The 72089-nt window shown below is 51.0% G+C and overlaps 2 protein-coding genes across 4 annotated transcripts; one reads left to right on the top strand and one right to left on the bottom strand.

The window, feature by feature from the left end:
* Nucleotides 1-13557: 13557 nt before the first annotated feature.
* On the bottom strand, nt 13558-22924 carry HPDL (4-hydroxyphenylpyruvate dioxygenase like). Of its 2 annotated transcripts, none has more exons than XM_077450784.1 (2): nt 22833-22924; nt 13558-17350 (listed from the first exon to the last, which is right to left on the bottom strand). In XM_077450784.1, exons 1-2 carry the CDS (start codon nt 22852-22854, stop codon nt 16134-16136), a joined length of 1239 nt encoding a protein of 412 aa, XP_077306910.1. In that variant the 5' UTR covers nt 22855-22924; the 3' UTR covers nt 13558-16133. The 2 variants fall into 2 exon arrangements, with proteins under 2 accessions (XP_077306910.1, XP_077306911.1); XM_077450785.1 differs by lacking the exon at nt 22833-22924 and adding an exon at nt 22655-22675.
* A 9034-nt stretch (nt 22925-31958) lies between these two features.
* Nucleotides 31959-47614, top strand: LOC143926751 (selenoprotein Pb-like). 2 transcript variants are annotated; one of them, XM_077450798.1, is made up of 5 exons: nt 31959-32139; nt 36895-37099; nt 39013-39225; nt 42086-42227; nt 47151-47614. In XM_077450798.1, exons 2-5 carry the CDS (start codon nt 36897-36899, stop codon nt 47397-47399), a joined length of 807 nt encoding a protein of 268 aa, XP_077306924.1. In that variant the 5' UTR covers nt 31959-32139; nt 36895-36896; the 3' UTR covers nt 47400-47614. The 2 variants fall into 2 exon arrangements, with proteins under 2 accessions (XP_077306924.1, XP_077306923.1); XM_077450797.1 differs by having other exon boundaries at nt 31962-32139; nt 47148-47614.
* The last annotated feature ends 24475 nt before the right edge of the window (nt 47615-72089 follow it).

Consider the following 72089-nt stretch of genomic DNA (forward strand, 5'->3'; position numbering starts at 1 on the left):
TGGGATGGTGGGAACCCCTCATAATGGGCACAGCGGGTGTACAGACCCGGGAACTCAGCACAGGGATGGTGGGAACCCCTCATAATGGGCACAGCGGGTGTACAGACCCGGGAACTCGGCACAGGGATGGTGGGAACCCCTCATAATGGGCACAGCGGGTGTACAGACCCGGGAACTCAGCACAGGGATGGTGGAACCCCTCATAATGGGCACAGCGGGTGTACAGACCCGGGAACTCAGCACAGGGATGGTGAGAGCCTCTCATAATGGGCACAGCGGGTGTACAGACCCGGGAACTCAGCCCAGGGATGGTGGGAACCCCTCATAATGGGCACAGCGGGTGTACAGACCCGGGAACTCAGCACAGGGATGGTGGGAACCCCTCATAATGGGCACAGCAGCTGTACAGACCCGGGAACTCAGCACAGGGATGGTGAGAACCCCTCATAATGGGCACAGCGGGTGTACAGACCCGGGAACTCGGCACAGGGATGGTGGGAACCCCTCATAATGGGCACAGCGAGGGGGTGCAGACCCGGGAACTCAGCACAGGGATGGTGAGAATCCCTCATAATGGGCACAGCGGGTGTACAGACCCAGGAACTCAGCACAGGGATGGTGAGAACCCCTCATAATGGGCACAGCGGGTGTACAGACCCGGGAACTCGGCACAGGGATGGTGGAACCCCTCATAATGGGCACAGCGGGTGTACAGACCCAGGAACTCGGCACAGGGATGGTGAGAACCCCTCATAATGGACACAGCGGGTGTACAGACCCGGGAACTCAGCACAGGGATGGTGAGAACCCCTCATAATGGGCACAGCGGGTGTACAGACCCGGGAACTCAGCACAGGGATGGTGGGAACCCCTCATAATGGGCACAGCAGGTGTACAGACCCGGGAACTCAGCACAGGGATGGTGGGAGCCCCTCATAATGGGCACAGCGGGTGTACAGACCCGGGAACTCAGCACAGGGATGGTGGGAGCCCCTCATAATGGGCACAGCGGGTGTACAGACCCGGGAACTCGGCACAGGGATGGTGGGAATCCCTCATAATGGGCACAGCGGGTGTACAGACCCGGGAACTCGGCACAGGGATGGTGGGAATCCCTCATAATGGGCACAGCGGGTGTACAGACCCGGGAACTCAGCACAGGGATGGTGAGAACCTCTCATAATGGGCACAGCGGGTGTACAGACCCGGGAACTCAGCCCAGGGATGGTGGGAACCCCTCATAATGGGCACAGCGGGTGTACAGACCCGGGAACGCGGCACAAGGATGGTGGGAACCCCTCATAATGGGCACAGCGGGTGTACAGACCCGGGAACTCAGCACAGGGATGGTGGGAACCCCTCATAATGGGCACAGCAGGTGTACAGACCCGGGAACTCAGCACAGAGATGGTGGGAACCCCTCATAATGGGCACAGCGGGTGTACAGACCAGGGAACTCAGCACAGGGATGGTGGGAACCCCTCATAATGGGCACAGCGGGTGTACAAACCCGGGAACTCAGCACAGGGATGGTGAGAATCCCTCATAATGAGCACAGCGGGTGTACAGACCCGGGAACTCAGCACAGGGATGGTGGGAACCCCTCATAATGGGCACAGCGGGTGTACAGACCCGGGAACTCTGCACAGGGATGGTGGGAGCCCCTCATAATGGGCACAGCGGGTGTACAGACCCGGGAACTCAGCACAGGGATGGTGGGAACTCCTCATAATGGGCACAGCGGGTGTACAGACCCGGGAACTCAGCACAGGGATGGTGAGAACCCCTCATAATGGGCACAGCGGGTGTACAGACCCGGGAACTCGGCACAGGGATGGTGGAGCCCCTCATAATGGGCACAGCGGGTGTACAGACCCAGGAACTCGGCACAGGGATGGTGGGAACCTCTCATAATGAGCACAGCGGGTGTACAGACCCGGGAACTCAGCACTGAGATGGTGGGAACCCCTCATAATGGGCACAGCGGGGGTACAGACCCGGGAACTCAGCACTGGGATGGTGGGAACAGGGGCGTACCTAGAGCATTTGGCACCCAGGGCCCATCCTATATCTGGCACCCCCCCCCCCCCCAACTGTAAAAACACCCACAAAAAAACACCCTCCTCTGCCAAGATCAGCGTTTTTTAATTCTGCTTTCTATTTTAAATGGCGCTGTTGGCTACCGAGTAAACCGGAAGTGACACTGTGCTGTCGCTTCCAGTTTTCTACATCGGAGACCTGATCAAAGGCAAATTCGGCTTTGTTCGGGTCTCTGGCCAGCTGGCTGGTGGCTCAAGTCTGCGGGTGGGATGGGAGACCTGGGCGGAGCTGTGGGGGGATGGGGACGTCCCCTCCCGCTCCTTGTAATAACAGCCGATGCTGTTCATCCATGGTAGCCAGTGACAATAGACAGGACAGGACAGAGGTGTCAGTCACTCAGGTGTGAGCAGATGCCACATTTTTGGACAGATTGTGCCGCGGTCCAGAAAGTGGAGAGCTGGACTGGAGCTGCTATGAGGGAGACATCAGAGTGATACAGCTGACAATACAAAGTATGGCCCATGTCTACTGTCCTCAGGGACAGATCTGATCCAGATATCCCACTGTATGGCGATCTCTGGATCGGATCTGTCCCTGGGGACAGCATTGGCATTGATGATTTGATTCAGATTTGGGAACTGACCTTCTGACAAGGCGTGTTGCTTGCTGGACCGTGGATGGGATCTGATGGCCGCAGGGAAGATGGCAAGATGCTGCTGTGACCTGCTGCTTGCTGGATGGATCTGATGGCTGCAAGATGTGGGTGTAAGTCCCCCCCTTTATCAGACCAGCTCATCTACTCTATACCTGGTTTGTGAACTCAGCAACACCACCCCCCCCCACTTACCAGGTAAGATCACAGCTCAGCAACTATAGGTGGGTGGTAGACACACAGCAATATACAGCACACACATGCATTCTGCAACCTGTATACAGCACACGCCTTCATTCTGCAACCTGTACATAGCACACGCCTGCATTCTGCAACCTGTACATAGCACACGCCTGCATTCTGCAACCTGTATACAGCACACGCCTGCATTCTGCAAAATGTATACAGCACACGCCTGGATTCTGCAACCTGTACATAGCACAAATCTGGATTCTGCAACCTGTATACAGCACACGCCTGCATTCTGCAACCTGTATACAGCACACGCCTGCATTCTGCAAAATGTACATAGCACACGCCTGCATTCTGCAACCTGTACATAGCACACGCCTGCATTCTGCAACCTGTATACAGCACACGCCTGCATTCTGCAAAATGTACATAGCACACGCCTGGATTCTGCAACCTGTACATAGCACAAATCTGGATTCTGCAACCTGTATACAGCACACGCCTGCATTCTGCAACCTGTATACAGCACACGCCTGCATTCTGCAACCTGTACATAGCACACGCCTGTATTCTGCTACCTGTATATAGCACAAATCTGGATTCTGCAACCTGTATACAGCACACGCCTGCATTCTGCAACCTGTACATAGCACACGCCTGCATTCTGCAACCTGTACATAGCACACGCCTGCATTCTGCAACCTGTACATAGCACACGCCTGCATTCTGCAACCTGTATACAGCACACGCCTGCATTCTGCAAAATGTATACAGCACACGCCTGGATTCTGCAACCTGTACATAGAACACGCCTGCATTCTGCAACCTGTACATAGCACACGCCTGTATTCTGCTACCTGTATATAGCACAAATCTGGATTCTGCAACCTGTATACAGCACACGCCTGGATTCTGCAACCTGTATACAGCACATGCCTGCATTCTGCAACCTGTACATAGCACACACCTGCATTCTGCAACCTGTACATAGCACACGCCTGCATTCTGCAACCAGTACATAGCACACGCCTGCATTCTGCAACCAGTACATAGCACACGCCTGCATTCTGCAACCTGTACATAGCACACGCCTGTATTCTGCTACCTGTACATAGCACAAATCTGGATTCTGCAACCTGTATACAGCACACGCCTGGATTCTGCAACCTGTATACAGCACACGCCTGCATTCTGCAACCTGTATACAGCACACACCTGCATTCTGCAACCTGTACATAGCACACGCCTGTATTCTGCTACCTGTATATAGCACAAATCTGGATTCTGCAACCTGTATACAGCACACGCCTGTATTCTGCAACCTGTATACAGCACATGCCTGCATTCTGCAACCTGTATACAGCACACGCCTGCATTCTGCAACCCGTACATAGCACACACCTGCATTCTGCAACCTGTACATAGCACACGCCTGCATTCTGCAACCTGTACATAGCACACGCCTGGATTCTGCAACCTGTACATAGCCCACACCTGGATTCTGCACCCCCCCCAATCAGGTCAGCTACACTATACCTACTACACAGCAACCCCCCCCCCCCCTTCTATGACAGGCCAGCACAGTAAGGATGGCAGGACAGACACACTCCTCCAACGTCTTCTCACAGCTCACACATCCCCTATCACCAGCTCACCTCGGCTCTCAGCTTCAGCTAGGGAGGTTTAGACTCTGGAAGATGATGTGGACATTGTGTGTAACAGCAACCACCCCTGCGCTGAATGATGACACACTCAGCTCGGCTGCTCAGCAGTGGTGGGTGGAGCTAGCAGGGGAAAACAGAAACTAGACCATACTATTTCGGCCGCAGTGCTGGGGGTGTTCCAGCTCACGAAAAACTCACAAAAAACAGAGCAGCCAGAGCCAGGGATTCCCTTCAGGATTATGTCAGACTGTCTGAGTGCAGAGTGAACCCCATAGCAATGGCACCCAGCCACTTACACCCCCCTCAATGTGTGGCACCTGGGGCGGAACGCCCCCCCCGCCCCCTGCTTGGTACGCCCCTGGGTGGGAATCCATCATAATGGGCACAGCGGGTGTACAGACCCAGGCACTTGGCACAGGGATGATGGGAACCCCTCATAATGGGTACAGCGGGTGTACAGACTCGGGAACTTGGCACAGGGATGGTGGGAACCCCTCATAATGGGCACAGCGGGTGTACAGACCCGGGAACCCCTCATAATGGGCACAGTGGGTGTACAGACTCGGGAACTCAGCACAGGGATGGTGGGAACCCCTCATAACGGGCACAGCGGGTATACAGACCCGGGAACTCAGCACAGGGATGGTGGAAACCCCTAATAATGGGCACAGCGGGTGTACAGACCCGGGAACTCAGCACAGGGATGGTGGGAACCCCTTATAATGGGCACAGCGGGTGTACAGACCCGGGAACTCAGCACAGGGATGGTGAGAACCCCTCATAATGGGCACAGCGGGTGTACAGACCCGGGAACTCAGCACAGGGATGGTGGGAACCCCTTATAATGGGCACAGCGGGTGTACAGACCCGGGAACTCAGCACAGGGATGGTGGGAACCCCTCATAATGGGCACAGCGGGTGTACAGACCCGGGAACTCAGCACAGGGATGGTGGGAACCCCTCATAATGGGCACAGCGGGTGTACAGACCCGGGAACTCAGCACAGGGATGGTGAGAACCCCTCATAATGGGCACAGCGGGGGTACAGACCTGAGAACTCAGCACAGGGATGGTGGGAGCCCCTCATAATGGGCACAGCGGGTGTACAGACCCGGGAACTCAGCACAGGGATGGTGGGAGCCCCTCATAATGGGTACAGCGGGTGTACAGACCCGGGAACTCGGCACAGGCCCAATATGAGAAGCTGCAAACTGGCTGATCTGTAACAGTAAAATTAGGGGGTGCACACCACATGGATCAACCACTCCTGCTGGTAAGCTAATAGAGGCTTCAGCTCCATGGAACAATCACAATTGCAAAATTAGGGGGGCACACCTCTTAGCCCTTGTACACACGGTTGGACATTCCGACGGAACATGTCCGATCGGACCGTGTTGTTGGATAATCCGACCGTGTGTGGGCTTCATCTGACTTTTTCCGTCGGAATATCCGATCAACAAAGTTTGAGAGCTGGATATAAAAATTTTCCAACATGATGTGATGGGACATTGTCCGATCGTTTGTAGAGAATTCCAATCGGACAAAGTGCCACGCATGCTCAGAGCAAATTCCTAGACCAAAGCTATTGGCTACTAGCCTGAACGTAATCCTGTCCTAACTAAATATCACGTTAACAACGATCTGATTTTCCAACAACTTTGTCCGACCGTGTGTATGTAACACCAGTTTCGGACAAAATCCAACGGATTTTGTTGTCGGAATGTCTGATCGTGTGTACAGGGGCTTAGAGGGGCGTGTCCAAGTAGCTGAAGCCTTTGTTAGGTTGGCTTCCCATGTGGTTGTTGATGTGTGATGTGCGCCCCTAATTTTTCTATTGTGATATGTCTATGGAGCGAGATGTGCTCCTATAGAAGGGGGACGGCGCCCACTGTGGGAGGAGAACCAATAGAAGGATGAATGGCAGGTGTTTAAGCAGCACTATTTATTTATCGTACATCATGGGACACAGAGCCATAGTAGTTACTATGTGGGGTTATAGGCCACCTTCAGGTGATGGACATTGGCACGCCCTTAATTAAAAAGTGCCCTCCCTATATAACCCCTCCCACTGTTTTTTTTGCCAGTGTCTAAGGTGTTGGTCACAAGTGAAGATGAGCTGTGCTGAGCTCCTCCGGAATATTCCTTGCTGGGGCCAGCTATGCAACCGGATCCATTCAAAGTGTCTCTTCAGACTGAATTGAATGGTACCCGGGCCTCGTGGCGGAAGAAATGAGGTTTAGCCCGTAACTCTTTTTTTTTTTTTTTTAGAGAGAGCTGGACACCAGGATCCAGTGCTTTGGTTTTTTTCAGTCATGAAGTTTTCCTGGCTGGGTGCATTACAGGTCCAGGAGTGCAGATCCCCCGAATTAAAAAGGGGCCCCAGTTCCTGAAGGTTTTGTAACAGAGCCCTGCGTGAGGGGTGAAGAGGGTCTGTTGGCTTTACCAAAGAATCTCTGTGGCGGGAAAGGTAAGTGGAGATTTCTAAAGGAATTTTAAATTCTCTTCTGAATTGTCTCCTTTAACCACTTGAGACCCGCGCTATAGCCGAATGACGGCTACAGCGCGGATCTCCTTTTCCGGGACTACGTCTATTGACGTAGTCCCGTGCACGAGCGGCCTGCGCGCCCCCTGAGGGGCACGCGCGGCGCGCTCTGTGATCGGCGAGTCTATGAGACTCGCCTGATCACCGATCCGAGCAAGGAGTCGATCCCGACCCCTTATCACGTGATCAGCTGTCAGTCAATGACAGCTGATCATGTGATATAACGGAGCCGGTAATCGGCTATTATTCCTCCTCGCGCTGACAGCGCGAGGAGAAAAAAAAAAGCCGATCACCGGCGGCCGTGATCGGGACATCAGTCCCAATCACGGCCAGCCCTGCCAGTGCCCACCTGCCCCCTGCCAGTGCCCACCTGCCCCCTCATAACTATACATAATAAAAAATTAGTGCCCCCCGTCAGTGCCACCCAGCAGTGCCCACAATCTGCCTCAACAAAGGTGCTGCACCCCAGTGCCACATATCCATGCCCATCTATGTCATCTACCAGTGCCCAGCAGTGCCGCCCATCAGTGCCACCTATCAGTGCCCATCAGTCCCATCTATCAGTAGTACCTATCAGTGCCCATCCGTGCCCATCAGTGCTGTCTTATCTGTGCCCATCGGTGCCGCCTTATCTGTGCCTATTAGTGCCGCCTTATCTGTGCCTATCAGTGCCCACCAATGCAGCCCACCAATGCAGCCCATCAGTGCCCACCAGTGCAGCCCATCAGTGCTGCCTCATCAGCGCACTTCAATGAAGGAGAAAAATGACCCGTTTGCAAAATTTTATAACAAACTATTAAACATGTTTGTTTTTTTTTGCATCTTTTTTTGTTGGTTTAGCAAAAAATAAAACTCCGAGCTGTAATTAAATACCACCAAAAGAAAGCTCTATTTGTGGGAAAAAAATGATAAAAATTTAATTTGGGTACAGTGTTGTATGACCGCGTACTTGTCATTCAAAGTGCATCAGCGCTGAAAGCTGAAAATTGGTCTGGGACTGAGGGGGGTTTAAGTGCCCAGTAAGCAAGTGGTTAAGAAGTAAATGTTGTCATGCCTAAAAGTCACCACTGGGGGCTGTATAGAGCACGTACCTTTCATGCTTTCATTGTATCACGCTGTAATCGGCAGAAGTTGCAGGTTTTGGATAGCATAGGGAAGGGTTGATACCCCTGTAATGTTTTTGTTTTGCTGTCTGTGCCCCTGTTCAGAAGATTTCACCTCACTTTCTCTCCCTGTGACAATTTTGGGTTATTGTGAAAACAAGGATTAGTGATAAAGCTTCAATGGAGACATATTTTTCTCATGATAACTCTTCCAGGAGAGAATTTCTCTTCCTAGGGGGAGATTTTCTCACTTCCTGTTGTCTCCCTCGGATGTTTGTAACCCAGGGACCTCCTGTAGTGCCATTATGGGATCTTTTCTCTCTCTCTCTCCTTGGCAACGGTCTTTTATATGTAGAAATACGGGGGCAATTTAGCAAACAGCGATCACAGGTCAATTAGTTTCAGTATAAATCACATAAATAGGAAACATAAGGGGAATACAGAGACACTGAATTTAAAAAGAGCCAACTTCCCTAAACTACGCTCCTTGCTAGAAGATAATAATTGGGATAAAATCTTAGGAACACATAGCAAAAATGGGTATGCTTTAAGAGCATATTAAATAAGGGTATTAGCCAGTGTATCCCATTGGGAAATAAATTTAAAAGAGCTAATAAAAAGTTGTGGGTGGCTTAACTCCAATGTAAACATGCATATAAAAGCAAAGGGGAAGGCCTTCAAAAAAATATAAGGCTGCGGGATCATCATCAGCATTCCAACTTTACAAAGAATGCAACAAGAAATGTAAGGGCGCAATAAGATTGAACACGAACGGCACATAGCGGCGGCGAGTAAAATAAATCCCAAGAATTTCTTTAAGTATATAAATAGTAAAAAAGGGAGGTCAGATCATATTGGTCCCATATAGAATGATAATAGGAATCTGGTTACAAAGAATGGAGAGATGGCGAAGGACTTGAATTTATTCTTCTCCTTAGTCTTCGCGAGGGAAACGGGGCTTCAGTAACTAAAACTGCAATGTAGCTACTCAATTTGAAATGATCATGTTGGAATATGCGTACAGTCATACATTTTATATGGTCTTTACCATAGCTATATTTTATGTATTTTATTTATATGTCAATAAAGATCATTGTTTATTTTCTCCCTGTTTGTAGGCCATGCTTCATTTAAAGTCCGAACCCTTTACATTTATACAGAACTGCAGTGTTTATCCTCACGACACATCACAGGAAGCACCCTCATGGCTAACAGAGGACAGAATTAGGAATAGACTTGAAAAACTTAACATTAATAAGTCACCGGGACCAGACAGCTTGCACCCGAGGGTCCTTAAGGAACTCAGTCAGTAAGTAATTGCTAGACCATTGTTTCTAATTTTTACAAACAGTTTAGTGACTGGAATGGTACCAGCTGATTGGAGAAAAGCCAATGTAGCAACAATATTTTAAAAAAGGGCCAAAATACATCCCTGGGAATTACAGACCAGTCAGCCCAACATCAATAGTATGTAAACTCTTGGAGGGGAGGATAAGGGACTATATACAAGATTTTAGTAATGAGAACGATATCATTAGCAGTAATCAGCATGGATTCATGAAGAATCGTTCTTGCCAAACCACACTACTCACCTTATATGAGGAGGTGAGTTGCCATCTAGATAAAGGAAGGTCTGTAGACATGGTGTATCTGGATAAAGGAAGGCCCGTAGACGTGGTGTATCTGGATAAAGGAAGGCCCGTAGACGTGGTGTATCTAGATAAAGGAAGGCCCGTAGACATGGTGTATCTAGATAAAGGAGGGCCCGTAGACGTGGTGTATCTAGATAAAGGAAGGCCCGTAGACGTGGTGTATCTAGATAAAGGAGGGCCCGTAGACGTGGTGTATCTAGATAAAGGAAGGCCCGTAGACGTGGTGTATCTAGATAAAGGAAGGCCCGTAGACGTGGTGTATCTGGATAAAGGAAGGCCCGTAGACGTGGTGTATCTGGATAAAGGAAGGCCCGTAGACGTGGTGTATCTAGATAAAGGAAGGCCCGTAGACGTGGTGTATCTGGATAAAGGAAGGCCCGTAGACGTGGTGTATCTGGATAAAGGAAGGCCCGTAGACGTGGTGTATCTGGATAAAGGAAGGCCCGTAGACGTGGTGTATCTAGATAAAGGAAGGTCCGTAGACGTTGTGTATCTAGATAAAGGAAGGCCCGTAGACGTGGTGTATCTGGATAAAGGAAGGCACGTAGACGTGGTGTATCTAGATAAAGGAAGGCCCGTAGACGTGGTGTATCTAGATAAAGGAAGGCCCGTAGACATGGTGTATCTAGATAAAGGAGGGCCCGTAGACGTGGTGTATCTAGATAAAGGAAGGCCCGTAGACGTGGTGTATCTAGATAAAGGAAGGCCCGTAGACGTGGTGTATCTAGATAAAGGAAGGCCCGTAGACGTGGTGTATCTAGATAAAGGAAGGCCGGTAGTCGTGGTGTATCTGGATAAAGGAAGGCCCGTAGACGTGGTGTATCTAGATAAAGGAAGACCCGTAGACGTGGTGTATCTAGATAAAGGAAGGCCCGTAGTCGTGGTGTATCTGGATAAAGGAAGGCCCGTAGACGTGGTGTATCTAGATAAAGGAAGACCCGTAGACGTGGTGTATCTAGATAAAGGAAGGCCCATAGTCATGGTGTATCTGGATAAAGGAAGGCCCGTAGACGTGGTGTATCTGGATAAAGGAAGGCCCGTAGACGTGGTGTATCTGGATAAAGGAAGGCCCATAGACGTGGTGTATCTAGATAAAGGAAGGCCCGTAGTCGTGGTGTATCTAGATAAAGGAAGGCCCGTAGACGTGGTGTATCTGGATAAAGGAAGGCCCGTAGACGTGGTGTATCTGGATAAAGGAAGGCCCGTAGACGTGGTGTATCTAGATAAAGGAAGGCCCGTAGTCGTGGTGTATCTAGATAAAGGAAGGCCCGTAGATGTGGTGTATCTGGATAAAGGAAGGCCCGTAGTCGTGGTGTATCTAGATAAAGGAAGGCCCGTAGTCGTGGTGTATATAGATAAAGGAAGGCCCGTAGATGTGGTGTATCTGGATAAAGGAAGGCCCGTAGTCGTGGTGTATCTAGATAAAGGAAGGCCCGTAGTCGTGGTGTATCTAGATAAAGGAAGGCTCGTAGACGTGGTATATCTAGATAAAGGAAGGCCCGTAGTCGTGGTGTATCTAGATAAAGGAAGGCCCGTAGACGTGGTGTATCTAGATAAAGGAAGGCCCGTAGACGTGATGTATCTGGATAAAGGAAGGCCCGTAGACGTGGTGTATCTAGATAAAGGAAGGCCCGTAGACGTGGTGTATCTGGATTTTGCAAAAGCATTTGACACAGTTCCCCATAAACGTTTACTGTACAAAATAAGGTGTGTTGGCATGGACCATAGGGGTGAGTAGATGGATTGAAAACTGGCTACAAGGGCGAGTTCAGAGGGTGATGATAAATGGGGAGTACTCGGAATGGTCGGGGGTGGGTAGTGGGGTCCCCCAGGGTTCTGTGCTGGGACCAATCCTATTTAATTTGTTCATAAATGACCTGGAGGAGGGGGATGGGGGAAACAGCTCAATCTCTGTATATGCGGACGATACTAAGCTAAGCAGGGCAATAACTTCTCCGCAGGATGTGGAAACCTTGCAAGAAGATCTGAACAAATTAATGGGGAGGGCAGAAAAATTTTAAATAATGCATTTGGGTGGCAAAAATCTGAATGCAATCTATAGACTGGGGGGGGGGGGAACCTCCTGGGGGGATCTAGGATGGAGAAGGACCTGGGGGTCCTAGTAGATGATGGGCTCAGCAATGCCAAGCTGCTGCTAATAAAGCAAACAGAATATTGGCATTAAAAAGGGATCAACTCCAGAGATAAAACGATAATTCTCCCCTCTACAAGACTCTGGTCCGGCTGCACCTGGAGTATACTGTCCAGTTCTGGGCACCAGTCCTCAGGAAGGATGTACTGGAAATGGAGCGACTGCAAAGAAGGGCAACAAAGCTAATAAAGGGTCTGGAGGATATTAGATATGAGGAAAGGTTGTGAGCTCTGAACTTATTCTCTCTGGAGAAGAGACGCCTGAGAGGGGATATGATTTCATTATATAAATACCGGACTGGTGACCCCACAATATATAAATACCGGACTGGTGACCCCACAATATATAAATACCGGACTGGTGACCCCACAATAGAGAGAAAACTTTTCTGTAGAAGGCAGTTTAACAAGACTCGTGGCCACTCATTAAAATTAGAAAAAGAGGTTTAACCTTATACTACGTAGAGAGTTGGATGTAGGTGGTCCTACATCCTTCCACAGGCGGTGGTCTCAGCAGGGGGGATTGATAGTTTCAAGAAACTATTAAATAATCACCTGAAAGACCGCAACATACAGGATATACAATGAAATACTGACATATAATCACACACAGAGGTTGGACTTGATGGACTTGTGTCTTTTTTCATCCTCACATCTATGTAATATATATTATATAATATAGATTGTTATTTTCTATTATAAGCCCTTATGTATATAAGATCTATCCCCCTTGTTTACAGATCCAAACTGACATATGATGCATCAGCCGAGTTTAGTTTTAAAGTACCCTCCTATCTGCACACACAAGTTCTTGTTTTCAATGTCAGTTGGTGATGTCATAATCCCCACCATATTATGTGGTTTGATTTTCTGTATTAAGCAGGTCAAAAATATATACCTCAATAGGACAGTCGATGCTGATGGAAGTTTGGTTTTTATCCGAAATACGAAATTCCAGTGACCCCGCACATCCCCGGTGACCCCGTACAGTGCGGGGGATCAAAACTGGAGCAGTTGTGCATGGCAGCCATGTGCTCATTATGAGGGGCTCCCACTATCCCTGTGCTGACTTCCTCCTGGAGCTGTACCCCTGCTGTGCTCAGTATGTCAGCACAGCAGAGGTACAGCCCCAGGAGGAAGTCAGCACAGGGATGGTGGGAGCCCCTCATAATGAGCACAGCAGAGGTACAGCCCCGGGAGGAAGTCAGCATAGCACAGGGATGGTGGGAGCCCCTCATAATAACCATAATGACTGAGTCGTCGATGCGACGACAACTGATCCGAAATTCGTAAACAAAAGTTTGTATTGCGTACAAAATTCGGACGCATGGCAATTCGTATTTCGGATCCTCCCGAACGTACGAATTTTGGGAAATTCGTACGAATTTGCTATTCGTACGAAACTAATCGCACATGTCTATGTAGTGTGGCAAACATTTGTAAACAGCTAAGTTACCGATGGCTAACAAAGTTTCCTCTGCTACTTGCGATTCAACACCGGAAGTGTCCGGTATTGAAGGGGTTAAAGCGCGTATCATTCTGCATGTGGCTTAAAGAACTATTATTTCAGTTGCAATGGATATTTATTGAACAAACACTTCAGAGTGATAGAAGAGCAGGACAAGGCACACAGGACAAGACCAGAAGCTTTATAGTCCCACATGGATGGAGGTAAATAAAATGATAATATTGCAGATATAAAATATAAAAGATTTGGACACACAAGACTCGGCACATAACAAAATAAATATGTAAACCAGATCTGCCTCCCGGGAGTGTGAAGCGGTCAGCGCTATCAATATGTGTCCATATAAAATCATTTCATATGCAGACCCAACATGATGGGTTGAGGTAGACAAGTCACGTAAAACCTGCTGTACTTCTAGTAGCTTCCTTGCGGGGGTTCCTCGGGTCACCTGCCACTTTCATCTTCCATTGTACAAGCGTGGTCCTATGATCTCTATGGTCACTGGTAGGGATGGCCGAACTGTTCGCCCGGCAGTCGGTTTGCGGCAAATTTTGGCTGTTCGCGATTTGCCCCATCGGCGGACTATTGCCGCTGTTCGCCCGGCGGACTTACCTGTTTACTGTGTGAAAGAACTTTGACCCATGATGACACATCCATCATGGGGTACAGGACAGCCAATGGAGACATTTCAGCACATGGACAATTGGACATTCCCCCTAACTTATAAATAGAATGTAAAATGGCCGCCGGATCGGGTCTTTCTTCTGTCACTATAGGGAGAGGTTGCTGTGTGGAGCAGGGAGAGACTGCAGTGACACAAATCGCTAGCTATTAGGTCCACAAAAGTCCTTTTAAGGACTGGTATAGGTGTAGTACAGGATATAGGTTTGAGTGCACTGCTGTGCAAGTGATTGTTGCAGCAGCCTGTCTTTTGTCAGTGTAGAGAGGGACAGACAGGACGCTGTGTGTGGCAGTGAGGGACAGTCAGTTTAATCATTAGCTGTTACTATTAGGTCCACAAAGGTCCTTTTCAGGACTGGTATGGTATAGGAGTTGGACAGTATATAGGGTTGTACATGTATAATATTCTTTCTTCCAAATATAGAAAGAATATTATACTTGACTGCTGCCCTTCTGCTGCAGTAGTCCTTTATCAGTATAGGGACTGAGGTACAGTCTGCTAATCACTAGCTACTAGTTCCACAAAGGTCCTTTTAAGGACTGGTATGGTATAGCGTAGTACAGTATATAGGGTTGAGTGAGGTACAGTCTGCTAATCACTAGCTACTAGTTCCACAAAGGTCCTTAAGGTCTGGTATAGGTCCACAATATATAGGGTTGTGGTGCACTACTGCTGACTGCTGCCCTATTCTACAGCAGTCCTTTATCAGTATAGGGACTGAGGTACAGTCTGCTAATCCTATGCTATGCTGACTTCCTCCTGGGGCTGTACCTCTGCTGTGCATATTATGAGGGGCTCCACCATTCCTGTGCTGACTTCCTCCTGGGGCTGCTTATTATGAGGGGCTCCCACCATCCCTGTGCTATGTTGACTTCCTCCTGGGGCTGTACCTCTGCTGTGCATATTATGAGGGGCTCCCACCATCCCTGTGCTGTGCTGAGTTCCTCCTGGTGCTGGTTATTATAAGGGGCTCCCACCATCCTTGTGCTATGCTGACTTCCTCCTGGGGCTGCTTATTATGAAGGGCTCCCACCATCCCTGTGCTATGCTGACTTCCTCCTGGGGCTGTACCTCTGCTGGGCATATTATGAGGGGCTCCCACCATCCCTGTGCTGTGCTGACTTCCTCCTGGGGCTGCTTATTATGAGGAGCTCCCACCATCCCTGTGCTGTGCTGACTTCCTCCTGGGGCTGCTTATTATGAGGGGCTCCCACCATCCCTGTGCTGTGCTGACTTCCTCCTGGGGCTGCTTATTATGAGGGGCTCCCACCATCCCTGTGCTATGCTGACTTCCTCCTGGGGCTGCTTATTATGAGGGGCTCCCACCATCCCTATGCTGTGCTGAGTTCCTCCTGGGGCTGCTTATTATGAGGGGCTCCCACCATCCCTGTGCTGTGCTGACTTCCTCCTGGGGCTGCTTATTATGAATATTATGAGGGGCTCCCACCATCCCTGGTGTCAGTGCACTCTATCACGGCGCTGGTGTCAGTGCTCTCTATCACGGTGCTGGTGTCAGTGCTCTCTATCACGGTGCTGGTGTCAGTGCTCTCTATCACGGTGCTGGTGTCAGTGCTCTCTATCACGGTGCTGGTGTCAGTGCTCTCTATCACGGTGCTGGTGTCAGTGCTGTATGTCACGCTGCTGGTGATCATCTCCTGCACCCTCTTCTTAGCCTACCCTGACCTTCCCTCTCCCCCAGTGCCTTCATGCGCTCCACAGTCCTGAATTGTCACAACAATTTCCCATATAAAAAAAGAATGCTTGTAGTTGTCGATCCCAGATTCACCTCATACATGCGTTATGTCAGTGGCCATGTGGTGGGACTATGTGTGCACAGCTAGTAATTATTTTGTGGCTGGCAATATGACCTGTAGGTTTGTAAAGTTTGCCTGACATTGAAGTCAATGGGGCCTTCCGCGAACTTTGCGGTTCGCAAACTTTCGGCCGCGTTCGCGAAACGTCCCGTCAGAAGTTCGTCCATCACTAGTCACTGGACCAGCCCCATAATTGAGGGGCAGTCAGGGGGACGTGACCCCTCCTGCTGTTTCTGGCTCAGATCTTCCATCATATCCTGCATAGAGCACCACAGAGCACGGATATTTCCTTCCCCGAATCCCTGGGCCCCCCGACGCTCGATGAGCTCCAAGTAGAAGGAATCTTTGCTGAATAGGGGCTCGGCGAAGACCTGTAACAAGATCCCTCCGTCCTTCTCCGCCAATCCTGCGGAAGAGTCCAGCAAGATCCCAAACTGTGACAGGTGTTGGGGCGCTAACCCTGCGGAGAGGATCTCTGCCCGTTTCTGGGGGTCGGTATAGTAGGATGGGGGCTGCATGGCAAATAAGACTCCACACTGTGCAAATGCAGAGGCGGCTTCGAAGATCTGGGGAGTGGCAAGGCCAGCGTGTTGAATGCCGCCTTCTTGGTGGTGCCGCAGGAACTGGTCAATCTGGTTGTTTCCCGACTGTGGTAAAGATTCACCCAGAACTATCTTACCAACTTCATTACGCCCAGGCCACTCTATGGAGGTCAAGCGCAGACCTATCTGAGGACCTCTAATCTCAAAACCCCGCTCCGGGTCTTCCCCGCTGGACAGGGGAAAATGCTGGAACCCAAAGCAACGTCTATACCAGTCTATGACCCGCGGGGTGGATCCTCGTGGGCAGGCATATGTCACATGGTCTACAGATGTCACATCCTCCGCAGAGACGTCATCACTCTGCAGCAGCTGGAACCCAGGAAGAAATGGCGCTCTGTACCGAGTGCGGTCAATCAACGTGTGGTTCACGTTCCCTATGACAGACTTCACCACACAGTATGAAACCGAGCCATCATCATCGCTGAGCTCTGTAGGCGGCACTAACAGGTGGCAACCTTCCTCAGCCAGTCGGCAGCACAAAACTGGCAAATCTTCCACCTCATAGCTGACATTGCAGGCTGTGTCTGCTGATGGAAGGGGAACTGGCCAATCATAGAGCAGAGACGGTTGGATTGGGGGCTTCTGACTGTTCTCATTCACCATGAGCACCACTCCCCCGTTTCTTAGAGCTACCTGACATGGCGAGGACCCATCCAACCCACGAGCGGCAAACGGACGGAATCTGTATTTGGTCACCAGATTAGTGATGGTCTTTTGGGCGCTGGAGACCTGCAGGGTGATGTGGCTGAGGCGGATCAGCGGGGACAACATGGTACAAAATGTACGGCCTGCAGAGAAAAAAAAATGAGACTGTATGAGATGAACGATCAATGACAGTGGCGGTTTTTATTTTTGGGGGGATGACAAACAAACAATGCACCCACAGAGAACACCTCATCCATTTACAGTCAATTGAACCATCCCCCTGTTGGTTGGTCAATAACTTACCACTGGGGAGAGAACAGAGTTGGGGGGGGGCAAGACAGGAGCGAGTTGGGGGGGGGGGGGGCAAGACACAACAGAGTTGGGGGGGGGCAAGACACAACAGAGTTGGGGGGGGGGCAAGACACAACAGAGTTGGGGGGGGGGGGGCAAGACACAACAGAGTTGGGAACAGAGTTGGGAACGGGACCGGAGAGAACAGAGTTGGGAACGGGAGGGCGAGAGAGAACAGAGTGGGGGGGAGGGCGAGAGAGAACAGAGTGGGGGGGAGGGCGAGAGAGAACAGAGTGGGGGGGAGGGCGAGAGAGAACAGAGTGGGGGGGAGGGCGAGAGAGAACAGAGTGGGGGGGAGGGCGAGAGAGAACAGAGTGGGGGGGAGGGCGAGAGAGAACAGAGTGGGGGGGAGGGCGAGAGAGAACAGAGTGGGGGGGAGGGCGAGAGAGAACAGAGTGGGGGGGAGGGCGAGAGAGAACAGAGTGGGGGGGAGGGCGAGAGAGAACAGAGTGGGGGGGAGGGCGAGAGAGAACAGAGTGGGGGGGAGGGCGAGAGAGAACAGAGTGGGGGGGAGGGCGAGAGAGAACAGAGTGGGGGGGGGGGGCGAGAGAGAACAGAGTGGGGGGGCGGGGAAGGGAGAGAGATAGTTGGGGGAAGAAGAGGGAAGAGAGAGTGAGGGGAGAGAAATAGTTGGGGTAGAGTAGGGAAGGGGGGAAAGGGGGGGGGGGAATAGGTGGCTGTGGAGGGGACTGGGATACAAGGAGGGGGGATGTGGCAGGGACTGGGATACAAGGAGGGGGGGTACAAGGAGGGGGGTACGTGGAGGGAACTGGGGTACAAGGACCAGGGTACGTGGAGGGGAGTGGGATACAAGGACGGGGGGGGAGTGGAATACAAGGACGGGGGGAAGTGGGATACAAGGACGTGGAGGGGAGTGGGATACAAGGACGTGGAGGGGAGTGGGATACAAGGACGTGGAGGGGAGTGGGATACAAGGACGTGGAGGGGAGTGGGATACAAGGACGTGGAGGGGAGTGGGATACAAGGACGTGGAGGGGAGTGGGATACAAGGACGTGGAGGGGAGTGGGATACAAGGACGTGGAGGGGAGTGGGATACAAGGACGTGGAGGGGAGTGGGATACAAGGACGTGGAGGGGAGTGGGATACAAGGACGTGGAGGGGAGTGGGATACAAGGACGTGGAGGGGAGTGGGATACAAGGACGTGGAGGGGAGTGGGATACAAGGACGTGGAGGGGAGTGGGATACAAGGACGTGGAGGGGAGTGGGATACAAGGACGTGGAGGGGAGTGGGATACAAGGACGTGGAGGGGAGTGGGATACAAGGACGTGGAGGGGAGTGGGATACAAGGACGTGGAGGGGAGTGGGATACAAGGACGTGGAGGGGAGTGGGATACAAGGACGTGGAGGGGAGTGGGATACAAGGACGTGGAGGGGAGTGGGATACAAGGACGTGGAGGGGAGTGGGATACAAAGACGTGGAGGGGAGTGGGATACAAGGACGTGGAGGGGAGTGGGATACAAAGACGTGGAGGGGAGTGGGATACAAAGACGTGGAGGGGGACATGGAGGGGGAGTGGGATACAAGGTCGGGGGGACGTGGAGGGGAGTGGGATACAAGGTCGGTGGGGACGTGGATGGGAGTGGGATACAAGGACGGGGAGGACGTGGAGGGGAGTGGGATACAAGGACGGGGGAGGACGTGGAGGGGAGTGGGATACAAGGACGGGGGAGGACGTGGAGGGGAGTGGGATACAAGGACGGGGGAGGACGTGGAGGGGAGTGGGATACAAGGACGGGGGAGGACGTGGAGGGGAGTGGGATACAAGGACGGGGGAGGACGTGGAGGGGAGTGGGATACAAGGACGGGGGAGGACGTGGAGGGGAGTGGGATACAAGGACAGGGGGGACGTGGAGGGGAGTGGGATACAAGGACGGGGGGGACGTGGAGGGGAGTGGGATACAAGGACGGGGGGGACGTGGAGGGGAGTGGGATACAAGGACGGGGGGGGACGTGGAGGGGAGTGGGATACAAGGACGGGGGGGGGGACGTGGAGGGGAGTGGGATACAAGGACGGGGGAGGACGTGGAGGGGAGTGGGATACAAGGACGGGGGGGGCGTGGAGGGGAGTGGGATACAAGGACGGGGGGGGGACGTGGAGGGGAGTGGGATACAAGGACGGGGGGGGGACGTGGAGGGGAGTGGGATACAAGGACGGGGGGGGGACGTGGAGGGGAGTGGGATACAAGGACGGGGGGGGACGTGGAGGGGAGTGGGATACAAGGACGGGGGGGGGGGACGTGGAGGGGAGTGGGATACAAGGACGGGGGGGGGGGACGTGGAGGGGAGTGGGATACAAGGACGGGGGGGGGGGACGTGGAGGGGAGTGGGATACAAGGACGGGGGGGGGACGTGGAGGGGAGTGGGATACAAGGACGGGGGGGGGACGTGGAGGGGAGTGGGATACAAGGACGGGGGGGACGTGGAGGGGAGTGGGATACAAGGACGGGGGGGACATGGAGGGGAGTGGGATACAAGGACGGGGGGGGGGGGACGTGGAGGGGAGTGGGATACAAGGACGGGGGGACGTGGAGGGGAGTGGGATACAAGGACGGGGGGGACATAGAGGGGAGTGGGATACAAGGACGGGGGGGACATAGAGGGGAGTGGGATACAAGGACGGGGGAGGACGTGGAGGGGAGTGGGATACAAGGACGGGGGGGACGTGGAGGGGAGTGGGATACAAGGACGGGGGGGACGTGGAGGGGAGTGGGATACAAGGACGGGGGGGACGTGGAGGGGAGTGGGATACAAGGACGGGGGGGACGTGGAGGGGAGTGGGATACAAGGACGGGGGGGGGGGGACGTGGAGGGGAGTGGGATACAAGGACGGGGGGGGACGTGGAGGGGAGTGGGATACAAGGACGGGGGGGGACGTGGAGGGGAGTGGGATACAAGGACGGGGGGGGACGTGGAGGGGAGTGGGATACAAGGACGGGGGGGACGTGGAGGGGAGTGGGATACAAGGACGGGGGGGGGGAACGTGGAGGGGAGTGGGATACAAGGACGGGGGGGACGTGGATGGGAGTGGGATACAAGGACGGGGGGGGGACGTGGAGGGGACTGGGATACAAGGACAGGGGGACGTGGAGGGGACTGGGATACAAGGACAGGGGGACGTGGAGGGGACTGGGATACAAGGACAGGGGGATGTGGAGGGGACTGGGATACAAGGACAGGGGGATGTGGAGGGGACTGGGATACAAGGACAGGGGGATGTGGAGGGGACTGGGATACAAGGACAGGGGGACGTGGAGGGGACTGGGATACAAGGACAGGGGGACGTGGAGGGGACTGGGATACAAGGACAGGGGGATGTGGAGGGGACTGGGATACAAGGACGGGGGGGGACGTGGAGGGGAGTGGGATACAAGGACGGGGGGGGGACGTGGAGGGGAGTGGGATACAAGGACGGGGGGGACGTGGAGGGGAGTGGGATACAAGGACGGGGGGGACATGGAGGGGAGTGGGATACAAGGACGGGGGGGGGGGACGTGGAGGGGAGTGGGATACAAGGACGGGGGGGGGGGGACGTGGAGGGGAGTGGGATACAAGGACGGGGGGACGTGGAGGGGAGTGGGATACAAGGATGGGGGGGGACGTGGAGGGGAGTGGGATACAAGGACGGGGGGGACATAGAGGGGAGTGGGATACAAGGACGGGGGAGGACGTGGAGGGGAGTGGGATACAAGGACGGGGGGGATGTGGAGGGGAGTGGGATACAAGGACGGGGGGGACGTGGAGGGGAGTGGGATACAAGGACGGGGGGGACGTGGAGGGGAGTGGGATACAAGGACGGGGGGGACGTGGAGGGGAGTGGGATACAAGGACGGGGGGGGGGGGACGTGGAGGGGAGTGGGATACAAGGACGGGGGGGACGTGGAGGGGAGTGGGATACAAGGACGGGGGGGACGTGGAGGGGAGTGGGATACAAGGACGGGGGGGGACGTGGAGGGGAGTGGGATACAAGGACGGGGGGGACGTGGAGGGGAGTGGGATACAAGGACGGGGGGGGGGGACGTGGATGGGAGTGGGATACAAGGACGGGGGGGACGTGGATGGGAGTGGGATACAAGGACGGGGGGGGGACGTGGAGGGGACTGGGATACAAGGACAGGGGGACGTGGAGGGGACTGGGATACAAGGACAGGGGGATGTGGAGGGGACTGGGATACAAGGACAGGGGGATGTGGAGGGGACTGGGATACAAGGACAGGGGGACGTGGAGGGGACTGGGATACAAGGACAGGGGGACGTGGAGGGGACTGGGATACAAGGACAGGGGGACGTGGAGGGGACTGGGATACAAGGACAGGGGGGACGTGGAGGGGACTGGGATACAAGGACGGGGGGGACGTGGAGGGGACTGGGATACAAGGACGGGGGGGACGTGGAGGGGACTGGGATACAAGGACAGGGGGACGTGGAGGGGACTGGGATACAAGGACAGGGGGACGTGGAGGGGACTGGGATACAAGGACGGGGGGGACGTGGAGGGGACTGGGATACAAGGACAGGGGGACGTGGAGGGGACTGGGATACAAGGACAGGGGGACGTGGAGGGGACTGGGATACAAGGACAGGGGGACGTGGAGGGGACTGGGATACAAGGACAGGGGGACGTGGAGGGGACTGGGATACAAGGACAGGGGGACGTGGAGGGGACTGGGATTCAAGGACAGGGGGACGTGGAGGGGACTGGGATACAAGGACAGGGGGATGTGGAGGGGACTGGGATACAAGGACAGGGGGATGTGGAGGGGACTGGGATACAAGGACGGGGGGGGACGTGGAGGGGAGTGGGATACAAGGACGGGGGGGGGGGACGTGGAGGGGAGTGGGATACAAGGACGGGGGAGGACGTGGAGGGGAGTGGGATACAAGGACGGGGGGGGGGGGGGGACGTGGAGGGGAGTGGGATACAAGGACGGGGGAGGACGTGGAGGGGAGTGGGATACAAGGACAGGGGGGGGGGGGACGTGGAGGGGAGTGGGATACAAGGACGGGGGGACGTGGAGGGGACTGGGATACAAGGACAGGGGGACGTGGAGGGGTTAGTAGTTAGAGTTACCACCTCATCCCTCTGATCTGAACACAGATGAATTTCTCGGGTTCTGTGGGTCATTAAGGTGGTAATTAAACTCTTATCTGCATTATATCATCCTCAGATGTCGGGTGATTGGTGGGGTGTAAAGGGGCGGGGTGGCACCTCTAGGGGGCGATCATTTCATTGATCAGCTCGGATCTCTCACCTTGCCGGTCACTTGAGGTCATGTGAGAGGAAACTCATTGATACAAAGTAACTCTTCAGTCTGGGATGTACCATTCTTGTGCGGGGGGGGGGGGGGGTCTGCTCAGCTCTCTCCGTCTCTGTCCCCGCCCTAATCATTAATATTAATAATGAATCAATCTCTTGTCCCTGAGATAATTATAGGGGTGCACGGGGACCCTCTCAGAGATGAGATGACTTTAGCTGCTGGGTGGGGAATCTTGCATTCACCCCTCCATCCTGTAATGAGGAGGTGGGGGAGGGGAGGCCGCCTTGCACGTGTGCAGTAGTGGAATGATGACGTTGTGTGTGAGCCCCTGGTGTGCTTTTCTTGTCTTCTGACACTCTCTATTGTTAGAATGGTCATTTTGTGTATATATATATATATCATTTTTTATTTTTTTTGTAACACTTTATTAACTAGTTGAAGACTGCCACTTTTTTGTATAGATGTAAAAATCTGTATTTTTTGCAAGAAAATGAATCAGAACCCCCAAATATTATATATATTCTTTGCACCATTTATTCTGAATGTGCGATGCGTTTTGCTGCACAGAACACAGACGTGCCATATAATTACCTCCACCGTCACCCGTAACTTTACTGGTATAGTGCGGCCCGCTGTGCTGGATTACACACATATATATATATATATATATATACACACAGTATGTGACAAAAGTAAGTACACCCCTCTGTCACATTCATGTAAATCTTTTCTTCTCTCTTTTCATGTGACAACACTGAAGAAATGACACTTGTCTACAATGTAAAGTAGTGAGTGTACAGCTTGTATAACGGTGTAAATTTCCTGTCCCCTCAAAATAACTCAACACACAGCCATTAATGTCTAAACCGCCGTCAACAAAAGTCAGTACACCCCTAAGTGAAAATGTCCAAATTGGGCCCAATTAGCCATTTTCCCTCCCCCCGGTGTCATGTGACTCGTTAGTGTTACAAGGTCTCAGGTGTGAATGGGGAGCAGGTGTGTTTAAATTTGGTGTTATCGCTCTCACTCTCTCATACTGGTCACTGGAAGTACAACATGGCACCTCATGGCAAAGAACTCTCTGAGGATCTGAAGATAAGAATTGTTGCTCTACATAAAGATGGTCTAGGCTATAAGAAGATTGCCAAGACCCTGAAACTGATCTGCAGCACGGTGGCCAAGACCATACAGCGGTATAACAGGACAGGTTCCCCTCAGAACAGGCCTCGCCATGGTCCACCAAAGAAGTTGAGGTCACGTGCTCAGCGTCATATCCAGAGGTTGTCTTTGGGAAATAGACGTATGAGTGCTGCCAGCATTGCTGCAGAGGTTGTAGGGGTGGGGGGTCAGCCTGTCAGTGCTCAGACCATACGCCGCACACTGCATCAAATTGGTCTGCATGGCTGTCATCCCAGAAGGAAGCCTCTTCTAAAGATGATGCACAAGAAAGACCACAAACAGTTTGCTGAAGACAAGCAGACTAAGGAGATGGATTACTGGAACCATGTCCTGTGGTCTGATGAGACCAAGATAAAGGTATTTGGTGTCAGATGGTGTCAGGCGTGTGTGGGGGCAACCAGGTGAGGAGGACAAAGACAAGTGTGTCTTGTCTACAGTCAGGCATGGTGGGGGGGTGTCATGGTCTGGGGGCTGCATGAGTGCTGCCGGCACTGGGGGGCTACAGATCATTGAGGGGACCATGAATGCCAACATGTACTGTGACATACTGAAGCAGAGCATGACCCCCTCCCTTCAGAGACTGGACCGCAGGGCAGTATTCCAACATGATAACCACCCCAAACACACCTCCAACACCACCACTGCCTTGCTAAAGAAGCTGAGGGTAAAGGGGATGGACTGGCCAAGCATGTCTCCAGACCTAAACCCTATTGATCATCTGTGGGGGATCCTCAAACGGAAGGTGGAGGAGGGGAAGGTCTCCAACATCCACCAGCTCTGTGATGTCATCATGGAGGAGGGGAAGAGGACTCCAGTGACGACCTGTGAAGCTCTGCTGACCTCCATGCCCAAGAGGGTGAAGGCAGTGCTGGAAAATAATGGCGGCCACACAAAATATTGACACTTTGGGCCCAATTTGGACATTTTCACTTAGGGCTGTACTTTTGCTGCCAGCGGTTTAGACATTAACCACTTGCTGTCTTTCTCACTCAGATACTCTGCGGCCGGTCGGCTCTTCTGTGTGAATTTCCGTTCCTGTATGGCGCGGTTGTAGGCGGGTGGATTCGATGTTCGCCCGCGGCCTGCGATCGTCTATTAGGCCGGGTTCACACTGCTGCAGTGATGAGAATCGGATGTGATTCGCACCGCACTGCGGGGCAAATCACATCCGATCTCTGTGTGATGCGAGTTCAGCCATACAGATAGTATACAGATAGTATACAGATAGTATACAGATAGTATGGCTGAATTCGCATCGCATCCGGCTGAAACTCGCACAGGACCCTTTTTTTTTCGTTCCGCAGCAGAATCGGATCTCATGGGTGTTCACACCACGCGATCCGATTCCTGTCCGAGTTTGCAGATCGCACTGCGATATGCGGACTGATCTGTCATTAACGTTTCACTGACACTCCCAGCAGTTCGCATAGCGCAGTGTGACCTGCCGCCGGGAGGTGTGTGATGCGGGAACCCGCCGCGGATTCGCAGCGTTCCCGCATCGCTGCAATGTGAACCCAGCCTTACAGAAGCAGAACGGGGATCTGTATTTGTAAATAAGGCGATTTTCCCCATCCTGACGGGATCGGGAACAGTGATCTCTGTCATGTCCCTGGCAGCCCATCCCCCCACAGATAGAATTGTGGAATACGGATGATAAATATAATGATATTCTCTCGATATTCTGTAACTTATACTGATGAGAAGAGTCCCAAAAAAAGTCCCTTTCAGTTCTTGTGTAACAACTAAAAAAATTGATTAAATTATAAAAGAGCATAAGATCACAAGACCGATATAAAGATACAAAGTGTAGAGATGTGAGTGATGTATTGGTGAAGATCGGATCTGTCTGTGTATGAGGTGAAGTGTAGAGATGTGAGTGATGTATTGGGGAAGATCGGATCTGTCTGTGTATGGGGTGAAGTGTAGAGATGTGAGTGATGTATTGGTGAAGATCGGATCTGTCTGTGTATGAGGTGAAGTGTAGAGATATGAGTGATGTATTGGTGAAGATCGGATCTGTCTGTGTATGAGGTGAAGTGTAGAGATGTGAGTGATGTATTGGTGAAGATCGGATCTGTCTGTGTATGGGGTGAAGTGTAGAGATGTGAGTGATGTATTGGGGAAGATCGGATCTGTCTGTGTATGGGGTGAAGTGTAGAGATGTGAGTGATGTATTGGTGAAGATCGGATCTGTCTGTGTATGGTGTGAAGTGTAGAGATGTGAGTGATGTATTGGGGAAGATCGGATCTGTCTGTGTATGGGGTGAAGTGTAGAGGTGTGAGTGATGTATTGGTGAAGATCGGATCTGTCTGTGTATGGGGTGAAGTGTAGAGATGTGAGTGATGTATTGGAGAAGATCGGATCTGTCTGTGTATGAGGTGAAGTGTAGAGATATGAGTGATGTATTGGTGAAGATCGGATCTGTCTGTGTATGAGGTGAAGTGTAGAGATGTGAGTGATGTATTGGTGAAGATCGGATCTGTCTGTGTATGGGGTGAAGTGTAGAGATGTGAGTGATGTATTGGGGAAGATCGGATCTGTCTGTGTATGGGGTGAAGTGTAGAGATGTGAGTGATGTATTGGTGAAGATCGGATCTGTCTGTGTATGAGGTGAAGTGTAGAGATATGAGTGATGTATTGGTGAAGATCGGATCTGTCTGTGTATGAGGTGAAGTGTAGAGATGTGAGTGATGTATTGGTGAAGATCGGATCTGTCTGTGTATGAGGTGAAGTGTAGAGATGTGAGTGATGTATTGGTGAAGATCGGATCTGTCTGTGTATGGGGTGAAGTGTAGAGATGTGAGTGATGTATTGGAGAAGATCGGATCTGTCTGTGTATGAGGTGAAGTGTAGAGATGTGAGTGATGTATTGGTGAAGATCGGATCTGTCTGTGTATGGGGTGAAGTGTAGAGATGTGAGTGATGTATTGGTGAAGATCGGATCTGTCTGTGTATGGGGTGAAGTGTAGGGATGTGAGTGATGTATTGGAGAAGATCGGATCTGTCTGTGTATGGGGTGAAGTGTAGAGATGTGAGTGATGTATTGGAGAAGATCGGATCTGTCTGTGTATGGGGTGAAGTGTAGAGATGTGAGTGATGTATTGGAGAAGATCGGATCTGTCTGTGTATGGGGTGAAGTGTAGAGGTGTGAGTGATGTATTGGAGAAGATCGGATCTGTCTGTGTATGGTGTGAAGTGTAGAGATGTGAGCGATGTATTGGTGAAGATCGGATCTGTCTGTGTATGAGGTGAAGTGTAGAGATGTGAGTGATGTATTGGAGAAGATCGGATCTGTCTGTGTATGGGGTGAAGTGTAGAGGTGTGAGTGATGTATTGGAGAAGATCGGATCTGTCTGTGTATGGTGTGAAGTGTAGAGATGTGAGCGATGTATTGGTGAAGATCGGATCTGTCTGTGTATGAGGTGAAGTGTAGAGATGTGAGTGATGTATTGGAGAAGATCGGATCTGTCTGTGTATGGGGTGAAGTGTAGAGATGTGAGTGATGTATTGGAGAAGATCGGATCTGTCTGTGTATGGGGTGAAGTGTAGAGATGTGAGTGATGTATTGGAGAAGATCGGATCTGTCTGTGTATGGGGTGAAGTGTAGAGATGTGAGTGATGTATTGGTGAAGATCGGATCTGTCTGTGTATGGGGTGAAGTGTAGAGATGTGAGTGATGTATTGGAGAAGATCGGATCTGTCTGTGTATGGGGTGAAGTGTAGAGATGTGAGCGATGTATTGGTGAAGATCGGATCTGTCTGTGTATGAGGTGAAGTGTAGAGATGTGAGTGATGTATTGGTGAAGATCGGATCTGTCTGTGTATGGGGTGAAGTGTAGAGATGTGAGTGATGTATTGGTGAAGATCGGATCTGTCTGTGTATGGGGTGAAGTGTAGAGATGTGAGTGATGTATTGGGGAAGATCGGATCTGTCTGTGTATGGGGTGAAGTGTAGAGATGTGAGTGATGTATTGGTGAAGATCGGATCTGTCTGTGTATGGGGTGAAGTGTAGAGATGTGAGTGATGTATTGGTGAAGATCGGATCTGTCTGTGTATGGGGTGAAGTGTAGAGATGTGAGTGATGTATTGGAGAAGATCGGATCTGTCTGTGTATGAGGTGAAGTGTAGAGATGTGAGTGATGTATTGGTGAAGATCGGATCTGTCTGTGTATGGGGTGAAGTGTAGAGGTGTGAGTGATGTATTGGTGAAGATCGGATCTGTCTGTGTATGGGGTGAAGTGTAGAGATGTGAGTGATGTATTGGTGAAGATCGGATCTGTCTGTGTATGAGGTGAAGTGTAGAGATGTGAGTGATGTATTGGTGAAGATCGGATCTGTCTGTGTATGAGGTGAAGTGTAGAGATGTGAGTGATGTATTGGTGAAGATCAGATCTGTCTGTGTATGGGGTGAAGTGTAGAGATGTGAGCGATGTATTGGTGAAGATCGGATCTGTCTGTGTATGGGGTGAAGTGTAGAGATGTGAGTGATGTATTGGTGAAGATCGGATCTGTCTGTGTATGGGGCGAAGTGTAGAGATGTGAGCGATGTATTGGTGAAGATCGGATCTGTCTGTGTATGGGGCGAAGCTTCCCGTGTCTCCCAGTCTGACCAGCAAAGCTTTTCACTCCTAATATTCTGACCCCAACATTCCCCTCAGATGAGCCGTTTGTAGTCCCCCAATTATCTCAGTCTTTACTGGGTGTCAGAAGACGGCTGGGCCAGCAAGTGGTTAGATCAGATAATTATTTATTTCTTATGATCACCAGCGCCACCTAGGGGCCCTAATGCAGTATTTCCATGAATCACTCTGCTCTTCATGAATGAATAACATTCGACCTGGAGGGGAAATAGTCTAATAACCTTTGTTTTTGCACAGAACGAATGTACATGCAGCGGGACTTTGTAACTACAAACAATAATAAACTCTCCTAAACCTCAGAATGAAGGGGTATTGTTATTATGGGTAATGAGGATTCCACCATTGATTTGGGGTGCTTTGTGTCTCTGGGGTCCGGAAGGGGGCGTGTCTCTGGGGATCAGAAGGGGGTGTATCTCTGGGGTCCAGAAAGGTGTGTGTCTCTGGGGTCCGGAAGGGGGTGTGTCTCTGTGGTCCGGAAGGGGGTGTGTCTCTGGAGTCCAGAAGGGGGTGTGTCTTTGGGGTCCAGAAGGGGGTGTGTCTCTGTGGTCCGGAAGGGGACATGTCTCTGGAGTCCGGAAGGGGGTGTGTCTCTGGAGTCCGGAAGGGGGTGTGTCTCTGGAGTCCAGAAGGGGGTGTGTCTTTGGGGTCCAGAAGGGGGTGTGTCTCTGTGGTCCGGAAGGGGACATGTCTCTGGAGTCCGGAAGGGGGTGTGTCTCTGGGGTCCAGAAGGGGGTGTGTCTCTGTGGTCCGGAAGGGGACATGTCTCTAGAGTCCGGAAGGGGGTGTGTCTCTGTGGTCCGGAAGGGGGTGTGTCTCTGTGGTCCGGAAGGGGACATGTCTCTGGAGTCCGGAAGGGGGTGTGTCTCTGGAGTCCAGAAGGGGGCGTGTCTCTGGGGTCCAGAAGGGGTGTGTCTCTGTGGTCCGGAAGGGGGTGTGTCTCTGGGGTCCAGAAGGGGGCGTGTCTCTGGGGTCCAGAAAGGTGTGTGTCTCTGGGGTCCAGAAGGGGGCTTTTCTCTGGGGTCCGGAAGGGGCGTGTCTCTGCGGTCCAGAAGGGGGCGTGTCTCTGGGGTCCAGAATGGGGCGTGTCTCTGGGGTCCGGAAGGGGGCGTGTCTCTGGGGTCCGGAAGGGGGCGTGTCTCTGGGGTCCGGAAGGGGGCGTGTCTCTTGGGTCCAGAAGGGGGGCTTTTCTCTGGGGTCCGGAAGGGAGCATGTCTCTGGGGTCCGGAAGGGGCGTGTCTCTGCGGTCCAGAAGGGGGTGTGTCTCTGGGGTCCGGAAGGGGTCATGTCTCTGGGGTCCAGAAGGGGGCTTTTCTCTGGGGTCCGGAAGGGGGCGTGTCTCTGGGGTCCGGAAGGGGGCGTGTCTCTGGGGTCCGGAAGGGAGCATGTCTCTGGGGTCCAGAAGGGGGCATGTCTCTGGGGTCCAGAAGGGGGTGTGTCTCTGGGGTCCGTAAGGCCGTAAGGGGGCGTGTCCCGTGCCTATATAGACATTTATTGGTCTCATACAACACAGGGAGGGATGTGATTTTGGGAACGGTCCTTATAGAGGAAATATAAATCTTTTTATGAAGACGAATCTCTGAAAAGTAAGAAGAACTCGGGAGGAATTCACTAAAACTGGAGCAGAGAGAATCCGGAGCCGCTGTGGATGCCGACCAATCAGCTTCCATCTCCAGTGTGTTCAGTTAAGCTTTGACAATGAAGGATGGAAGCTGATTGGCCGCCATTCACAGCGGCTCTATTTTTGATTAAATTCTCTTATGACACATCGGGGGTGAGGCGGGTTCATTTGGGGGGGAGGGGGGGGTCTTGTTTTTTTTGTGTTTTCATTGCATTGTGGAGCAAAGAGCAGCGATAACCTCGGCAAATATTTGTCACCACCGCGTCCAAAATTCACCGGCCGCTGGATAATAATCTGCACAGGCCCCGCCCACTGCCTGGGAAACCCCGCCCCCAAATGTTCTGTGCTGAGAAGAGCAAAATATCAGATTTAATATTCCTGATTTCATTATTACAGCCGCCCCGGCGCCCTATTATTCCTCTTCTCCGAGTTATTACATGTGAGATCCCTATGAGATCACAGCTACCCCCCGACCATGACTTCCTCTCCAGAAGAACGGCACCATCTTTGTTCAAGCATCATCCAGGGTCACAACCTACTTCCTAGATTGAGATCCTTGAAATGCCCCCTCCTCCTACAAAGTTACAATGTACAGTCTGATCACTGGGGGAGGGGAGACTGAGGAAATGACTCCTCCCCCTTCTACAAAGTTACAATGTACAGTCTGATCACTGGGGGAGGGGAGACTGAGGAAATGACTCCTCCCCCTTCTCCTACAAAGTTACAATATACAGTCTGATCACTGGGGGAGGGGAGACTGAGGAAATGACTCCTCCCCCTTCTCCTACAAAGTTACAATATACAGTCTGATCACTGGGGGAGGGGAGACTGAGGAAATGACTCCTCCCCCTTCTACAAAGTTACAATATACAGTCTGATCACTGGGGGAGGGGAGACTGAGGAAATGCCACCCCCTCCTGCAGCAGATTGATGACATCATCTCAGACTAGGCACAGTCACTGGTTGGAGCTCAGGGACAGGATTTTAATGATAAGAGGCGGAGCTTTGTGAATAATGATACTATTGCTGTATATTGTGACTTGTCAGGATCCTTTGTGGAATGAATTCCTCTGATATGGGGGTGCGCTTCTCACCGACCTCACAGGAGAACCAATCATCCAAATCAAGAATAAGCCCCATTTCTTTTATTTTACATACTCTGCATTCATTTCAGGACTGGGAGGAGTACTGAGGCCGGGGGTGGGGGGGCTGGGATCTTGTCAGGACTCTATGTACGGCTCCCTGCTGGCCCCCCCCACCAACCATGATCTTCCCCCTGCTGGCCCCTCCCACCAACCATGATCTGCCCCCTGCCGGCCCCTCCCACCAGCCATGATCTGCCCCCATTGCATAGAGAAGCGCAGAGACCCGGTGATGACATCATTAGATCTTTAATACGTTATGTAATGGTAAAAGTATCGATTTTATTTAATGATGTCATTGGCATGTTGATGGGGGAAGGGGAATCCAGGGAAAATATAATATATATATTATACTTCATTCTGAAGGCGATTCCATTCGTGTCACATGAAAAATATTTGTCTGTCTTTCAATTAGACATTTCACTGGACCCCAATCTGCCCCTCCCCCCACATACACACCCCCCAGGGAGGAGCAGAGGGAAAAGTCCCAAAAACATTCCATCTGTAGACCTTGTACAGAGGATCTGCTGGAGGGAGGACCACAGGAGGGTGAGCGGGGGGAGGGTGGGCAGCTGGAGGTACAAGGACACTCTGCAGGGGAACGGGGACATCATATCGGATTCTCATTCACCTTCAACACCCGCTGACTGACCCCCTGATATCCCCTCATTGGGGCAATTTACTAAAGTGAGTTTGGAAGAGCCGAGATAAATCATTGGGGTAAGTCTGACGACATACAGAAAGTGCAAGAAGTCCTATGTGTACTATGTCCGCAGTCTCTGACCATCTCCTGTACTATGTCCGCAGTCTCTGATCATCTCCTGTACTATGTCTGCAGTCTCTGATCATCTCCTGTACTATATCTGCAGTCTCTGATCATCTCCTGTACTATGTCCGCAGTCTCTGACCATCTCCTGTACTTTGTCTACAGTCTCTGATCATCTCCTGTACTATGTCTGCAGTCTCTGATCATCTCCTGTACTATGTCCGCAGTCTCTGACCATCTCCTGTACTTTGTCTACAGTCTCTGATCATCTCCTGTACTATATCTGCAGTCTCTGATCATCTCCTGTACTATGTCCGGAGTCTCTGATCATCTCCTGTACTATGTCTGCAGTCTCTGATCATCTCCTGTACTATGTCTGCAGTCTCTGATCATCTCCTGTATCATGTCTGCAGTCTCTGATCATCTCCTGTATCATGTCTGCAGTCTCTGATCATCTCCTGTACTATGTCTGCAGTCTCTGATCATCTCCTGTACTATGTCTGCAGTCTCTGATCATCTCCTGTCCTATGTCTGCAGTCTCTGATCATCTCTTGTACTATGTCTGCAGTCTCTGATCATCTCCTGTACTATGTCTGCAGTCTCTGATCATCTACTGTACTATGTCCGGAGTCTCTGATCATCTCCTGTACTATATCTGCAGTCTCTGATCATCTACTGTACTATGTCCGGAGTCGCTGATCATCTCCTGTACTATGTCTGCAGTCTCTGATCATCTCCTGTATTATGTCCGCAGTCTCTGATCATCTCCTGTACTATGTCTGCAGTCTCTGATCATCTCCTGTACTATGTCTGCAGTCTCTGATCATCTCCTGTACTATGTCTGCAGTCTCTGATCATCTTCTGTACTATGTCTGCAGTCTCTGATCATCTCCTGTATCATGTCTGCAGTCTCTGATCATCTCCTGTACCATGTCTGCAGTCTCTGATCGTCTCCTGTACTATGTCTGCAGTCTCTGATCATCTCCTGTACTATGTCTGCAGTCTCTGATCATCTCCTGTATCATGTCTGCAGTCTCTGATCATCTCCTGTACTATGTCTGCAGTCTCTGATCATCTCCTGTACTATGTCTGCAGTCTCTGATCATCTCCTGTATTATGTCTGCAGTCTCTGATCATCTCCTGTCTATGTCTGCAGTCTCTGATCATCTCTTGTACTATGTCTGCAGTCTCTGATCATCTCCTGTACTATGTCTGCAGTCTCTGATCATCTCCTGTACTATGTCTGCAGTCTCTGATCATCTCCTGTACTATGTCTGCAGTCTCTGATCATCTCCTGTACTATGTCTGCAGTCTCTGATCATCTCCTGTATCATGTCTGCAGTCTCTGATCATCTCCTGTACTATGTCTGCAGTCTCTGATCATCTCCTGTATCATGTCTGCAGCCTCTGATCATCTCCTGTATCATGTCTGCAGTCTCTGATCATCTCCTGTACTATGTCTGCAGTCTCTGATCATCTCCTGTACTATGTCTGCAGTCTCTGATCATCTCCTGTACTATGTCCGCAGTCTCTGACCATCTCCTGTACTATGTCCACAGTCTCTGATCATCTCCTGTATTATGTCTGCAGTCTCTGATCATCTCCTGTACTATGTCTGCAGTCTCTGATCATCTCCTGTACTATGTCTGCAGTCTCTGATCATCTCCTGTACTATGTCTGCAGTCTCTGATCATCTCCTGTACTATGTCTGCAGTCTCTGATCATCTCCTGTACTATGTCCGCAGTCTCTGATCATCTCCTGTACTATGTCTGCAGTCTCTGACTTCTTTCTGTAGCATTACATTCACTAATTATTATATGTAGCTCTCCGGTGATGTCACTTGAGGCCCCCAATACCAAGAGATTTGACCTCCATTGGTGTAAAACGAATGATAACAACTTTTGAAGCAATGAATTGTGAATGCGACATGTTAAACCAAAACCCCGCCCACCAAGCTTTTATCTGGGAAATCTCCTCATCTCATATACAAGTATTCAGAATTATATAGAGATATTTAAGATCTGTATTCAGAGTATCAGTATCAGTGTTCATTTCCTGCACCTGTATAAACTATGCGCATGTACCTCATATTTAACATATGTAATATATTTTGTCATATGTTACAATTATCTCAAATGTTTAAAGTATTTACTAAATATTTTGATCGCAAAACTTTTGAGAAAAGAAGAAAAGATTTGGATATATATAATATCTGTTGTGGCCCCCAACGAATCCCCATTCCCCGCTCAGGACTAAGGACGAAACGCGTCTGCCAGAAAAACACAATAATTAAATAGAGAACAAAATCCTTTCTATAGTCTGCAATGGACTCAGCTACGCTCTATACCAGGCATGTCCAAAGTCCGGCCCGCGGGCCAGTTTTAATACGGCCCCACTGGTCATTTGGATATTTATCTCTTTTGTGTCCCCCACAAATCCACAAGCACTGCTCAGGACTAAGGACGAGCTCAGACGTGTTCACAACTCCACGTGCCCGAGCCCCCCAGGAAGCTGACAGCGCGTGGCATCAATCACAGGCACTGAGACATTTCCAGATCTCTGCGGCTGTGGACCAGGAATGTCTCAGTGCCTGTGATTGATGTCGCGCGCTGTCAGCTTCCCGGTGGGCTCGGGCACGTGGAGTTGTGAACACGCCCGAGCTCGTCCTTAGTCCTGAGCAGTGCTTGTGGCTTTAAAACTGGCCCGCGGGCCGCACTTTGGACATGCCTGGTATAGATACATAATGGGCACATCAGGTGTACAGACCCGGGAACTCAGCACAGGGATGGTGGGAACCCCTCATAATGGGCACAGCGGGTGTACAGACCCGGGAACTCAGCACAGGGATGGTGGGAACCCCTTATAATGGGCACAGCGGGTGTACAGACCCGGGCACTCAGCACATGGATGGTGGGAACCCCTCATAATGGGCACAGCGGGTGTACAGACCCGGGAACTCAGCACAAGGATGGTGGGAACCCCTCATAATGGGCACAGCGGGTGTACAGACCCGGGAACTCAGCACAGGGATGGTGGGAACCCCTCATAATGGGCACAGTGGGTGTACAGACCCGGGAACTCAGCACAGGGATGGTGGGAACCCCTCATAATGGGCACAGCGGGTGTACAGACCCGGGAACTCAGCACAGGGATGGTGGGAACCCCTCATAATGGGCACAGCGGGTGTACAGACCCGGGAACTCGGCACAGGGATGGTGGGAACCCCTCATAATGGGCACAGCGGGTGTACAGACCCGGGAACTCAGCACAGGGATGGTGGTGGGAACCCCTCATAATGGGCACAGCGGGGGTACAGACCCGGGAACTCAGCACAGGGATGGTGGGAACCCCTCATAATGGGCACAGCGGGTGTACAGACCCGGGAACTCAGCACAGGGATGGTGGTGGGAACCCCACATAATGGGCACAGCGGGTGTACAGACCCGGGAACTCAGCACAGGGATGGTGGGAACCCCTCATAATGGGCACAGCGGGTGTACAGACCCGGGAACTCAGCACAGGGATGGTGAGAACCCCTCATAATGGGCACAGCGGGTGTACAGACCCGGGAACTCAGCACAGGGATGGTGGGAACCCCTCATAATGGGCACAGCGGGTGTACAGACCCGGGAACTCAGCACAGGGATGGTGGTGGGAACCCCTCATAATGGGCACAGCGGGTGTACAGACCCGGGAACTCAGCACAGGGATGGTGGTGGGAACCCCTCATAATGGGCACAGCGGGTGTACAGACCCGGGAACTCAGCACAGGGATGGTGAGAACCCCTCATAATGGGCACAGCGGGTGTACAGACCCAGGAACTCAGCACAGGGATGGTGAGAACCCCTCATAATGGGCACAGCGGGTGTACAGACCCGGGAACTCAGCACAGGGATGGTGGTGGGAACCCCTCATAATGGGCACAGCGGGGGTACAGACCCGGGAACTCAGCACAGGGATGGTGAGAACCCCTCATAATGGGCACAGCGGGTGTACAGACCCGGGAACTCAGCACAGGGATGGTGGGAACCCCTCATAATGGGCACAGCGGGTGTACAGACCCGGGAACTCAGCACAGGGATGGTGGGAACCCCTCATAATGGGCACAGCGGGTGTACAGACCCGGGAACTCAGCACAGGGATAGTGGGAACCCTCATAATGGGCACAGCGGGTGTACAGACCCGGGAACTCAGCACAGGGATGGTGGGAACCCCTCATAATTGGCACAGCGAGTGTACAGACCCGGGAACACAGCACAGGGATAGTGGGAACCCTCATAATGGGCACAGCGGGTGTACAGACCCGGGAACTCAGCACAGGGATGGTGGGAACCCCTCATAATGGGCACAGCGGGTGTACAGACCTGGGAACTCAGCACAGGGATGGTGGGAACCCCTCATAATGGGCACAGCGGGTGTACAGACCCGGGAACTCAGCACAGGGATGGTGGGAACCCCTCATAATGGGCACAGCGGGGGTACAGACCCGGGAACTCAGCACAGGGATGATGGGAACCCCTCATAATGGGCACAGTGGGTGTACAGACCCGGGAACTCAGCACAGGGATGGTGGGGACCCCTCATAATGGGCACAGCGGGGGTACAGACCCGGGAACTCAGCACAGGGATGGTGGGAACCCCTCTGATGCTTTGAAGGACTAACGACAATGTTCTCTTTGTGGTGACCGAATTGCATTTTCTTTGCAGACATGGAGGGATCGTCTCTTTTTCTCATCACCCTTCTGGGTCTCTCAGGTTTGGTTTCCTCAGCAGATAATCAGACGACAATCTGTAAGCCGGCTCCTCTGTGGACCATCGGGAGTGAAGTGCCCATGCTACTCTCGTACGGACAGGTCACTGTGGTCGCTCTCCTACAGGCCAGTTGTGGCTTCTGCCTCGTACAGGCTGCAAAGTAAGTCACTCTCTCATAAGAGGAGCAGGGGAGGGGGGATGGTAGGGATTTGTGCTGGGAAAGATAATTAGGAGGGGTTTGTCCTAAGAGTATGGGTTTAGAGGGAATTGTGCCAGGAGGGTGGATTGGGGGAGGGGGGGATTTGTACTAGGAGGGGGAATTGGGGGGGTCGATTTTCACTGGGAGGGGGATTTAGGAGGGGGAAGTTATGGAGATAGGGGTGGGAGTTTGAGGGGATTTGCACAAGGAGGGGGTTTGAGGGGATTTGTGCTAGGAGGGGAATGGGGGGGGTTGATTTGCACTGGCAGGGGGATTTAGGAGGGGGAAGTTATGGAGATAGGGGTGGGAATTTGAGGGGATTTGCACTATGAGGGGGGTTTGAGGGGATTTGTGCTAGGAGAGGGAATTTTAGGAGATTTGTGCTAGCAGGGGAATGGGGGGGTTGATTTGCACTGGGAGGGGGAAGTTATGGAGATAGGAGGGGGGTTTGATGAGATTTGTGCTAGGAGGGGGATTGGGGGAGGGATATATTTGTACTAGGAGGGGGATGGGGGGATATTTGTACTAGGAAGGGGATTTGTACTAGGGGAGATTGTGGGAGAGGATGTGTACTAGGAGTAGGAATTTGTGGGAAAGGTGAAGCTAAAAGTGGGGACTTGGGGGGAATATTTATACTGGGAGGGAGATTTGTACTAGGAGGGGGGGGGGAATTTTGTACTAGGAAGGAGATTTGTACTAGGAGGGATTGGGGGAGAGGATGTGTACTAGGAGTAGGGATTTGTGGGGAAGGTGAAGCTAGAAGTGGGGACTGAATTTGTACTTGGAGTGGGGATTTGGTGGGGGGGGGGGGATTTATGTTATGAGTGGGGACTTGGGGGAGGATTTATGCTAGGAGGGTTAATTTGGGGGAGGGTTTACCCCAGGAAGGGAGATTTTGGGGGAAAATGTATCCTAGGATTTGGAAGGAAAGAGGATGTGTGCTAGGAGGAGTGATTTGTGAGGAATTGGGGGGGGGGGGGGGTTGGAGGTGGAAGGTGGGATTGTGAGGCAAAAATATGTGCTGGGAGGGGAATTTGAACTGTGAAAATTGAGCATTTTTGGGGAGGACTTGCAGAAGGAATTGTTTCTTTGGGGTGACCGTGGTTGATTAGTGCTGTTTTTTTTGGGGGGGGGGGGTCTTCAGCTTTCTGTTTATAGGCTCCTGAGATGTAAATTCTGTTCTATTTTGTATGAATTTGAATGGCCGGTACCTGCGGATAAGGAATGTTGTCCAGCAAACAATTTATGACTACCATCTGTTATATTGAAGGCAAGAAAGTGGATCCTGAAGAAGGTCTTTTTCTCAGCGAAACGCGTTGATCCATCCGTCTTCTTTCACATATTTAGTTATACATGTACTCCTTTTGACTGGATGGTAGCTGATAATACATGATTTGAATGTAATAATAAATTTGTACTTTTTTTTAAATTACTTTTCTTTTTCTTCCACCTTTTGGTATAGTTTTGGCCCAGTGGGATTTTTCCATGAAGCATTTTGATACTTGTGCTAATGTTCAATCTATGTTTTCGCTACAGAAAAAAAACCCCCAAAAAACTCTCAGACTTATCTTGGCGCACGCACAATATAATGCCCAATATTGTGATAAAACATAGAAGTGGAGGTCGTGTAGAGTAAGTAGATACCAAACACGCCCCACATTGTCCATAGGAGACGCTTTAAAAGCATTTACAGGTCATTCGTTTAAAGTTATGTTTTCTCAATATATGGAAAGGCATTCTCTGATTGGATGAGATGGAGATTGTGATGTCACTGCCTTGCCTCTCCTCCTCATCCAGTCAGAGAACGTGAATTTGCAAACATTGATCATAGCAGATGAGAAGACTATTTGTAACAATTTAAATGTCTCTTTCAGCATGGGCCCGCTGCGTGACAAGCTGACCAATCAGGGGCTGACCAACATCAGCTACATCATTGTCAATGACCAGAGCTCCCTCTCCCGGCTTCTGCACCCCAAACTGGCAGCTCAGGCGCCAGCGAGGGTCCCCGTATACGAGCAACTACCCAATCAGGAGGATGTGTGGGAGATTCTGGATGGAAGTAAGGACGACTTCCTCATCTATGACAGGTGAATGGTGACTGCAAGACACACAGAGCCACAGGAGATGATCAGAGACTGCAGACATACTACAGGAGATGATCAGAGACTGCAGACATGGTACAGGAGATGATCAGAGACTGCAGACATGGTACAGGAGATGATCAGAGACTGCAGACATGGTACAGGAGATGATCAGAGACTGCAGACATAGTACAGGAGATGATCAGAGACTGCAGACATAGTACAGGAGATGATCAGAGACTGCAGACATGATACAGGAGATGATCAGAGACTGTAGACATAGTACAGGAGATGATCAGAGACTGCAGACATGGTACAGGAGATGATCAGAGACTGCAGACATGATACAGGAGATGGTCAGAGACTGCAGACATAGTACAGGAGATGGTCAGAGACTGCAGACATGGTACAGGAGATGATCAGAGACTGTAGACATGGTACAGGAGATGGTCAGAGACTGTAGACATGGTACAGGAGATGGTCAGAGACTGTAGACATGGTACAGGAGATGATCAGAGACTGCAGACATGATACAGGAGATGGTCAGAGACTGCAGACATAATACAGGAGATGGTCAGAGACTGCAGACATGGTACAGGAGATGATCAGAGACTGCAGACATACTACAGGAGATGATCAGAGACTGCAGACATGATACAGGAGATGGTCAGAGACTGCAGACATGGTACAGGAGATGATCAGAGACTGCAGACATGGTACAGGAGATGATCAGAGACTGCAGACATGGTACAGGAGATGATCAGAGACTGCAGACATGGTACAGGAGATGATCAGAGACTGCAGACATGGTACAGGAGATGATCAGAGACTGCAGACATGATACAGGAGATGGTCAGAGACTGCAGACATGATACAGGAGATGGTCAGAGACTGCAGACATAGTACAGGAGATGGTCAGAGACTGCAGACATGGTACAGGAGATGATCAGAGACTGTAGACATGGTACAGGAGATGGTCAGAGACTGTAGACATGGTACAGGAGATGATCAGAGACTGTAGACATGGTACAGGAGATGGTCAGAGACTGCAGACATGATACAGGAGATGGTCAGAGACTGCAGACATAATACAGGAGATGGTCAGAGACTGCAGACATGGTACAGGTGATGATCAGAGACTGCAGACATACTACAGGAGATGATCAGAGACTGCAGACATGATACAGGAGATGGTCAGAGACTGCAGACATGGTACAGGAGATGATCAGAGACTGCAGACATGGTACAGGAGATGATCAGAGACTGCAGACATGGTACAGGAGATGATCAGAGACTGCAGACATGGTACAGGAGATGATCAGAGACTGCAGACTTGATACAGGAGATGGTCAGAGACTGCAGACATAGTACAGGAGATGGTCAGAGACTGCAGACATGGTACAGGAGATGGTCAGAGACTGTAGACATGGTACAGGAGATGGTCAGAGACTGTAGACATGGTACAGGAGATGGTCAGAGACTGCAGACATGATACAGGAGATGGTCAGAGACTGCAGACATAATACAGGAGATGGTCAGAGACTGTAGACATGGTACAGGAGATGGTCAGAGACTGTAGACATGGTACAGGAGATGGTCAGAGACTGCAGACATGATACAGGAGATGGTCAGAGACTGCAGACATAATACAGGAGATGGTCAGAGACTGCAGACATGGTACAGGAGATGATCAGAGACTGCAGACATAGTACAGGAGAGGGTTAGAGACTGTAGACATAGTACAGGAGATGATCAGAGACTGCAGACATGATACAGGAGATGATCAGAGACTGCAGACATAATACAGGAGATGGTTAGAGACTGTAGACATAGTACAGGAGATGGTCAGAGACTGCAGACATAGTACAGGAGATGATCAGAGACTGCAGACATAGTACAGGAGATGATCAGAGACTGTAGACATAGTACAGGAGATGGTTAGAGACTGTAGACATAGTACAGGAGATGGTCAGAGACTGCAGACATGATACAGGAGATGATCAGAGACTGCAGACATAGTACAGGAGATGATCAGAGACTGCAGACATGGTACAGGAGATGATCAGAGACTGTAGACATAGTACAGGAGATGGTCAGAGACTGCAGACATGATACAGGAGATGGTTAGAGACTGCAGACATAGTACAGGAGATGGTCAGAGACTGCAGACATGGTACAGGAGATGATCAGAGACTGCAGACATGATACAGGAGATGATCAGAGACTGCAGACATGGTACAGGAGATGATCAGAAACTGCAGACATGGTACAGGAGATGATCAGAGACTGTAGACATAGTACAGGAGATGATCAGAGACTGTAGACATAATACAGGAGATGATCAGAGACTGCAGACATAGTACAGGAGATGATCAGAGACTGCAGACATAGTACAGGAGATGATCAGAGACTGCAGACATGGTACGGGGGATGATCAGAGACTGCAGACATGGTACGGGGGATGATCAGAGACTGTGGCCACTGCTTGTCTCAGGAAAGTGCTCAAAAATCTAGCAATATGGGAGAAGCTATTACATATATTTCGTCCCATAGGGAACAGAACAGTAAAGAATAAAGAAGAATATAATGATAGATCTTCTTTAATCGGTTGCATTTCTAGGATTATCGGCTCCATCTAGAGGACACAATGCAGTAAAATACCTCAATAAAGATAATTCTGCATTATGACCACTAGATGGAGCTGATAATCCTAGGAAATCAGCATAGTAAGTAAAATCTGGTTTCATTTTGCAATGGCTCAGCTTCTTTAGAAGTAGACCCCATGGTCTTCCACCCTGTGATCTCCACCCCGTGGTTCCTCCCCACGTCTTGTTCCAGAAATGTATTTCTTCTCTTCTGCCCCCAGATGTGGACGCCTCACCTTTCATATCCGGCTGCCTTACAGCTACCTCCACTTCCCCTTCGTAGAGGCGGCCATTAACACCACGTACTATGAAGACTATTGCCAGAACTGCAGCTTCTACGCCAATGTCACCTGGAACGCCAAGGTAAGCGCTAACGCGCCGCTCCCTCTGTGGGGCGAATCATTGCTTCGCAGAGGATGACATCAGCCAACTAATCACTGGAAATATGTTCAAACAAAATGCTACTACTACATAAAAAAATACCAGTGGTTTCAAATAACTTTATTAGTCCACATTGTCAGAACACAAATCTCCCCTGGCTCCTCCCTTGTATTTCACCCAAGGCCTTCAATCTGATCTCTGGTCTTCCCCTTCAGCCTTGCACAGGTGTAGCGGCTCCTCCCCTTCAGTCTTACACAGGTGTAGTAGCTCCTCCCCTTCATCCTTGCACAGGTGTACTGGCTCCTCCCCTTCAGTCTTGCACGGGTGTACGAGCTCCTCCCCTTCAGTTTTTTACAGGTTTATTGGCTCCTCCCCTTCAGTCTTACACAGGTGTAGTAGCTCCTCCCCTTCATCCTTGCACAGGTGTACTGGCTCCTCCCCTTCAGTCTTGCACAGGTGTAGCGGCTCCTACCCTTCAGCCTTGCACAGGTGTAGCGGCTCCTCCCCCTTCAGTCTTGCACAGGTGCACCAGCTCCTCCCCTTCACTTTTTTACAGGTTTATTGGCTCCTCTCCTTCAGTCTTACACAGGTGTAGTAGCTCCTCCCCTTCATCCTTGCACAGGTGTACTGGCTCCTCCCCTTCAGTCTTGCACAGGTGTAGCGGCTCCTACCCTTCAGCCTTGCACAGGTGTAGCGGCTCCTCCCCTTCAGTCTTGCACAGGTGCACCAGCTCCTCCCCTTCAGTTTTTTACAGGTTTATTGGCTCCTCCCCTTCAGTCTTGCACAGGTGTAGCGGCTCCTACCCTTCAGCCTTGCACAGGTGTAGCGGCTCCTCCCCTTCAGTCTTGCACAGGTGCACCAGCTCCTCCCCTTCAGTTTTTTACAGGTTTATTGGCTCCTCTCCTTCAGTCTTACACAGGTGTAGCGGCTCCTCCCCTTCAATCTTGCACAGGTGTACTGGCTCCTCCCCTTCAGCCTTGCACAGGTGTAGCAGCTCCTACCCTTCAGTCTTTTACAGATTTATTGGCTCCTCCCCCTTAAGTCTTGCACAGGTGTAGCTGCTCCTCCCCTTCAGTCTTGCATGGGTGTAGCGGCTCCTCCCCTTCAGTCTTGCACAGGTGTACTGGTTCCTCCCCTTCAGTCTTGCACAGGTAAAGCGGCTCCTCCCCTTCAGTCTTGCACAGGTGTGCCTGCTCCTCCCCTTCAGTCTTTTACAGGTTTATTGGCTCCTCCCCTTCAGTCATGCACAGGTGTAGCAGCTCCTCCCCTTCAGTCAGAGCCGTCTTTAATATTGACTGAACCCTGGGCATAAATTTTCTTCCCCCCACCCCCACACACACACCACCTGGTCTGAGACATACAATAAATAGCAGCTAGACTTAAAATCATTTTACTGTATCAGATCAGACAGCAATTGTGATTGGTTGCCAGAGGTTACAGCATATCATTACTGCTTACTGACTGGTTGCTAGAGGTTAAAGCACACATTACCACTCACTGATTTGTTGCTAGAGGTTACAGCAAATGCTTTCTGCTTGTTAATTGGTTGTACAGTAATACTGCTCACTGATTGGTTGCTAGAGGTTACAGCACATCATCTCCTCACTGCAAGGGGGCATGATATACATATGAATGCCGCCTTTATTTACATATCAATGCCGCCGGCCGCAACTATTTATAAATGCTATTGCTATTTACATATGAATGATGGTTATTTACATGTAAACACAGGTCTGCAGGTGAGTCCACTGTACACAATAAGGCAGAGCTGGGCAGCACTAGCACCATCACCTCACATTGAGATATCAGGACACAGCACAGGACTAAAACTTCAAGGGAATTTAAACTGGTATAGTTGGCAAGTATGAGGCAGCTGCTTTGGGCCCCACAACAATGTCAGGGCCCTGGGCAGCTTCCCCTTTTGCCCTGCCTTAAAGACAGCCCTGCCTTCAGTCATGCACAGGTGTAGAGGCTCCTCCCCTTCAGTCTTGTACAGGTGTAGTGGCTCCTCCCCTTCAGTCTTGCACAGGTGTAGTGGCTCCTCCCCTTCAGTCTTGCACAGGTGTATCGGCTCCTCCCCTTCAGTCTTGTACAGGTGTAGTGGCTCCTCCCCTTCAGTCGTACACAGGTGTAGTGGCTCCTCCCCTTCAGTCTTGCACAGGTGTACCAGCTCCTCCCCTTCAGTCTTGCACAGGTGTAGCGGCTCCTCCCCTTCAGTCTTGCACAGGTGTAGAGGCTCCTCCCCTTCAGTCTTGCACAGGTGTAGAGGCTCCTCCCCTTCAGTCTTGTACAAGTGTAGTGGATCCTCCCCTTCAGTCTTGCACAGGTGTAGTGGCTCCTCCCCTTCAGTCTTGCACAGGTGTACCAGCTCCTCCCCTTCAGTCTTGCACAGGTGTAGCGGCTCCTCCCCTTCAGTCTTGCACAGGTGTAGAGGCTCCTCCCCTTCAGTCTTGCACAGGTGTAGAGGCTCCTCCCCTTCAGTCTTGCACAGGTGTAGCGGCTCCTCCCCTTCAGTCTTGCACAGGTGTAGCGGCTCCTCCCCTTCAGTCTTGCACAGGTGTAGCGGCTCCTCCCCTTCAGTCTTGCACAGGTGTACCAGCTCCTCCCCTTCAGTCTTGCACAGGTGTAGCGGCTCCTCCCCTTCAGTCTTGCACAGGTGTAGAAGCTTCTCCCCTTCAGTCTTGCACAGGTGTACCTGCTCCTCCCCTGGACTGAAATGCCTTACTCTGATATCACTGCACACTGTGAGCTTCTCACCATGTGCATTAGAAGCTGCAGTAAGTCCGCTGTTTATTTGGTAGAGACCACCTCTACTATTAAGCCCATCCCTGAGTTAAACGCGTCAGTGGTGCCAGACTTTGCACCATCCTTTGCCCACTGGTATCCATTATGGTCACGGGACACAAGTGATTTTGCAGCATCCAATGTTTCCATTGCTAAGGTACAAATCAGGGAAGGTTACAGCCGTTCCAGAAATTTGTAGGAGCGAAAAGATTTCTGCATCAGCATTTGGACCAATAAGATTGCTGCATCAGTCCCTATGCATGACCTGCAATGCAGCCGATAAGGACCCCGGCGCACCGATCACATGTAGCTCTATTGTAGTTGGGTGTGGAGGAAACTCGGGATCTGGCTACAAGTCGCCACTGAAGGTGAGAAAGGAAATCTGAAGCTGCTGCAACATCACTGCTACATAGCTGTGTGTGTAATGGGAGGAGGGGCAGCATTTGAAGTAGGAAGAGTGCCGGTGTGTACTTACACACTGAATTCCAGGTACAGATATTGGTATATACAATATATATATATGTAATATATAAATAATTTTTTTTTTAATTTTATTGGATATGTTTTATAGCATAAAGTAAAACATATATATATTTTTTTCAAAATTTTCTGTCTTTTTTTTTAGTTTATATTGCAAAAAAAACAAAACAAAAAAAAACAACAACCCAGTGGTGACCGAATACCACCAAAAGAAAGCTCTGTTTATGTGAAAAAAAATTCTATAAATGTTTATTAATGTGTAATTAACAGTTAAAGTAGCAGAGTGCTGAACAGCAAAACAATGCTCCGGTCATAAAAGGGGTAAAACTGCAGCTGCAGTGGTTAAATAAATAAATAATAAAGAAAGCCGAAAAAATGAATACAAATGCAGCCATCACATATAAGAATTAGCTGCAATGATATTTGATTTTGTGTGGATTTTAGTTGTGTATTTTACCCCACATTGATACTTGTTTTCTAACTTAATATTTTTATTTTTTATTTCTATTTACAATCAAAACTTAATACTCTACCTAATACTAATACTTAGTTATTATTATTATTATTATTATTATTATCAGTTATATTAATACTAATACTTAGTTTATATTATTATTATTATTATTATTAGTTATATTAATATTTTGTTATTATTAGTTATATTAATACTAATACTTAGTTATTATTATTATTATTATTATTATTATTATCAGTTATTAATACTAATACTTAGTTTATATTATTATTATTATTATTATTAGTTATATTAATATTTTGTTATTATTAGTTATATTAATACTAATACTTAGTTATTATTATTATTATTATTATTATCAGTTATACTAATACTTAGTATTATTATTATTATTAGTTATATTCATATTTAGTTATTATTATTATTATTATTATTAGTTATATTAATACTTAGTTATTATTATTATTAGTTATATTAATACTAATACTTAGTTATTATTTTTATTATTAGTTATATTAATACTAATACTTAATACTCTAACCATTAGGCTCGGTTCACACAGGGGGCGACACGACTTGCCGCGCCGCGACCTGCCGCGACCTCAGCGGCGACTTGCAAATGACTTCTGTATAGAAGTCAATGAAAGTCGCCCCGAGGTCGCCTAAAAGTAGTACAGGAACCTTTTTTCTAAGTCGGAGCGACTTGAGTCGCTCCTATTAGAACGGTTCCATAGTACAGAACGGGGGCGACTTGTCAGGTCGCGGCGCGGCAAGTCGTGCCGCGTCGTGCCGCGTCGTGCCGCCTCCTGTGTGAACCGAACCTTACTATCACGATTATCTTGTGCTCGTATACGTTGTTATTGTTTGTGTTTGTATACACAATATATACAAGTTATATATTACCATATATAATGTAACACTTTTACTTTTAATAAATATTTATTGTGGGGAAAAAAAAAAGAATTAGATGCAATATAATACATTTTTGGTTTATTTATTGCTTTACGTTAGAATTTTAAATCATTTAAAGTGGGAAAATTTTATCTTTAGCATTGAGCACTGAAACGCATTCTATATATATATATATATATATATATATATATATATATATATAATCTTGGCGCCATATTTGACGGCATTTTCCGCTCCTCTTGTCCCTCCCAGCAGAATGAAGTTTCCCCTAAAAATCTCACGGAGGAGAAGACGGAAACGCTGGGAAAGGATAAACTAACAAGCAAGGAAGATGATAAATCCGGTGACCGGCACAGCAAGGGCCCCGGGACCGGCGGCGGGCACAGGCCTCACCATCCAACCAATCAGGAAGAAGATATTGACAATAAAGCCCATCGCCCAATCAAATCCAAAGGAAAAGCGGGTGAAAGGTCTAATCATCCAACCCACAATCACGGACCATAATCCTTTGCACCTCCATATTGGCCCATTGGACCTCTTCAGCTGTCTACTTCTTCTGGAGCAATGTACGCGTTTCTGCTGCGGGAATATGGATTCTGCGGTATCTCTGTCACGATGAAGGAATGCAAAGATTGGGGGGAAACCAGGCTTTCCTTTGGTGATATTGTATTGGAAAAATAACTACATTTTCTATTGATAAAAATATATTGTGACAGTGAGGTCCCTTTAATTTATTTATATACCACCAACATTTTACACCTCGTACATTCACATCAGTCCCTCCCCCGAGGGGAGTTTACAATCTATAGTCCCGATCTCACATTCATACCTGTATGTAGGCAGGTGCAGGTTTCCTGCCTTCCTGTAGGTGGCACTGTGCCATTATTACAGATGGTGTGGAGTCCCCCTGTGGACTTTGTCAGGGGCTCAGAAAAGACAGCTGTCCAATTGGACGCTGTAACCTACGAGGACCCCAGGAGGCCATCTTGGCTGGGAACTTTACACTCACTGGTGTTCTGCGGAAAACTCCAGCTCGCCAAAATTTCCAACCACGTCACTCCGCCGACTCCGGTGACTCCGGTGACTCTGCAGCAGCAATAACTGTAGATTTTGACGAGTTGCCTGTTTTCACAGAAGACTGGCAGCGTATACACTCCGGTACACCATACAATGACTGGACATTGTTAGTCTGCCCGACACTAACCAAAAACATGGCCGCCTGCAAGGCAGCGACAACTTTTTTCCTCCTTACCTGATTTTCTGTGAAAGCAGCCAACTCGTCCAAATCTCCAATTATTGCTGCTGGAGAGTCAACGGAAGTGATGTGGTTGGAGAATGTGGTGAGTTGGAGTTTTCGGCAGAACTCCAACCACTTTATTAGTTCCCCCTTGCTAATAGCAGGTTGGACCCCCTTTATTAAATCCTCCTTGCTAGTAGCGGGTTTGACCCCCATTATTAGGTCCCCCTTGCTAGTAGCAGGTTGGACCCCCATTATTAGGTTCCCCTTGCTAGTAGCAGGTTGGACCCCCATTATTAGGTTCCCCTTGCTAGTAGCGGGTTTGACTCCCTTTATTAGGTCCTCCTTGCTAGTAGCCGCAGAGCCGTCTTTAATATTGGGTTCCCCTTGCTAGTAGCGGGTTGTAGCCCATTTATTAGGTCTCCCTTGCTAGTAGCAGGTTGGACCCCCATAATTGGGTACCCCTTGCTAGTAGCGGGTTTGACCCCCATTATTAGGTTCACCTCACTAGTAGTGGGTTGGACCCCCTTTACTAAGTCCCCCTTGCTAGTAGTGGGTTGGACCCCCTTTATTAGGTCCCCCTTGCTAGTAGCTGGTTGGACCCCCTTTTATTAGGTCCACCTCGCTAGTAACGGGTTGGACCCCCTTTATTAGGTCCACCTTGCTAGTAGCCGCATAGCCGTCTTTAATATTGACTGGACCCTGGGCATACATTTTCTTGAGGTCCCCCCCCATGCAATTTCACTCTCCACCTGCTCTGAGACATACAATAAATAGCAGCTACACTTAAAATCAATTTACTGTATCAGCTCAGGCAGCAATTGCGATCGGTTGCTAGAGGTTACAGGATATCATTACTGCTTACTGACTGGTTGCTAGAGGTTACAGCACACATTACCGCTCACTGACTAGTTGCTAGAGGTTACAGAGGTTGTTAATTGGTTGCTAGAGATTACTGTACAGTAATACTGCTCACTGATTGGTTGCTAGAGGTTACAGAGGTTGTTAATTGGTTGCTAGAGATTACTGTACAATAATACTGCTCACTGATTGGTTGCTAGAGGTTACAGCACATCATCTCCTCACTGCAAGGGGGCATGATATACATATGAATGCCTCCTTTATTTGCATATCAATGCCACCAGCCTCACCTTTTTACTTAGGCCCCTTTCACACTGGGGCGGTTTTCAGGCGTTACAGCGCTAAAAATAGCGCCTGTGTAGCGCCTGAAAAAACCGGGCCCTTTCACTCCAGTGTGAAAGCCGGAGGGCTTTCACACTGGAGCGGTGCGCTGGCAGGACGGTAAAAAAAGTCCTGCTAGCCGCATCTATGGAGCGGTGAAGGAGCGGTGTATTCACCGCCCCTAAACCGCTCCTACCCATTGACATCAATGGGACAGCGCGGCAATACCGGCGGCAAAGCGCCGCTGTTGCGGCTCTTTGCGGTCGGTTTTAACCCTTTTTCGGCCGCTAGCGGGGGTTAAAACCACCCCGCTAGCGCCCGCAGACCGACGGTAAAGCGACGTCGGTAAAGCGCCGAAGGTAAAACGACGGTAAAGCGCCGCTAAAAATAGCGGCGCTTTACCGCCGACGGCCGCACTGCCCCAGTGTGAAAGGGGCCTTAGTAATGCCACTATTTACATATGAATGCCGGTTATTTCCATGTAAACACAGGTCTGCAAGAGAATAATCTGTACACAATAAGGCAGAGCTGGGCAGCACTAGCACCAGCACTACACACTGAGATATCGGGACACAGCACAGGACTAAAACTTCAAGGGAGTTTAAACTGGGATAGTTGACAAGTATGAGACAGCTGCTTTGGGCCCCACAACAATGACAGGGCCCAGGGCAACTACCCCTTTTGCCCTGCCTTAAAGACGGCCCTGCTAGGGTTAAAGCATAACATTACTGATTAATTGCTAGAGGTTACAGCACATCATTTCCGCTTGATGTTTTGGTTGCTACAGCTTACTGTACACCCTTACGGCTCACCCTAGCTGGGGCTGGTGGTGGGGGGGGGGGGGCAGTGTTGGTGGTGAGGGGTGGATTGGTATCAGTGGCATTAAGGGGGGGGGGAGATTGGAGGGTGTGATCAGTGTAAGTGGGGGGTTAGAGAGAGAAAGAGAGGGTGAGCTAGGGTGGTGAGAGAGTGAAGTGGATGAAAGAGAGAGGGGTGAGGGGACAAAAGAGAGGGGTGTGAGAGAGAAGGGGGTGGGTGAAAGAGAGTGTGGTGTGAGAGATAGAGAGGGGTGTGGGAGAGAGAGATGGAAGAGATAGGGTTGCTGAGTTGAGCTGGGAATTTTCTCTAGTTTTGTGAGAGAGAGGGGGTGAGAGAGAGAGAGAGAGGGGGTGAGAGAGAGAGAGAGGGGGTGAGAGAGAGAGAGAGAGGGGGTGAGAGAGAGAGAGAGGGGGTGAGAGAGAGAGAGAGGGGGTGAGAGAGAGAGAGAGAGGGGAGGGGTGAAATAGAGAGGGGTGAGAGGAGGGATGAGCTAGAGAGAGATGGGGTTGGGGATGAGAGAGGGGGGGGGGGGGTTGGGGATGAGCTAGAGAGAGATAGGGGTTTGGGATGAGAGAGAGAGAGGGGGATTGGGGATGAGAGAGAGGGCCTTTGGTTGCAGTCCCTTCTGTGCACCCCTGTCACAGTCTGTGTATTGGTGTGTATGATGACTGGTACCTCTTTCCATAGGACATTCACACTGTTGGGAATGAGAGAGAGCGGGGGATTGAGGTGAGAGAGAGGGGGGGGGGGTTGGGAATGAGAGAGAGAGAGAAAAGAGAGGGGGGGTTGGGGGTGAGAGAGAGGGGGGGTTGGGGGTGAGAGAGAGAGGGGGGGGATTGGGGATGAGAGAGAGAGAGAGAGAGGGGGTTGGGGATGAGAGAGAGAGAAAGAGAGAGAGGGGGGTTGGGGGTGAGAGAGAGGGGGGTTGGGGGTGAGAGAGAGAGGGGGGATTGGGGATGAGAGAGAGAGAGAGGGGGGTTGGGGATGAGAGAGAGAGAAAGAGAGAGAGGGGGGGTTGGGGGTGAGAGAGAGGGGGGTTGGGGGTGAGAGAGAGAGGGGGGATTGGGGATGAGAGAGAGAGAGAGGGGGGTTGGGGATGAGAGAGAGGGGGTGTTTGGGGAGGATAGAGAGAGAGAGAGAGAGAGGCTGGGGGATGTGAGAGAGAGCGAGAGAGAGGGGGGATTGGGGAGAGAGAGAGGGGGGTTTGTGTGGTGATAGAGAGGGGGGTTGGGAATGAGAGGGAGAGAAAGAAGGGGGTTGGGAATGAGAGGGAGAGAGAGGGGGGGTTTGGGATGAGAGAGAGATGGGGGTTTGGGATTAGAGAGAGAGGGGGGTTGGGGATGAGAGAGAGGGTTTGGGATGAGAGAGAGGGGGTTGAGGATGAGAGAGTGAGAGAGGAGTTTGGGAATGAGAGAGAGAGAGAGAGGGGGGTTTGGGATGATAGAGAGGGGGTTTGGGATGAGAGAGAGGGGGGTGGGGATGAGAGAGTGAGAGGGGGTTTGGGATGAGAGAGAGGGGGGTTGGGGATGAGAGAGAGAGAGGGGGTTGGGATGAGAGAGGGGTGAGAGGGGAGGATGAGAGAGAGGGGGCTTTGGCTGTGTATATGATGACTGTACCTCCTTCCATAGGACATTCACGCTGACCAGCACCTTCTCCTTCTGGATGGTGAGGATGGGGTGCTCTGCTCCTTCCAGCGGCATACTTCCTATACCACGGACTGACTGCAGGAGGTAGCAATAGCAGTCCCTGGCTGCATGTACCCCCCCGCCAGTCCCCGGGGGGCATCCGCCTGTCCTCGGCCGCTGTCAGAGCTTAAGGAGGAGGAGAGAGCAGGGAAGCAGTCCCTGTCTCCATGCCCCATCCGGCCGCTCCCCGGGTGAGGGGCGATCCGCCTGTCCTTCGGGCTGCTGTCGGAGCTTGGAGGAATCCACCCTCTGGGTGGCGCCGCCGCATTGGGGTTGCACCTGCCGCTCCTCACCTTCTGGTGGTTAGGGAGCTCTTTTCCCTCCCGGCTCTCGCTTCTCCTTGCTCCCGGTCCAGGACTACCCATGCCAAGGGGGCTCAAGGGGCACCTGCTTTGGGCCCATCAACAGTGACAGGACCCTGGGCAGCTGCCCCTTTTGCCCCACTTTAAAGATGACCCTGATGTCAATGGATCTTACTTTGTACAGTAACATTGTCTACGGGCCTTCCTTTATCCAGATACACCACGTCTACTGCCTTCCTTTATCTAGATACACCACATCTACGGGCCTTCCTTTATCTATAAACACCACGTCTACGGGCCTTCCTTTATCCAGATACACCACGTCTACGGGCCTTCCTTTATCTAGATACACCACGTCTACGACCTTCACTTATCTAGATACACCACGTCTACGGGCCTTCCTTTATCTATAAACACCACGTCTACGGGCCTTCCTTTATCCAGATACACCACGTCTACGGGCCTTCCTTTATCTAGATACACCACGTCTACGGGCCTTCCTTTATCCAGATACACCAGGTCTACGGGCCTTCCTTTATCTAGATACACCACGTCTACGGGCCTTCCTTTATCTAGATACACCATGTCTACAGGCCTTCCTTTATCCAGATACACCACATCTACGGGCCTTCTTTATCTAGATACACCACGTCTACGGGCCTTCCTTTATCTAGATACACCACATCTACGGACCTTCCTTTATCCAGATACACCACATCTACGGACCTTCCTTTATCTAGATACACCACATCTACGGGCCTTCCTTTATCTAGATACACCACATCTACGGGCCTTCCTTTATCTAGATACACCACGTCTACGGGCCTTCCATTATCCTGATACACCACGTCTACGGCGGGCCTTCCTTTATCCAGATACACCACGTCTACGGGCCTTCCTTTATCTAGATACACCACGTCTACGGGCCTTCCATTATCCTGATACACCACGTCTACGGACCTTCACTTATCCAGATACACCACGTCTACGGGCCTTCCTTTATCTAGATACACCACGTCTACGGGCCTTCCTTTATCTAGATACACCACGTCTACGGACCTTCACTTATCTAGATACACCACGTCTACGGGCCTTCCTTTATCTATAAACATCACGTCTACGGGCCTTCCTTTATCCAGATACACCACGTCTACGGGCCTTCCTTTATCTAGATACACCACGTCTACGGGCCTTCCTTTATCTAGATACACCACGTCTACGGGCCTTCCTTTATCCAGATACACCACGTCTACGGGCCTTCCTTTATCTAGATACACCACGTCTACGGGCCTTCCTTTATCCAGATACACCATGTCTACAGGCCTTCCTTTATCCAGATACACCACATCTACGGGCCTTCCTTTATCTAGATACACCACGTCTACGGGCCTTCCTTTATCCAGATACACCACATCTACGGACCTTCCTTTATCTAGATACACCACATCTACGGGCCTTCCTTTATCTAGATACACCACGTCTACGGGCCTTCCTTTATCTAGATACACCACGTCTACGGACCTTCCTTTATCCAGATACACCACGTCTATGGGCCTTCCTTTATCTAGATACACCACGTCTACGGGCCTTCCTTTATCTAGATACACCACGTCTACGGGCCTTCCTTTATCTAGATACACCACGTCTACGGGCCTTCCTTTATCCAGATACACCACGTCTATGGGCCTTCCTTTATCTAGTTACACCACGTCTACGGGCCTTCCTTTATCTAGATACACCACGTCTACGGGCCTTCCTTTATCTAGATACACCACGTCTACGGGACTTCCTTTATCTAGATACACCACGTCTACGGACCTTCCTTTATCTAGATACACCACGTCTACGGGACTTCCTTTATCTAGATACACCACGTCTACGGACCTTCCTTTATCTAGATACACCACGTCTACGGACCTTCCTTTATCCAGATACACCACGTCTATGGGCCTTCCTTTATCTAGTTACACCACGTCTACGGGCCTTCCTTTATCTAGATACACCACGTCTACGGGCCTTCCTTTATCCAGATACACCACGTCTACGGGCCTTCCTTTATCTAGATACACCACGTCTACGGACCTTCACTTATCTAGATACACCACGTCTACGGGCCTTCCTTTATCTAGATACACCACGTCTACAGGCCTTCCTTTATCCAGATACACCACGTCTACAGGCCTTCCTTTATCCAGATACACCACGTCTACAGGCCTTCCTTTATCCAGATACACCACGTCTACGGGCCTTCCTTTATCTAGATACACCACGTCTACGGGCCTTCCTTTATCTAGATACACCACGTCTACGGGCCTTCCTTTATCTAGATACACCACGTCTACAGGCCTTCCTTTATCCAGATACACCACGTCTACAGGCCTTCCTTTATCCAGATACACCACGTCTACGGGCCTTCCTTTATCTAGATACACCACGTCTACGGGCCTTCCTTTATCTAGATACACCACGTCTACAGGCCTTCCTTTATCCAGATACACCACGTCTACGGGCCTTCCTTTATCTAGATACACCACATCTACGGCCTTCCTTTATCTAGATACACCACGTCTACGGGCCTTCCTTTATCTAGATACACCACGTCTATCTTAGTACATACAAGATCCGTGAATATTCATGACTGCTCATCTATTCACAATATTGAGAATAATTACTACAATTAAGGACTGTGTGTGGGGTCTCTTCCTGATTGGGTACCTTGGGCCTAGGCCCCGCCTACATGCTTGGGCTTGAAAGGGTTCAAATATCCTGTCCGCATGCCCCTTGTGTGTTTGAGGATGGCCAAGCAATCACAGGGAGAGCGTACCAACTCCATGCAGATTGTAGTTGGGATTTGAATTGAGGGTGCTAGTATTACCAGGCAGCGGTGCTAACCACTAAGCTACTGTGCTGCCCAGTGGGACATGTCACCCACAGCCCAGTGTGAACATGCCAAACTGCGACCCCCCCCAAGATGTATGAGTATTATGTGTCAGTAAAAAATCCACACCCCCCCCCCCCCCAAAAATAAATAAATAATCTGCATCATTACCACTAAGCATGAAATCCCCCTCCCCCAGTACAAATCTGTCTCCTTGCTGAAATCCCCCCCCCCCGGCACACATCTCTGCCCTTCCCAATTGGTGGTCAGCAGTAGTGAAATATAACCCTGAACGTCTTGTGAGGGGGTGGACTTGGCCTTCTGGCTTGGGTCACCCTCTCTCTCAGGGGGTCTCCCTTCGGGGAAGCCCCAACCGAGTACTTGGGTGGGTCTGTTTCGGCAGACCTTCCAGAGAAAGGAGTTGTCTGGTCTCGGCCAGATGGACCAAGTAAAGTACCTCAGTTGCCGTCTGGAGCCTAACGCCCCGGGGGATCAGGGTAAGGTCCCTCCTAGGGGGGATCAGGGTAAGGTCCCTCCTAGGGGGGATCAGGGTAAGGTCCCTCCTAGGGGGGATCAGGGTAAGGTCCCTCCTAGGGGGGATCAGGGCAAGGTCCCCCCTAGGGGGGATCAGGGTAAGGTCCCTCCTAGTGGAGCACAGTGGTACACCCGTTGCACGTTTGTGTGTTCACTCTCTTTATGTGTGTGCACTTTTTTTTGGCACCGGGTGGAAGTTTTTGGGTGTGTTTTGCACGCCACAGGCTTTTCAAAAAAAAAAGTCGTGAAATATAACCCCCCCCCCATTGGTGGTCAGTGGCGGTGATATTTAACCCCCTCTATTGGTGGTCTGTGCCCACAAAGATCAGGTTTTGTTCACATTTGACCCCGTATGAACTTTTACTTAACACTAATCAGAACTAACTAACTTCTTCCTTCCTCTCCCCTTAGTTGTAGTTTTCTGATGTTTTATTTACACGTTTTTAACCATTAATACAATGTATTATCTTCCTTTCTTTTTCTTGTTTTTTTTTCCCATTTTTTTGCATTGCATTAAAAAAATATACAAAATCGATGAAAACATTATTTGTCTTGTAAATAGGTGTGCGATGCTTCTTATTAATCACATCATTTCAGTCATAATTGTAAATGAGTAATATTTATACTTTTGTATCCACTGAAGCACATTTATTTAGACTATTGAGCAAAGTAGAAAAAAAGTGATTTTTTTTCCGGTTAAGTTTTATCTGTGGTGGCAGAATCCTCCCAGCCCCCGACACCCCCAAAATGTGAGGACAGAGTGATTATCTTTGGGGGTCGGTTAACCCTTCACACGCAGACCATATCTGCCTCCAGCTGAGGGGATGGAAACGCACACCATTCACATCTTCAGTACACAGTAATACTTCTTTATGGCCACAAGATGTCCTCAGTCAGATGGATAGATAGATAGATAGATAGATAGATAGATAGATAGATAGATAGATAGATAGATAGATAGATAGATAGATAGATAGATAGATAGATAGATAGATAGATAGATAGATAGATAGATAGATAGATAGATAGATAGATAGATAGATAGATAGATAGATAGATAGATAGATAGATAGATAGATAGATAGATAGATAGATAGATAGATAGATAGATAGATAGAAAAATAGATAGATAGATAGATAGATAGATAGATAGATAGATAGATGGATGACAACCTAACAGCCATAACATTCTGACCACTGCCAGGTAAAGGATATAAAATTGATTATCTCATTACAATAGCATCTGAAAGTGGGAGGGATATATTTGGCAGCAAGTGAACATGTTGTCCCTGAAGCATAAGCGTTAGACCCCTTTCACACTGAGGCAGTTTTCAGGTGTTTTAGCGCTAGAAATAGCTGTAAAGCGCCTGAAAACTGCCTTCCATGCTGCCTGAGTGCTTTCACGGTGCGCTTGCTAGACATTAGAAAAAGACCTGCAAGCAGCATCTTTGGGCCGGTTTGTGCTCCCAAAATGACCCTGCCCATTGCAGGCGTATCAGAAGTGCCGCAACACGGGCGTTTTTAAGGTGGTGGAGGGGAAGGTTCATTGGTGGTGGTGGGGAGGGAAGGCTCATTGATGGAGGTGGGGAGGGAAGGATCATTGATGGAGGAGGGGAGGGGAGGCTCATTGATGGAGGTGAGGAGGGAAGGCTCATTGATGGAGGTGGGGAGGGAAGGCTCGTTGATGGAGGTGGGGAGGGAAGGCTCATTGATGGAGATGGGGGAGGGAAGGCTCGTTGATGGTGGTGGGGAGGGAAGTCTCGTTGATGGAGGTGGGGAGGGAAGGCTCATTGATGGAGGAGGGGAGGGAAGGCTCGTTGATGGAGGTGGGGGAGGGAAGGCTCGTTGATGGAGGTGGGGAGGGAAGGCTCATTGATGGAGATGGGGGAGGGAAGGCTCGTTGATGGTGGTGGGGAGGGAAGGCTCATTGATGGAGGTGGGGAGGGAAGGCTCATTGATGGAGGAGGGGAGGGAAGGCTCATTGATGGAGGTGGGGAGGGAAGGCTCATTGTTGGAGGTGGGGAGGGGAGGCTCATTGATGGAGATGGGGGAGGGAAGGCTCGTTGATGGTGGTGGGGAGGGAAGGCTCATTGATGGAGGTGGGGAGGGAAGGTTCATTGATGGAGATGGGGGAGGGAAGGCTCGTTGATGGTGGTGGGGAGAGAAGGCTCATTGATGGAGGTGGGGAGGGAAGGCTCATTGATGGAGGAGGGGAGGGAAGGCTCATTGATGGAGGTGGGGAGGGAAGGCTCATTGTTGGAGGTGGGGAGGGGAGGCTCATTGATGGAGGTGGGAGGGAAGGCTCGTTGATGGCGGTGGGGGAGGGAAGGCTCATTGATGGAGGTGGGGAGGGAAGGCTCATTGATGGATATGGGGGAGGGAAGGCTCGTTGATGGTGGTGGGGAGGGAAGGCTCATTGATGGAGGTGGGGAGGGAAGGCTCATTGATGGAGTAGGGGAGGGAAGGCTCATTGATGGAGGTGGGGAGGGAAGGCTCATTGATGGAGATGGGGGAGGGAATGCTCATTGATGGCGGTGGGGAGGGAAGGCTCATTGATGGAGGAGGGGAGGGAAGGCTCATTGATAGAGGTGGGGAGGGAAGGCTCATTGATGGAGGTGGGGAGGGAATGCTTATTGATGGAGGTGGGGAGGGGAGGGAAGACTCATTGATGGATGTGGGGGAGGGGGGGCTCATTGATGGAGGCGAGGAGGGGAAGGTTCATTGATGGAGGTGGGGAGGGAAGGCTGATTGATGGAGGTGGGGAGGGAAGGCTCATTGATGGAGGTGGGGAGGGGAGGCTCATTGATGGAGGTGGGAGGGAAGGCTCGTTGATGGCGGTGGGGGAGGGAAGGCTCATTGATGGAGGTGGGGAGGGAAGGCTCATTGATGGATATGGGGGAGGGTAGGCTCGTTGATGGTGGTGGGGAGGGAAGGCTCATTGATGGAGGTGGGGAGGGAAGGCTCATTGATGGAGTAGGGGAGGGAAGGCTCATTGATGGAGGTGGGAGGGAAGGCTCGTTGATGGCGGTGGGGGAGGGAAGGCTCGTTGATGGTGGTGGGGAGGGAAGGCTCATTGATGGAGGTGGGGAGGGAAGGCTCATTGATGGAGTAGGGGAGGGAAGGCTCATTGATGGAGGTGGGAGGGAAGGCTCGTTGATGGCGGTGGGGGAGGGAAGGCTCATTGATGGAGGTGGGGAGGGAAGGCTCATTGATGGATATGGGGGAGGGAAGGCTCGTTGATGGTGGTGGGGAGGGAAGGCTCATTGATGGAGGTGGGGAGGGAAGGCTCATTGATGGAGTAGGGGAGGGAAGGCTCATTGATGGAGGTGGGGAGGGGAGGCTCATTGATGGTGGTGGGGAGGGAAGGCTCATTGATGGAGGTGGGGAGGGAAGGCTCATTGATGGAGGTGGTGAGGGGAGGGGAGGGAAGACTCATTGATGGATGTGGGGGGGGGGAGGCTCAATAATGGAGGTTGGGAGGGAAGGCTCATTGATGGATATGGGGGAGGGAAGGCTCATTGATGGTGGTGGGGAGGGAAGGCTCATTGATGGAGGTGGGGAGGGAAGGCTCATTGATGGAGTAGGGGAGGGAAGGCTCATTGATGGAGGTGGGGAGGGGAGGCTCATTGATGGTGATGGGGAGGGAAGGCTCATTGATGGAGGAGGGGAGGGAAGGCTCATTGATGGAGGAGGGGAGGGAAGGCTCATTGATGGAGGTGGGGAGGGAAGGCTCATTGGTGGAGGTGGGGAGGGGAGGGGAGGGAAGACTCATTGATGGATGTGGGGGGGGGGGGCTCAATAATGGAGGTTGGGAGGGAAGGCTCATTGATGGAGGTGGGGAGGGAAGGCTCATTGATGGAAGCGGGGAGAGAAGGCTCATTGATGATGGTGGGGGGTGGGAGGAGGCTCATTGATGGAGGTAGGGTGGTGGGGCTCATTGAAGAAGGTAGGGGTTGAGGGAGAAGGATCATCGATGAAGTTCGGGGGGCTCATTGATCAAGGTGTAGGGTGGGGGGAGGCTCATTGATGGAGGTAGGGTTCGGGGGAGCTCATTGATGGAGGTGGGGGGGAGGCTCATTGATGAAGGTAGGGTGGGGAGGCTCATCGATGAAGGGGGGGCTCATTGATGAAGGGGGGCTCATTGATGGAGGTAGGGGGGCTCATTAATGGAGGTGGGGGTGGGGGAGAAAGCTCATTGATGAAGGTGGGGGGAGGCTCATTGATGAAGGGGGGGCTCATTGATGGAGGTGGGGGGTGGGGGAGAAGGCTCATTAATGAAGGTGGGGGAAGGCTCATCGATGAAGGAGGGGGCTCATTGATGAAGGTGGGGGGTGGGGGAGATGGCTCATCGATGACGGTGGGACGGAGGCTCATTGATTAAGGTGGGGGAGGCTCATTAATGGAGGTAAGGTTCGGGGGGCTCATTGATGGAGGTAGGGTAGGGGGATGCTCATTGATGAAGGTGGGGGTGGGGCAAGGCTCATTGATGGAGGTAGGGTGGGGGAGGCTCATTGATGAAGGTGGGGGGTGAAAGGGAGGCTCATTGATGGAGGTAGGGTGGGGGGAGGCTCATCGATGAAGGTGGGGGGAGGCTTATTGATGAACGAGGGGGGTCATTAATGGAGGTATGGGGGCTCATTGATGGAGGTAGGGAGACTCATCGATGAAGGTAGGGGGAGGGGGGAAGGCTCATCGATGAAGGTGGGGGGAGGCTCATTGATGAATGATGAAGGGGGGGCTCATTGATGGAGGTGGGGGGGCTCATTAATGGAGGTGGGGGAGAAGGCTCATTGATGAAGGTGGGGGAGGCTCATTGATGAAGGGGGGGCTCATTGATGGAGGTGGGGGGGCTCATTAATGGAGGTGGGGGGTGGGGGAGAAGGCTTATTAATGAAGGTGGGGGAAGGCTCATCGATGAAGGAGGGGCGCTCATTAATGAAGGTGGGAGGTGGGGGAGATGGCTCATCGATGACGGTGGGAGGGAGGCTCATTGATGAAGGTGGGGGGAGGCTCTTTAATGGAGGTGGGGGTGGAGGAAGGCGCATTGATGGAGGTAGGTTCGGGGGGCTCATTGATGGAGGTAGGGTGGGGGGAGGCTCATTGATGAAGGTGGGGCTGGGGGAAGGCTCATTGATGGTGGTAGGGTTGGGGGAGGCTCATTGATGAAGGTGGGGGGTGAAAGGGAGGCTCATGGATGGAGGTAGGGTGGGGGGAGGCTCATCGATGAAGGTGGGGGAGGCTTATTGATGAACGGGGGGGTCATTGATGGAGGTAGGGGGGCTCATTGATGGAGGTAGGGAGGCTCATCGATGAAGGTGGGGGAGGCTCATTGATGGAGGTAGGGTGGGGGGAGGCTCATCGATGAAGGTGGGGGAGGCTTATTGATGAATGGGGGGGTCATTGATGGAGGTAGGGGGGCTCATTGATGCAAGTAGGGAGGCTCATTGATGAAGGTAGGGGGCGGGGGAAGGCTCATCGATGAAGGTGGGGGGAGGCTCTTTCATGAAGGTGGGGGAGAGGCTCATTGATGAAGGTGGGGGGGCTCATTGATGGAGGTGGGGGGGAGGCTCATTGATGAAGGTGGGGGGTGAAGGGGAGGCTCATTGATGGAGGTAGGGTTGGGAGGCTCATCAATGAAGGGGGGGCTCATTGATGAAGGGGGGCTCATTGATGGAGGTGGGGGGGCTCATTAATGGAGGTGGGGGTGGGGGAGAAAGCTCATTGATGAAGGTGGGGGGAGGCTCATTGATGAAGGGGGGGCTCATTGATGGAGGTGGGGGGTGGGGGAGAAGGCTCATTAATGAAGGTGGGGGAAGGCTCATCGATGAAGGAGGGGGCTCATTGATGAAGGTGGGGGGAGGCTCATTGATGAAGGGGGGGCTCATTGATGGAGGTGGGGGGTGGGGGAGAAGGCTCATTAATGAAGGTGGGGGAAGGCTCATCGATGAAGGAGGGGGCTCATTGATGAAGGTGGGGGGTGGGGGAGATGGCTCATCGATGACGGTGGGACGGAGGCTCATTGATTAAGGTGGGGGAGGCTCATTAATGGAGGTAAGGTTCGGGGGGCTCATTGATGGAGGTAGGGTAGGGGGATGCTCATTGATGAAGGTGGGGGTGGGGGAGCTCATTGATGAAGGTGGGGGTGGGGCAAGGCTCATTGATGGAGGTAGGGTGGGGGAGGCTCATTGATGAAGGTGGGGGGTGAAAGGGAGGCTCATTGATGGAGGTAAGGTTCGGGGGGCTCATTGATGGAGGTAGGGTGGGGGGAGGCTCATCGATGAAGGTGGGGGGAGGCTTATTGATGAACGAGGGGGGTCATTAATGGAGGTAGGGGGGCTCATTGATGGAGGTAGGGAGACTCATCGATGAAGGTAGGGGGAGGGGGGAAGGCTCATCGATGAAGGTGGGGGGAGGCTCATTGATGGATGTGGGGGGGCTCATTAATGGAGGTGGGGGAGAAGGCTCATTGATGAATGTGGGGGAGGCTCATTGATGAAGGGGGGGCTCATTGATGGAGGTGGGGGGGCTCATTAATGGAGGTGGGGGGTGGGGGAGAAGGCTTATTAATGAAGGGGGGGAAGGCTCATCGATGAAGGAGGGGCGCTCATTAATGAAGGTGGGGGGTGGGGGAGATGGCTCATCGATGACGGTGGGAGGGAGGCTCATTGATGAAGGTGGGGGGAGGCTCTTTAATGGAGGTAAGGTTCGGGGGGCTCATTGATGGAGGTAGGGTGGGGGGAGGCTCATTGATGAAGGTGGGGGTGGGGGAAGGCTCATTGATGGTGGTAGGGTTGGGGGAGGCTCATTGATGAAGGTGGGGGGTGAAAGGAAGGCTCATGGATGGAGGTAGGGTGGGGGGAGGCTCATCGATGAAGGTGGGGGAGGCTTATTGATGAACGGGGGGGTCATTGATGGAGGTAGGGGGGCTCATTGATGGAGGTAGGGAGGCTCATCGATGAAGGTGGGGGAGGCTCATTGATGGAGGTAGGGTGGGGGGAGGCTCATTGATGAAGGTGGGGGTGGAGGAAGGCGCATTGATGGAGGTAGGTTTGGGGAGCTCATTGATGGAGGTAGGGTGGGGGAGGCTCATTGATGAAGGTGGGGGGGTGAAAGGGAGGCTCATTGATGGAGGTAGGGTGGGGGGAGGCTCATCGATGAAGGTGAGGGAGGCTTATTGATGAATGGGGGGGTCATTGATGGAGGTAGGGGGGCTCATTGATGCAAGTAGGGAGGCTCATTGATTAAGGTAGGGGGAGGGGGAAGGCTCATCGATGAAGGTGGGGGGAGGCTCTTTGATGAAGGTGGGGGAGAGGCTCATTGATGAAGGTGGGGGAGAGGCTCATTGATGAAGGTAAGGCTTGGGGGGACTCATTGATGGAGGTAGGGTGGGGGCGGCTCATTGATGAAGTTGGGGGTGGGGGGATGCTCATTGATGGAGGTAGGGTGGGGGCGGCTCATTGATGGAGTTGGGGGTGGGGAGGAAGGCTCATCGATGAAGGTGGGGGGTGGGGGGGGGCTCATTGATGGTGGTGGGAGGGGAAGACTCATTGATGGAGGTGGGGAGGGAAGGCTCATTGATGGTGGTGGGGAGGGAAGGCTCATTGATGGAGGTGGGGAGGGAAGGCTCGTTGATGGAGGTGGGGGAGGAAAGGCTCCTTGATGGAGGTGGGGGAGGGAGGCTCGTTTATGGAGGTGGGAAGGGGAGGGAAGGCTCATTGATGGAGGCGGGGAGGGGAGGCTCATTGATGGAGGCAGGGAGGGAAGGCTCATTGATGGAGGCAGGGAGGGGAAGGCTCATTGATGGAGGTGGGGAGGGGAGGGAAGGCTCATTGATGGAGGTGGGGAGGGGAGGCTCATTGATGGAGGTGGGGAGGGAAGGCTCATTGATGGAAGCTGGGAGAGAAGGCTCATCGATGATGGAGGTAGGGTGGAGGGGCTCATTGAAGAAGGTGGGAGTTGGGGGAGAAGGATCATTGATGAAGCTGGGAGGGGCTCATTGATGAAGGTAGGGTGGGGGAGGCTCATTGATGAAGGTGGGGGGGTGAAGGGGAGGCTCATTGATGGAGGTAGGGTGGGGGAGGCTCGTCGATGAAGGTGGGGCAGGCTCATTGATGAAGGGGGGGCTCATTGATGGAGGTGGGGGGGCTCATTAATGGAGGTGGGGGGTGGGGGGAAGGCTCATTGATGAAGGGGGGCTCATTAATGGAGGTGGGGTGGGGGAGAAGGCTCATTAATGAAGGTGGGGGAAGGCTCATTGATGAAGGAGGGGAGCTCATTGATGAAGGTGGGGGGTGGGGGAGATGGCTCATCGATGACGGTGGGGGGGGCTCATTGATGAAGGTAGGGGGGAGGCTCACTAATGGAGGTAAGGTTCGGGGGGCTCACTGATGGAGGTAGGGTGGGGGGAGGCTCATTGATGAAGGTGGGGGTGGGGGGAGGCTCATTGATGGAGATAGGGTTGGGGGAGCTCATTGATGAAGATGGGGAGGCTCATTGATGAAGGGGGGGCTCATTGATGGAGGTGGGGGGGCTCATTAATGGAGGTGGGGGGTGGGGGGAAGGCTCATTGATGAAGGGGGGCTCATTAATGGAGGTGGGGGTGGGGGGGAAGGCTCATTAATGAAGGTGGGGGGTGGGGGAGAAGGCTTATTAATGAAGGGGGGGGAAGGCTCATTGATGAAGGAGGGGGGCTCATTGATGAAGGTGGGGGGTGGGGGAGATGGCTCATCGATGACGGTGGGGGGGGCTCATTGATGAAGGTAGGGGGGAGGCTCACTAATGGAGGTAAGGTTCGGGGGGCTCACTGATGGAGGTAGGGTGGGGGGAGGCTCATTGATGAAGGTGGGGGTGGGGGGAGGCTCATTGATGGAGATAGGGTTGGGGGAGCTCATTGATGAAGATGGGGAGGCTCATTGATGAACGGGGGGGTCATTGATGGAGGTGGGGGGTGGAGGAGAAGGCTCATTAATGAAGGTGGGGGAAGGCTCATTGATGAAGGAGGGGGGCTCATTGATGAAGGTGGGGGGTGGGGGAGATGGCTCATCGATGACGGTGGGGGGGGCTCATTGATGAAGGTAGGGGGAGGCTCACTAATGGAGGTAAGGTTCGGGGGGCTCACTGATGGAGGTAGGGTGGGGGGAGGCTCATTGATGAAGGTGGGGGTGGGGGAGGCTCATTGATGGAGATAGGGTTGGGGGAGCTCATTGATGAAGATGGGGGAGGCTCATTGATGGAGATAGGGTTGGGGGAGCTCATTGATGAAGATGGGGGAGGCTCATTGATGAACGGGGGGGTCATTGATGGAGGTATGGGGGCTCATTGATGGAGGTGGGGGGAGGCTCATCGATGAAGGTGGGGGGAGGCTCATTGATGGAGGTAAGGTTCGGGGGGACTCATTAATGGAGGTAGGGTGGGGGGGGCTCATTGATGAAGGTGGGGGGGATGCTCATTGATGAAGGCAGGGGGGAGGCTCATTCATGGAGTTGGAGGTGGGGAGGAAGGCTCATCGATGAAGGTGGGGGGAGGCTCATTGATGGAGGTAAGGTTCGGGGGGACTCATTGATGGAGGTAGGGTGGGGGGGCTCATTGATGAAGGTGGGGGGGGTGCTCATCGATGAAGGTGGGGGGTGGGGGGAGGCTCATTGATGAAGGTGGGGGGGTTCATTGATGAAGGTAGGGTAAGCTCATTGATGGAGGTAGGGTGGGGTGGCTCATCGATCAAGGTGGGGGCGGGGGAGGCTAATTGATGGAGGAGGGGGAGGCTCATTGATGAAGTTCGGGGGTGGGAAGAAGGCTCATTGATGAAGGTGGGGGGTGGGGGGAGGCTCATCGATGAAGGTGGGGGGTGGGGGTGAAGGTTCATTGATGAAGGTGGGGGGTTCATTGATGAAGGTACGGGAGGATCATTGATGGAGGTAGGATGGAAGGGGCTCATCGATCAAGGTGGTGGTGGGGGAAGGCTCATTGATGGAGGTGGGGGGGCTCATTGATGGAGGTAGGGCTTGGGGGGATTCTTTGATGGAAGTGGGGGAGGCTCATTGATGAAGGTGGGGTCAAGGAGAGGCTCATTGATGGAGGTAGGGTGGGGGGAGGCTCATTGATGGGGGTGGGGGTCGGGGAGAGGCTCATTGATGGAGGTAGGGTGGGGGGAGGCTCATTGATGGGGGTGGGGGTTGGGGAGAGGCTCATTGATGGAGGTAGGGTGGGGGGAGGCTCATTGATGGAGGTGGGTAGTGATATTTCCCAGAAGGCTGCAGGAGGGGGGTGAATCTGAACTTCTGCTCAGATTGCCATGGCGATCTGACCCGAAGTGGGAGTGAGTACCTAGCAAAACCAGATAACTGCTCCCCCCTAAAATGGTACAAATGTGGCAGTGGAAGAGGGGGTAGGGTTAGCACCTGTCCGGGATTCACCCAGACAGTTCTGGTTTGGAATCATGCGTCAGGCGGTCTGAAACCCGGACACATTATTCAGACTGGACTATGGCTTCCTGCCTCTGAGTGAGTACACTAAGGTAAAGCAGGGTTCTCAGAGCAACCTTACATCAAAGTTCCTCTGTACACCAGAGTTCTCAGTGTTGCCCTAGGGGCCTAAGAGGGGGGTGGGGAGGGTGCAAACAAGCGGAACTGATCAATGAGGCTGGTTGATCTACGGCTCCTCCAGGGTCTGGAACTTAACTGCAAGGGAAGGCCTCTCTCTCCATTGGCCTCCAGCAACAGAGAATTTATTACCTCTCTCTGGAGTTTTACATGGGTGGAACGCTCCAGAATACCGTGGTAAATCTGGGTCTTGAAAATGCCCCGTGATGAGGCTACTTATCAGGAATACACTGGACACTCCTTTTGGATATCGTATATGGCTCTGAGAGCCGGAATCGCATTTAAAGGCACAGTACCCCTGTAGGGGTGTATCTGTTGGAAGAGCTGTATTACATATGGGCCTGAATATTGGAATCGCATAAAGACTGATCTGAAGGCACGGTACCCCTGTAGGGGGCGTATCTTTCTGGTGAGGGGGGGGGGGGGGCACGCAGTCACCTGAAGAATATATTCGCAAGCACTAAAGTCACTTTTTTCTGCTGGATTTGCACAATCAAGGAATTTTTTTGATTTTTTTATTCATTTTTTATTTTTCACGTGTGGACATTAATAGACTTTTTGCTTTTCTTCTCTTTTTTGTTTTCTTTTTTCTTTCATTTTGGTTTTATTGTTTTTTTTTTTTCTCAAAAACATTTTTTATTACAATTCTTATTTCATTTTTTATGCACATAATTATTTCTTTGTTTATGATATATAAGAAAGTTGTTTGATATATATATATATCCCACGTATATATACACCCATTTTGGATGTTTTCCTTTGCGATTTTGCACCATTAGATATATGAGGTTTGGAGTATATGGTTATAAACTTTATAGCCATACCGTGTGGTTTTTCATACGTTTGCACTTTAATTTGATTATTTGATTGTTTGTAGTTCATTAGTGGTGATTAATTCAACACACAGTGGGAATTGTGGGAATTTCAGTATCAATTGCATTAAGTATCTTATGTTGCACTTATTTTTGCACAGGAGCGCTCTATATGGGCATTTGCAGGCCCTTTTTTTCACAATTTATTGAATTTATATGGCGATTATTCGAATACTCTCAACTAATTTAGAAAGGTTTATGTATATTAAAGCGGAAGTCCACCCTAAAGTGGACCTTCCACTCATCGGAACCCTCCCCCCCCCTCCGGCGCCACAATTGGCACCTTTCAGGGGGGAGGGGGGTGCAGATACCTGTACAGTACAGGTATCTGCACCCACTTCCGGGATAGCTCTCTGCGGAAAGGGGCGTAGATTACACTAGGGTTGCCACCTGTCCGGGATTCACCCGGACAGTTCGGGTTTGGAGTCATGCGTTCGGGTTTCAGACCACCTGCAACCCGGACACATTATTCAGACCAGACTATGGATTCCCAGCAGGGTTGTTGGCTGCAGATGTTTAGGCCGAGAGGGCTTGAACTAGTCCTCTTCCTCCCGCCCCTACCCCTCTGTGTCTGCCCACACTTCAATCCCTGGTGCTGTGTCTCAGAAAAGGAAAGCGGAGGCCAGAAATTTGAAGTCCAGCTACATCTGGATGAGAGGTGCTGACTGCCAAGGGGTGAGTGAGCTCACCATCCATCCCTGCTTTTGACTGAAGTCTCCCCCTTATCTCTCCTGCCTCTGAGTGAGTACTCTAAGGTAAATCAGGGTTCTCAGAGCACCCCTTACATCAAAGTTCCCCTTTACACCAGAGGCCACAGTGTTCCCCTTACATCAGAGTCCTCCGTACATCAGAGTTCTCAATGTTCACCCTGAGATCAGGGTTCCCAGAGCATCCCTCTACAGTGTAAAGGAGCTCCATGAGTTCAGATGTAAAAGAGGAACTCTGTGAACTCTGATATAAAGGGGGACTCTTGTGATTCATTTAGTTTGATTAGAAATGTTATTTAATTGCAAAATATGTGCATAATTTCTACTAGAAAAAAAATATTGGTGTGCGCCGCTAAAGTGTTTGGGTTTGACTTGAAGAAAAGGGGAAACACACAGATCCCAGAGGCAGCGGGGACCGTCCTTATTGCGCAGCGCGACTCGCGCATGCGCAGTAGGGAACCGGGAAATGAAGCCGAAAGGCTCCATTTCCTGATTCCCATACCCAAGATGGCGGCGGCAGCACCCGAGAGACGATCTAGAGATCGGCTTCGGGTGCCGACATCGCGGGCGCGCTGGGCAGGTAAGTGTCACTATTTTAAAAGTCAGCAGCTGCAGTATTTGTAGCTGCTGGCTTTTAAAAAAAAAAAAGCGGCGGACTCCCGCTTTAATAACCGATTGATTTGAGGTGACACTTGGCCGGTGGAAACAACGGTGGTCCTCCTTTTTAATATTAGGTAGCGCCGGACACCCCACACATTTTTTTTGAGATTATAAACAAGCGGAACGTCCCCTTTTGGGTGAAGTTCCAATTTAAATTGTATCAAGAGATTCTCCCGCCGATCGGAGCTCTGGATAAATCTGCTGGTTACAATACATTGGAAGACATCTGTAAAATACGTTCACTTTCCACAGAAACCTCAGAATGAACAACACCTCGATCGAAGAATGTGCCGGTGTGATCTCTATGTCTGCAGGTCTATGACATCCTGATGTGACCCCCCCCCAGCTGTGACCCAGCGGGGGGTGGGAATCCATTATATAGCAGATCAAAGTCCTTCATCATCATGTTTATCTCGGGGGGATCATTGTGCTGCATGTGATCAGGATAAGGCCTGAGGTTGCAGGATGTTCACTAGAGGGTCAGAGGTCACCGGCAGTATGGCTGCCTCCGCCCAGCACAGAGAAATCACCTCCTGACACTTCCTTATCACTCAGGAAATACCGAAATAACAAAAGGAGCTAGCCATCTATTCCTGACACTAATTCCAGAATTATTCGCAGCGTGTCCTGCGAGGGAGGCGAAACCCCCGAAGGGTCGTTTAAAAGGACTGGGGAAAAAAATCGATTTAAATCTTGAATGGAGTTGAGAGGTCAAATCGATTAGAAATTTCAGTAAATCGTTTTTTTTTTTGTTCACCAGGACCGGCGCTGGCCGCGAGGTCGGACACCATGGACAAGGCCGAAGCCGCTGCCTCGCCTAAAAACTCCTGCCCGCAGCTCCTCAGGACCGGCATGGTGTCCATCAAAAAAAAAAAAAAAACCTCAATTTGAATGGTGACTCAAGTTTTTTTTTTAAAAGTCGCAGATTTTTTTTTTTTTTTTAGAAAATCGCCCAGCTCTAGCGTTTTAACCACTTGCTTACCGGGCCAATTCTGACACTTCGCTCATATATGTAAAAATCTTGAGCTTTTTTTTTTTTGCTAGAAAATTACTTAGAACACCCAAACATGATATGTTTTTTAACCACTTGCCGCCCGCCCTATAGCAAATAGACGGCGGCAAAGTGGTTGCATAATCCTGACCGGACGTCATATGACGTGATCAGGATTATGAGCCCCCGGGGGCGCGCATCGCGGCGATCGTTGTTGCGGGGTCAGTCTGACACCCGGCAACTACGATCTCGGTAGAGAGTCTCCGACGGAGACTCTTTACCACGTGATCAGCCGTGTCCAATCACGGCTGATCACAGTGTAAATAGGAAAAGCCAGTGATCGGCTTTCCCTCACTCGCGTCTCTCAGACACAAGTAGAGGAGAGCCGATCGGCTGCTCCTCTGACAGGGGGGGTCTGTGCTGATCGATTATCAGCACAGCCCCCCCGAGGATGCCCACACTGGACCACCAGGGATGCCACCAGACCACCAGGGATGCCAAGGACAAGGTATGCCACCCTAGACCACCAGGGATTCCAGTCAGTGCCACAATGGATGCCAATCAGTGCCCATAATGGATGCCAATCAGTGCCCACAATGGACATCACTGATTGGCATGCATTATTGATTGGCACTGATTGGCATCCATTAGTACAATATATTATAATACAATGCCGCCTATCAGTTCCCATCTGTGCCGCCTATCAGTGCCTACCCATGCCCACCTGTGCCGCCTACCCATGCCCACCTGTGCCGCCTAACCCATGCCCACCTGTGCCACCTATCCATGCCCATCCATGCCAATCTGTGCCAATTTGTGCCACCTATCAGTGCCCATCCGTGTCGCCCATCAGTGCCACCTGTCAGTGCCGCCTATCAGTGCCACATATCGGTGTCCATCAATGCCACCTCATCAGTGCCACTTCATTGGTGCCACCTCATCGGTGCCCATCAGTGCCGCCTTATCATTGCCCATCAGTGTAACCCCATCAGTGCCCATCAGTGAAGGAGAAAACTTACTTATTTGCAAAGTTTTGAAACTGAAACAAAAAAAAAAAACATTTTTTTTTTTTTTCTAAATTTTCGGTATTTTTTTATTTGTTTAGCAAAAAATAAAAACCGTAGAGGTGATCAAATACCACCAAAAGAAAGCTCTATTTGTGGGGAAAAAATGATAAAAATTTCATTTGGGTACAGTGTAGCACGACCGCGCAATTGTCATTCAAAGTGCGACAGAGCTGAAAGCTCAAAATTGGTCTGGGCAGGAAGGTGTTTAAGTGCCCCCCGGTATTGAAGTGGTTAAAGCAGAGACCCTAGAGAATAAAATGGCGATCATTGCAATTTGTTATGTCAAACGGTAAACGGTATTTGCGCAGCGACTTTTTAAACACAATTTTTGGGGGGAAAAATAAATACACTTTAATGAATTAAAAAAGAACCAAACAATATATAACACATTTATTTTTTTTTTTTTATGTGAAAGATGATGTAATGCCAAGTAAATTGATACAGAACATGTCACGCTTTAAAATTGCTTACCGTACTTAAAGTGGTTGTAAAAACCCTTACAAAGCACTTTGACCTACAGGTGAGCCTAGATTAAGGCTTACCTGTAGGTCCAAGAAATATCTCCTAAACCAAAAAGACAGGGCGGCGGCGCACAGGCGCACTGAGTATGCCGCTGCTAACGGTGATATGCCGTTAGTGGAGGCTCCCGTGCGCATGCGTGGGAGTGACGTCATCGCTGCTCCGGCGCTGTGAGTGGCCCGGAGCAGCGATACCCGGAAGAAGATGGACGCTCCGAGCTACAGGGGACAGCGGTGACATCGCTGGCTCCTGTGTCAGGTAAGTGACACATAATGGGATGCGATGAGATGCGATGCGATGCACAGTCGCCCATTATGCTTTACCTTTGCAGGGAGACAAAGAGGAAGTAACACCCATCAGGGTTTAAGTGATGCTTTCAAATTTTCTATGGGTGACCAGTTTAGAGTTACATAGCATGTTTAGCGCTAAAATGATTGCTCTCACTCTGACGTTTGCGGCGATACCTCACATGTGGGGTTTAACCACTTGCTTACTGGGCACTTAAACCCCCCTCAGTCCCAGACCAATTTTCAGCTTTCAGCGCTGATGCACTTTGAATGACAATTGCGCGGTCATACAACACTGTACCCAAATGACATTTTTATCATTTTTTGCCCACAAATAGAGCTTTCTTTTGGTGGTATTTAATTACTGCTGGGAGTTTTATTTTTTGCTAAACAAACAAAAAAAATGCAAAAAAAAAAAAAAAATCATGTTTAATAGTTTGTTATAAAATTTTGCAAACGGGTCATTTTTCTCCTTCATTGAAGTGCGCTGATGAGGCGGCACTGATAGGCTGCACTGGTGGGCACTGATAGGCTGCACTGGTGGGCACTGATAGGCTGCACTGGTGGGCACTGATAGGCTGCACTGGTGGGCACTGATAGGCACAGTTAAGGCGGCACTAATAGGCACAGATAAGGTGGCACTGATAGGCACAGATAAGGCAGTACTGATGGGCACAGATAAGGCGGCACTGATGGGCAAAGATGGGCACAGATAAGATGGCACTGATGGGTGGCACTGATGGGTGGCACTGATAGGTACCACTGATAGATGGGACTGATGGGCACTGATAGGTGACACTGATAGGTGGCTCTCATAGGTGGCACTGCTGGGCACTGATGGGAACTGATGGGCACT

Source organism: Lithobates pipiens, unplaced genomic scaffold (genome assembly GCF_037356315.1).
Source record: "Lithobates pipiens isolate NorthernLeopardFrog02 unplaced genomic scaffold, aLitPip1_a1.2 Scaffold_23, whole genome shotgun sequence".
Classification (NCBI taxonomy): domain Eukaryota; kingdom Metazoa; phylum Chordata; class Amphibia; order Anura; family Ranidae; genus Lithobates; species Lithobates pipiens.

Coding starts and splice junctions, on each gene's coding strand:
- LOC143926751 (XM_077450797.1), top strand. CDS start 36,897: ATGGAGGGATCGTCTCTTTTTCTCATCACCCTTCTGGGTCTCTCAGGT. Junction 39,226..42,085: donor GACTTCCTCATCTATGACAG/GTGAATGGTGAC, acceptor TTCTGCCCCCAG/ATGTGGACGCCTCACCTTTC. Junction 42,228..47,147: donor ATGTCACCTGGAACGCCAAG/GTAAGCGCTAAC, acceptor TGTCCCTCCCAG/CAGAATGAAGTTTCCCCTAA.
- HPDL (XM_077450784.1), bottom strand. CDS start 22,854: ATGACCTCAAGTGACCGGCAAG. Junction 17,351..22,832: donor GACCTCAAGTGACCGGCAAG/GTGAGAGATCCG, acceptor TTTTCTCTGCAG/GCCGTACATTTTGTACCATG.